The following is a 72,089-nucleotide window of genomic DNA, read 5'->3' as shown; positions in this document are numbered from 1 at the left end:
CCTGCCTCTGTGTCCACTGGCCTCACGCCGCCCCCGCCCCCTCTGCCGTCCGGACGTGGCCTCGGCTGCAGGAGGCAGCGCCACCTCCCGGGCCTGTGCCCGGCACCCTCCCTCTGCGGTCTCACCTGGGCTAAGGGTGACCTGACGGCCAACACCATGTTTCCCAGGTCTCCTTGCCTCCATGCCATCTTTGTCGTCACAAAAGCCACAGTATTCTGGGCACAGAAAGGGCACAGGGTGTGCAGGGGTGACGTCACTGTTCTGAGAGCTCTGGACACAACCACAGCCTTCACCACGGCCTCACACCAGAGGGGTGGGCAATGCCAGGCCTGCCGTGCCCGGCCCGGGAAAACGGGCCCACCGTCCAGGTCAGGCGGCCTCCAGCCAGGAAAGGGGTGGTCCCCCATCTTCTCGAATCCCCTCCAACGTCCGGTGGACAGAGGCCTCTCCCATCATGCTCCACGCCGCTGCACAGAGCAGAGTGCCGGCCAGTCCTGGGCGGCGCTGACGGGAAGACAACTTTGCAGAAATGCGCACAGACAAGGTCCTGCTTTGCTCCCCGCTGAGGGTGTGGCAGCTGTTCGCACGCTGCCGCATTTCAGAGTGACATCTTACTCTCCTGTCAGGACATGCCCTGCCCAGGAGACATTCTAAAAGGCCACGAGGGCCGGCGAGGCCGGAGAGGTATGGAGGGTCAAGACGCTCCGTGAGGCCACTGTCCACACCCCAGGCACCCTGCAGCCCTGCCCGGGCGGTGAGCATTTCCTCGCACGGCGCGGTGCCGGGCGCGGTTCCTGGGTCTTCGGCACATTGCCTGCCTGCCTGCTGGGCCCCTCCACCGGGCCTGTATTAGGATGGAGAAATCTAGCCCACAGTTTGGGCTCAGACTACTTTCTCCCAGGCTGTATGTTTGCCCAAGTGAATAGCCGTGAATAAAGAAACCATCAGGCCCGGCTGGTGTGGCTCAGTGGTTGAGCATCGACCTCTGAACCGGGAGGTCACGGTTGGATTCCCTGTCAGGGCACGTGCCCGGGTTTCAGGCTCAATTCCCAGGCGGGGGCATGCAGGACGCAGCAGATCAATGATTCTCTTTCATCATTGATCAATGATTCTCTCCATCATTGATGTTTCTCTCCCTCCTTCTCCCTTCCTCTCTGAAATCAATAAAAATATATTAAAAAAAAAAAAAAAAAGAAAGTGTCGGACCCCGTGGTTTGCACACTGAACACTGCAGAGCTCCGGAGGGGAGGGGAGGGGAGGGAAGGGGAGGGAGCAGAGGGGAGGGGAGGGGAGGGAACAGAGCCCTGTAGGACCCGCTCTTTGCTGTGTCGCCTGCGCCCCACCCGGCCCTGCAGCCGCCATGCCAGGAAGGCTGGCTTAGGATGAGGTACAAGGAACCACAGGAGCCGGCTGACGATGCTCCTGGGCCACGGGCCCACTCCGGGGAAGCACAGCACTGGGCCTGGAGCTTCCGTTGCCATGGCACCCACGGCCCAGGGGGGCTGGCTTGCCTGGCGTTTGTCTTCTCTCATATGAAAGCATTCAGAGGACCATCGCTGCCGAGGGTGACAGCCAGCACGGGAACATGTAGGGGAGCCAGAGAGAGCCACCTGAGAGCCCATGGAAACTGAGCTTCCCATACCTCCTTCTAGAATGTTCTCTGCAGCCTCATCCCTCCCCTGCAAGCCAGGTCTTCATGCAGCTGCCTCCGGACAAGCGGATGGGTAAAGCCAAGTTGATGAAACAGATGGCGACAGGAAGTCCAGAAAAGGGGGGGGGGGGACCTGAACGTTTCTCCTGAAGTCGCTGTTGAGTTATTGCGGGGTGCACATGGGGGTGCTGCGGGAAGGCATGGGGGGGACAGGGAGGCGCTGCGGGAAGGCTGGGGTGGACGCGGAGGCGCTGCGGGAAGGCGCGGGTTGGACCAAAAAGAGGCCCCAGTTCAGAGGAGAAACAGGCCCAGACAGCACCCTCTTGCCCCTCGGCGCCCCACCCATGCACCCTGTCACCTTAAACACAGGTGCCTGCAGACACCCCTGAGGCTGCTACACCAGCTGCCTCCACCGAGGTCCTTCAAAAAGACGTCCCCGAACCTGTGAATGTCGGGGTGACTTTCTCCTGGACTCAGGCTCCTGGGCCCTTGAAATGTCTCCTCCCAACCCCAACTCCACCCCTCCGGCCTCTCCAGCAGCCGCCTCGCTCTCGGGAAGTCTCCGCAGCCACCGCCAGGCCCGGTTCACCAGGACCCACTCCTGTTGGCGTGCGTCCCGGGTGTGGTCACGTGAGGGGCAGAGCCTGGCATTTCCCACCCTCAGTAGGCCAGTTGGGGGACCCAGAGCCGCCCTCCCCGGCTTGCCGCCTCTTGGCCTGTCTCCTGCTCTCCAACCTGCTCTCAGGCCTTCGGTTTCATCTGGGGTCCCTTTGGCCTGAGTTCAAGGTCACTGGGCCAAGACGAGGTCGAGTTTTCCATCGAGGTGCTGACTCAGAGGAAGACCTCGCTGGCCACCCTCCCCTCTGCAAAGCCACGCTGACCCATCCCCTCAGCCCGGCGCTCTGGACCCATCACTCCCTCCCACCCGAGTTTGCACACCCGCGTGCCCAAGTGGAGAGCAAGTCCTGGGGAGATGCTGGGAGAACAGGGAGCCACAGGAGCCTCTTCCCTGCAGCAACTCCTCACACCCTGTGGGCAGGTCCTCAGGGCCCGCTGGCTTCCTGCCCTGGCGCCCGGGGCCAGTGTGGACAGAGGGGCTGGCAGCCAGCGGCCTCCATCACCCACGCTGCCTCTTCCCCGCTCTCTCCTGACGCGGCCGCTGTCCACGCCCCACCTCCCGGGCCAAGTTCAGGCGGAGCGCATGGCACCTCCTCCAGCACCAGGGGCCTCCCGGCCACCGCAGGGCAGCGGGCAGCGGGCAGTGGGCCCGGGGACGAGTGCCCGTTCATCTGGGCTCCCGTTAGTCAGGGGAAAGTGCCTAGCAGGTCGGTTCACATGGTGGCTCTGAGGCTTTGTCCCCCAGCCCACGGTCCCCACTGTGCCCCCTGCCCAAAGTCTTCCCAAGAGCCCTCAGGGCCTGCTCCACGGAGGCCCAGGCTCAGTCATCTTCCTGTTGGCCAGGGACCCTCTGCCCGTGGCTCAGTGTCACAGGCCAGGGCCCACGTATGCTGTTTTCAACTGTCCCGCTCGTGGGCTCCTGAGCCCAGATTGGAACTGTCTCGGAGGTGCCCACCTCTGGACTCCGCCTCGAGGATTTGTGACCTGGCCCCGCCCTCCGCGTGGTGAACATGGCTGTGCACTTCAGACGGGAAAGTCACACAGGTGAAAGCGCCCTCCTCCCTCAGAGCCCAACCCTCTCCCAGAACAAGGCCCTCCGACCTCGGGCAGCGTCCATTTGTCGGGTCCACTGTCTGAAATCCAACCTCACCGTGGCTGGGGTAGGTCAGGTGGTTGAGCATCGTCCTGTGCCCTGAGGGGTTGCTGGTTCGATTTCCAGTCAGAGCATATGCCTGGGTTTCGGGTTTGATCCCCAGTCAGGGGACGTACAGAAGGCAGCCAATGTTTCTCTCTCACATCGATGTTTGTCTCTCTCCCCCTTCCTCTCTCAAAGAGTGTCCTTGGGTGAGGCTTACAAATAATCCTATATAATAAAACACTAATATGCAAATTGTCCGATTGGGGGCAGGGCCAGCCGGCTAACCTCCAGAGGCCCCTTCCCCCCCGCCTACCCCCAGGCTGGCCCAGATCCGGGCGGGCTGGTCAGACCCCACCCATGCACGAATTCATGCACCAGGCCTCTAGTAATAATAATAAATAACATTCAACCCTCACCAACCTTATTAGTTATTGCTTAGCATCTTATTCCATTTTAAGGGCATGGGAAATGATTATTTTAGTAGTGATTTCATTTCAGGGTAATTTTTTAAAAAATTCAAAATTATAGAACTATTATCATTTTTTTTTTTTTTTGGAGAAACTCATCCTTTTTTTTTTTTTTTTTTACTTAGGTGGGTCCAGGATAATTAACATTTACAGCACACAGAAAGGTTATGCAAGGAACCAGGTAACATAAGAATGTTGTCTCATATGCTGGTCCCAGAGTCTGTGCCTTCAAATCATCTTGCCAAAAAAAGAACACAAGTACTCTGATGTGTCAAAGGTATGTTATCCCAGATGCATAAGAACAGGGAAAGGGCTCCATTAACGTAAAGTCTGACCTTTGCTAACGAAGCTGTAGGCCTGGGACATGATGTCCTGCCATCACTTTTTTATTTCTTCCAAATTCCTGCCCAGTTAGGAATTTGTGATCATACCACACTGTGCGTCACTGAGCTTGTCAGGCCTGCCATGTGACCCACTGGGCTTGTCAGGCTTATTTTTCAGCCCCCCTTTTTATTCAGGCCCTAGAAGTGGCAGGTGGGATGGAGCAGGCACGAGGGTGGGGTCCAAAAGGGCCTGTGGGAGCAAGGGATGGAAATCAGGCTCCTTCTCCACCTCTTTAGGCAAAGCCAGGTTCATGTGTGAATTCCCTGTGTTGTCTGTGGTCTAAATGTCACCACTGGAGAGCTGGAGGTGACCTGAAGCCAATGTCAGGTGCTGCACCAGGGATGCTGACCAGAGGGTAGGAGATGACCCTGATACCTGGGCAGAGGTGGGCTCTGGCCTTCAAGCTGAAAGGCCAGTCACTCGGGACCCAATCACTGTGGATTTCATGCCTCCTGACTCCATCCCAGAGCAGGGTGAGCCCAGCAAGAGGACAGGATCTGGGGTTGCTTCCATCTCAGAGGGGCCAAGGGTCCAGAGTATTATGAGTCCAGTGTCATAAGAACTGTCCCCTCTGGTGGATGTGCTGTTTCAGGAGGAGCTCTCTGTCCCAAAGGTTTCAAGAACAGGGTCTGGTGACGTCTCTTCTGAGGCTTTGAGTAGAGTGTGCCCAACTGGAGGGCTGATCCCCCCAATGCGCTGTGTGTCTCCATCATAGCATTGGGATGTTGCATCCAGTCCCCTGTGTCCCTCTCTGTCATCTGCTCTAGGCCTCCCCACAGGGCCCAGGATCTGGAGCAGCTCCACATGGAGTGTCAACCACGGGACTCTGTGGGCTCTTCTGTTAGGGGAGGGAAGGCCCCCATGGGACCCTCAGCACCTCTGAGATGGAAGCAACCCCAGATCCTGGATTCTCCTCTCCCATCCTGCTGAGAACGTTCCCCTTGCTCCCCAGGACATCATGGGCGGGTGAGATGTTTAGGGACTACAGGCAGGTGTCCCACAGACCAGGGACTCTGGGTTTGGGAGTCATCCCCTGAATCCTTTGAGGTCAGTGTGAGCTCTCTTTTCCCTTGGCAGTACCTCTACCTGAGGTGGAAGATCCAGAGTGTCTTCCAGGTCAGGGCTCTGTGAGAAGACAAAGAACACAGGCTGCTGTCCAGGCCCCAGAAATGTGAAACATCACTCACAAGGTGGAAATGGGGAGGGCTGTGATTTTCTGGGAATGAAGGAAGGTGTGACTCTTCACCGTTAGTTGGTTCTGTCTCCCGCCCCCCTGATTGTATGAGGGGGAAAAACCCATCCCTGGGTCATCCTTGGACACTTGTGGCCTCCCCCCATGCTGACACCAATGCCTTCGTGCTTATAAGGAACATAGTTTGACCACTAGTGTCACACACGTGACAGACTTCCATTGTGTGGTTTCCCTCATCCATTTAATGAGTCTTTACCGAGAATCTGTGATGTGTCAGGCCTGGGTTGGGCCCTGGGAATTCAGAGAACAGGACATAGGTGGGACCTGTGCTCATGGAGTTTACCTTGTAACAAAGACAGGCTCTCAGAGAAATCACAGCACTAAGGAGTTAGTTATAATCCAGAGAAGGACCATGAAGAAAGAGTTGTATGTACTTGAGTCTAAGTTTGTCTGGGGTTCCCAGAGAGCACTTCTGAGAAAGTGATCTCTTGGCCATTCACCCTTTGGGCAGAGGGTGGTGGGGAAGAGCTGCCTACAGAGGACTGGAATTTGGTGGGCAGATGCCTGGCTGTATGGAGGAGCTTTCAATGTCCAGTGTGGGCAGTGTGAAGAGTGAGAAGGAATGTGGACTGAGTAATGCTGGTGAGGTTGGACCCTGCTGGGCTGTGGGTGCTGCTGAGGTGGGGTTGGCAGATACCTGATGAGGCTGCAAGCTGTGGAATACCTCACCTCCCTTTAATGGACAAGCTGAAAAAATAACTCACCTCCCTTTAATGGACAAGCTGCAAGAAAAACTGTCATGTTACAGTTTTGAATTTTCCATTCAACTTATACTTTAAGTCATATTTCATATGTGTGTATTTAAAGTTTAACATCTTTATTGAGTTTTAGTTGACATGTAATAAAACTTAACATTATTGAAAGTATACAATTTATTAAGTTTTGCCAGATGCATGCACCACAGAAGTTGTTACAATGAAGAAAATGAACATGTTCTTCACTCTTTTTTTTTTTTATTTATAAATTATATTTTTTATTTATTTTTCAATTTTTTTATTAAGGTATTATATGTGTACATATCTTACCATTGCCACCCCCCACCCCACTCCCATATATGCCCTCACCCCCCAGAGTTTTGCATCCGTTGGTTATGTTTATATGCATGCATACAAGTCCTTTGATTGATCTCTTATCTCCCCCACCTCTCCCTAACTTTCCCCCTGTAATTTGACAGTCTGTTTGATGCTTTACTGTCTCTGTATCTATCTTTTTGTTCAAGTTTATAATGTTCTTTATTACCCATAAATGAGTGAGATCATGTGGTATTTTTCTTTCATTGACTGGCTTATTTCACTTAACATAATGTTCTCCAATTCCATCCAGGTTGCTGCAAAAGATGAGAATTCCTTCTTTTTTATGGCAGCATAGTATTCCATTGTGTAGATGTACCACAGTTTTCTGATCCAGTCATCTGCTGACGGGCACCTAGGCTGTTTCCAAATCTTAGCTATGGTGAATTGTGCTGCTATGAACATAGTGGTGCATATATCCTTTCTGATTGGTGTTTCTAGTTTCTTCGATATATTCCCAGGAGTGGGATTACTGGGTCAAATGGGAGTTCCATTTTCAGTTTTTTGAGGAAACTCCATACTGTTCTCCACAGTGGCTGCACCAGTCTGCATTCCCACCAGCAGTGCACGAGGGTTCCTTTTTCTCCGCATCCTCGCCAACACTTGTCGTTTGTTGATTTGTTGATGATAGCCATTCTGACAGGTGTGAGATGGTACCACATTGTTGTTTTGATTTGCATCTCTCGGATAATTAGTAACGTTGAGCATGTTTTCATGTGTCTCTTGGCCTTCCTTCTGTCTTCTTTTGAAAAGATTCTATTTAGGTCTGTTGCCCATTTTTTTATTGGATCATTTATCTTCCTTTTATTAAGTTGTATAAGCTGCCTGTAGATGTTGGAGATCAAACCTTTATCAGTGATGCCATTTGCAAATATGTTCTCCCATTCAGTAGGCCTTCTTGTTGTTTTGTTGATGGTTTCTTTTGCTGTGAAAAAGCTTTTTATTTTGATGTAGTCCCATTTGTTAATTTTCTCTTTAGCTTCCATTGCCCTAGGGGCAGTGTCAGTGAAGAATTTCTTTTGGCATATGTCTGAGATTTTGCTGCCTGTGGATTGCTCTAGTATTTTTATGGTTTCCCGTCTTATGTTTAAGTCCTGTATCCATTTTGAGTTTATTTTTGTGTATGGCGTAAGTTGGTGATCAAGCTTCATTTTTTTGCATGTATCTGTCCAATTTTCCCAACACCATTTATTGAAGAGACTGTCTTGACTCCATTGTATGTTCATGCCTCCTTTGTCAAATATTAATTGAGCATAGTGGTTTGGGTCAATATCTGGATTCTCTATTCTGTTCCACTGATCTATATGTCTGTTCTTGTGCCAGTACCAGGCTGTTTTGAGAATAGTGGCTTTGTAATACAGCTTGAAATCTGGTATTGAGATCCCTCCTACTTTATTCTTCTTTCTCAGGATTGCTGTGGCTATTCGGGGTCTTTTTTTATTCCAGATGAACTTTTGGAGAGTTCTTTCAAGGTCTGTGAAATATGCCATTGGTATTTTAATGGGGAGTGCATTGAATCTATAGATTGCTTTGGGTAGTATGGACATTTTAATGATGTTGATTCTACCAATCCATGAACATGGTATGTTCTTCCATCTGTTTACGTCTTCCTCTATCTCTTTTTTCAGTGTCCTGTAGTTTTCCGTGTATAGGTCTTTTACCTCCTTAGTTAAGTTTATTCCTAGGTATCTTAATTTTTTTGGTGCGATGGTAAATGGGATTGCCTTTTTAGACTCTCTGTCTGTAACTTCACTATTGGTGTATAGAAAGGCCATAGATTTCTTGGCGTTAATTTTGTATCCTGCTACATTGCCAAATTCATTTATTAAGTCTATTAGTTTTTTGACGGAGTCTTTCGGATTTTTTATGTACAATATCATGTCGCCTGCAAATAAAGACAGCTTTACTTGTTCTTTTCCAATTTGGATGCCTTTTATTTCTTCTTCTTGTCTAATTGCAATGGCTAATACTTCCAGTACTATGTCAAACAGGAGTGGTGAGAGTGGGCATCCCTGTCTTGTTCCTGTTCTTAGGGGAAATGTTTTTAGTTTTTGTCCATTGGGTATGATGTTTGCTGTGGGTTTATCATATATAGCTTTTATTATGTTGAGGTATGAGCCTTCTATTCCCACCTTGCTAAGAGTTTTTATCAAGAAAGGGTGTTGGATTTTGTCAAATGCTTTTTCTGCATCAATTGATATGACTATGTGATTTTTATCTCTCAATTTGTTTGTGATGTATCACATTTATTGATTTGCGGATATTGTACCATCCTTGCATTCCTGGGATAAATCCTACTTGGGCATGGTGTATGATCTTTCTGATGTACTGCTGGAGCCGATTTGCTAGAATTTTGTTGAGGATTTTGGCATCTATGTTCATGAGGGATATTGGTCTGTAATTCTCTTTCATTGTATTGTCTTTATCTGGTTTTGGTATTAGGGTGATGCTGGCTTCATAGAAGGAGCTTGGAAGTGTTCCTTCTTCTTGAATTTTTTGGAATAGTCTGAGGAGGATAGGTTTTAGTTCTTCCTTGAATGTTTGGTAAAACTCTCCTGTGAAGCCATCAGGCCCCGGGCTTTTGTTTGCTGGAAGCTTTTTGATGACTGCTTCAATTTCGTCCATAGTTATTGGCCTATTGAGCTCTTTAGATTCTTCTTGATTGATTTTTGGAAGGTTATATTTTTCTAGGAATATGTCCATTTCCTCCAGATTGTCCAGTTTGTTGGAATAGAGTTGTTCGTAGTATTTTGTAACAATCCTTTGTATCTCAGCGGGGTCTGTTGTTATTTCACCTCTTTCATTTCTGATTTTGTTTATTTGGGTCCTCTCTCTTTGCTTCTTGGTGAGCCTGGCTAGAGGTCCATCAATCTTGTTTATCCTTTCAAAGAACCAGCTCTTGGTTTTGTTGATCTTTTGTATTGTTTCTTTGGTCTCTATGTCATTTATCTCCGCTCTGATCTTTGTTATTTCCTTCCTTCTGGTTACACTGGGCTTTTCTTGCTGCTCTTTTTCTAGCTCTTTGAGTTGTAGGGTTAAGTAATTTATTACCATTGTTTCTTGTTTTTTGCAATAGGCTTGTAGAGCTATGAACTTCCCTCTCAAGACTGCTTTCGCTGGTCCCATAGATTTTGGATTGTTGTGTTTTCATTGTCATTTGTTGCCATGATGTTTTTTATTTCTTCCTTGATCTCTCTGGTGACCCAGTCATGGTCTAATAGCATGCTGTTTAGTCTCCATGTGTTTGATTTCTTTGGATTGTATTTATTGTAGTTGATTTCTAGTTTTATGCCACTGTGATCTGAGAAGACGCTTGATATAATTTCTATCTTCTTGAATTTGAAGAGACTTTGCCTGTGACCCAGCATATGGTCTATCTTTGAAAATGACCCATGTGCACTTGAGAAGAATGTATATTCTGTGGCTTTGGGGTGAAATGTTCTAAAGATGTCAATTAATTCCATCTGGTCTAGTGATTCATTTAGGATTGCTGTTTCTTTGCTGATTTTTTGTTTAGAGGATTTGTCCAGTGGTGATAGTGGGGTATTAAAGTCTCCTACTATGATTGTATTGCTATTAATCTCTCCCTTGAAATCTTCCAGGAGTTTTTTTATGTATTTGGGTGCTCCTATATTAGGAGCGTATATGTTTACCAGAATTATTTCTTCTTGTTGGATTTCTCCCTTTAGTATTATGAAGTGGCCTTCTTTATCTCTTGTTATGGCATTTACTTTGAGGTCTATTTTGTCAGATATAAGTATTGCTACCCCAGCTTTTTTTTCATTTCCATTTGCCTGAAAGATATTTTTCCATCCCTTCACTTTCAATCTGTGTGAGTCTCTTGTTCTGAGGTGGGTCTCTTGTAGACAGCATATATATGGGTCGTGTTTTTTTATCCATTCAGCTACTCGATATCTTTTGATTGGAGCACTTAGTCCATTTACATTTAAAGATATTACTGAAAGGTATTTGTTTGTAGTCATATCTATTTTTGTGTCTATATTCCTTCTTACCTGTTTATTTCTTCTTTTTACAGTATTCCCTTTAGCAATTCTTGCATTGCTGGTTTGGTGGTGATAAACTCCTTGAGCCTTTTTTTATCTGCAAAGCTCCTGATTTCCCCTTCAATTTTGATTGATAGTCTTGCTGGATATAGTATTCTTGGATTCAGTCCTTTGCTTTGCAACACTTTGTATACCTCCTTCCATTCACTTCTAGCTTGTTGTGTTTCTGTTGAGTAATCATTTGACAATCTGATGGGTGTTCCTTTGTAGGTAACTCTCTGTCTCTCTCTTGCTGCCTTTAAGATTCTCTCTTTATCATTTATATTTGCCATTGAAATTATGACATGTCTTGGTGTAGGTCTTTTGGGGTTGATCCTGCTTGGGACTCTCTGTACTTGCGTAACTTTTATCTTTCCCATATCCGGGAAGTTTTCTGTCATTATTTCTTCAAATAAATTTTCTAATCCCTGCTGCTCTTCTTGTCCTTCTGGCAGCCCTATTATACGCATGTTACTTCGTTTCATGTTGTCCCGAAGCTCCCTTAGGCTTTCCTCTTGCTTTTTAATTTTTTTCTCCAATTGCTGTTCAGATTGAGCTTGTTTCTGTACCTGATCTTCTAACTCACTAATTCGGTCCTCTGCTTCTTGTAGTCTACTGTTGAAACTTTCCATGGTGTTTTTGATTGTAGCTATATCACTTTTCATTTCTTCCTGATTCTTGCATAAGTTGTTTATTTTCTCATCTATCCGATGTATAAATTCCACGACCATTACTCTAAACTCCTTTTCGGTCATGTTGCAAGCTTCAGTTTCACTGATTTCCTTTCTTGGCGACTCCACATTTTCTTTCCTCTGTGAGTTATTTCGTTTCCCCATTCTGGCTATCACCAGAAAGCTCAAGCTTCCGTTTGCGTGGACGTTTGCCGTGTGCTGTGGGGACTTCGCTCCACCCGAGTTTCACTGAAGTGCTGTGACACTAGGACGTGTGGCTGCCTTTGGTTGGTGGGAACCAGACTTGCCCAGGGTCAGTGTCCCCAGTGTTCCGTGTGGTCTCGTGTGCACACTTAGAATCAGGGGCCCTGTCTGCACCACACTGTTGGTATGTGCCGAAAATGAGATCCTTAGCATGTGCCAGGAGTCAGAGTTTCCCTGTGTCTGCACCAAGACTAGAGTGTCAGAGTCTCTGTTGCCTTGTGCGGTTTCTCATTGAGAATCAGGGTCCCTGTGTGTGCATGCACCAACAATTGGGGTCGCTGGCTCTTAGTGTGAATGCGCTGTGAGTCAGGGATCCCAGGCAGCTGTGTCCGGCGTGCCAAATTCCCTGAAGTGGAGCTGTGACCTGTGTGTGCTCTCTCTACTGAGCCAAACCGGCTAGGGCGCACACTCTTAATTTCCTGAAGGTGAGCTGGCTCCGTGCACTCTCCCAGAGTCCCGGAAGGGGGGTGGAGTCTGTCCTGTGCGCCAAATTCCCCAAAGGGAAAGCCCCTCTGTGCGTGCTCTAAGATTCCCCGAAGGGGGAGCTGTGACCCGTAAGCCAAATTCCCCCAAATTCTCCGAAGGGGAGCCCTCTGTGCACACTGACAGATTTCCCCAACAGGGAGCTGCTTCTGTCCCACGCGCGCCAAATTCCCTGAGGGGGAGCGAGTCCCTGCGCAAAGCTCTGCGGCTTGGGCGAGAGGAGGATCTATCAGTTAAAATGGCGCTATCTGCGCGCCTGCGGGGAGGGGGATAGGCTCTTTGACTCACAGAAATCTGCCGGGAAGTCTGGATTCTTGTTGTTTGTTGGTCTGAAGCTGTGGTAGCAGTTCTCTGTCCCCAGTGGCTGCAGGGTCCTGGTTTGTGTCAGAAGCCAGGATCCGAGTCTCAGGCAGCTCTGTTTCTCAAGATGGCGTGGTCTCCGTGTCCGCACCAGCCGCGGAGATGTGTCTGCTTTGTGCGCGGGGCTCCGCCGTCTAGGACTGCCCGGTTAGGCAGCCCCTTGGAAGACGTGCAGAATCTAACTGACCCTAGCTCATACACACACACACACACACACACACACACACACACACCACACACGTCTACACTCTCCTCTATGGGTTCCTCACTCACACTCTCTCTCTCCCTACCTTCCTGCCGGTCGCCATCTTTTTTTCTCTCAGAACTATTATCATTTTTTATTTTCATTTCCTTCTATTTTTTTCAATGCCACATCCAAATCCCCTTGACATCTCAAAAACAATAGGCCTAATGGCTTTCCGAAGCAAGGGTCATTGGGTGATAGTTTCCTAATATGATCTGCCTGTGATGGAACCGCACGTGGAGCGTCAAGCACACTGAGTTCGCTTTAGAATTCAAATGTATTTTGAGCTCATGACTGGGGTTTTTGCCACGAGGAATTTGAGAAAAAAGGGTTTGTGATGGAAGCCTGGTTGAATGTTTTCTAAAATGCTCACATCCCAGCCCCTTGGTAAAGACCCTGGTGACAAGACCTAAAATGTTAAGAACATAAATTTATGTCCTGTCCCACTTGGTGACCAGGACGCTAACTGTCTCGGACTAGAGGTTGGAGAAAAAGATTCAGGCATTAGAGGTCTCGGATACGGAGCCGTCGGTTTGCTTGTCTTTCAGTATTTGATATCCGTCGCTTATTTAGAGCTGGGTACAAGAAAATGGAAAACCTTGGCTGATCCGTTGCTTGAGTGTTTGGGTTTTCCATTCATGGAAATTCTATTCTACACACAGGACATTGTGCTTTATTTTAAAGGATAAAGATAGGCTGGCCTGGAGGCTAAGTGCTTAGAGCATCGGCCTGTGCACCAACGAGTTGTGGGTTCAATTCCGGTCAAAGGCATGGACCTGGGTTGCAGGTTCGATCCCTGGTGCCCCTGTCAGGGCACCTGTGGAGGCAACCAATCAATGTGTCTCTCTCATATCGATGTTTCTTCTTCTCTCTCTCCCCTCCCTCCCTTCCACTCTCTCTAAAAATCAATGGGGAAAAAATAAAAACATAAAATATAAAGATAGATGTCGTAATCTGTGTGTGTTGAAGGAGGCGGACGGACAGTGATGGCCACTCCTGATCCGCACTCACACACATGTCAGGTAGTTCTGTGATCCTGGCTACCTCTGTCCAGCATGAGCCACAGATACTGGTCTAATTTTCCTGTTTTGTCTGGCCTCTCTTTGGCCCTTTCTTCCTGCAGTAATGACTTCCACCCTGTGCCCTCCAGTCTAGAAAAGACCTGTGCTCTGAGTAGAAAATCATGATGTCCCCATTTTGGAGAATTCGTAGAGTAGGCTGTTATTTGTTTCGAGGAAAAGAAGGCTCCGTTGGCAGAATCAGGCATCAGAGAGAGAAAGGAAGAAGACTCTGGTTCAGGAAGCCACGTGAGCCGGATGTCCCCATCCTCATGCTCTCCTTTGACAAATCTGTTTCAACGACTCCCTAGGAAGGCCTCCCCGGCGTCCCAATAATATCCTCTGTTCCTGCTGGCCAGCGTCCAGCCGCCAAGGCCAGGTCACTGGTTTGAAGTTGAGTCTCGTCTCTGCTCTGATGAGTGGACGTAGCTGAGTGAGCAGGACGCTCCGTCCGGAACTGAAGGTAATGTCTGTGGATGGCACTTGGAAAGGTTGGCGCAAGCCCACCCACACGGCATGGCGTTCCTGGGACTGTGGCTGGTTTGGTGCACGTTGGCAGTTCCGATCTGCAAAGGCTTCATGAGATAATGCAATTGTGCTAAAAAAAAAATCCCAGCTTTATAAATCGGAGAAATTAATCAAGTTAAAATCCTCTTGGGAAAGCTCAGTGGGACTCCATCCAAACGGGGCTGCCTCAGTGGCTTGCTGAGAAACAACTGGTCATTGCAACAACATTAACAATCCTTATATGAGTAAGTCCAAGATGAAAGGGCAACTGTGTGGACATTAAATCATCTCTTGATAATAGATTTGACCTTTAGAAACAGCCAGGAGTTGTAAGCCAATGAACATAAAATATTTGTGTCTTACCAACATGCTAGAAGAAAAGAGAAAGACACTTTCCTGCACTTCCTTGCTTGCTCGTGAGGTTTGGGATGTTTTGGCTTTTACTGACGGTGCGTGTTTTGCGTGTGTGAATTGTCTTTTCATGTCTTTTGACTCTTATTGATCATATGCTTTTCATGGGGGCAGGCTCTTAGCCTTTTGTAGCGTTCGTTTCATTCACTTCGTCAGAGTTGTTTGTTGTGTGTTTTGTTACATGAACTTTTATTCACTGAAGTTTATATCACGATTGTTGTCAGTACCAATAAACATGGGCATCATTTTGGGCTGCTTCCTCTATTCCAGTCTAAATAATGAGGCTCTAAGTTGCTTGCAGTTTTTGACTGGGTCACAAACACTAACTGGCCAACACTGAAGCCCATTTAGACAAACCCTTGTCTGGTCCTCACTCTCCTGTAGACAGATTCTGACGCACCGACCAGGCATCTTCTCAGCAGAGTCTCCTGAACAACAGTTTGCCCATTTTTCTTCAGCCCCGAATACTCTCAATATTTTGGTTCTCTTCCAAAGCGAGGAAGCCAACACACTGCACTGTCTGATTGTCTGGGGGTCAGAAGTCCTAGCATTGAGGCGCTGGCAGGGCCCTGGTCCCTCCGGGGGCTCCGGGCACTCTCCAGAGGGGCGTCTGCGCTCCATTCCTTATCACATCTTCCTCCATCATCAACAAAACAGCCAGACGTTCTCTCTCTCCCATCTCTGCTTCCGCTGTTACATCTCTTTTCCCCGCCCTGACACTCTTGCCTCCCACTTACAAAGAACCTTGTGACTACACTGGACTCGCCCAGCTGATCCAGAATAATCCCCATCTCAAAATCCTCCACAGCGACTCTGCCATGGAAGGCAACACAGCACAGGTGTCGGGACTGGGGCGTCTCATTATTCTGCCTCCCACGCTGGGCAAGGCCCCCAACATGACCCCTCGGTCTTTGAGCTGCCTTGTCTATTTTCATAAACTGGTTGTTCTAGATGAAACATTTTTAAGGGTTTAAAAGCAACATCAAAAATGTTTATAGGGTTAGAGTTTGACTGGACTATATACATGTGTTGTTAATCCTCACCCGAGGATACTTTTTCCATTGATTTTTAGAGAGAGTGAAAGCGAGGGGTGGGGAGAGAGAAACATCGATGTGAGAGAGACACACATCAATTGGTTGCTTTCCACACTCTCCCGGACCAGGACCAGGGGTTGAACCTGCAACTCAGGTACATGCCGTTGACCAGGAATCAAATCCGCAACTCTTTGGTGAATGGGCCAATGCTCTAACCACTGAGCATTGCAAGCAGGGCTGGACTGCACACATTTAAAACGAAATGTGTTATTGTTTCTACCTCAGTCACATCCTTCACCTGGTCTCTTGCTTTATTTATTCAGGTAGCTATTCCTTTTTGCCCCATTTCCCGTTCTCTGGAAGAGATGAGCACTGCCAGGTGTACCTTTTGCCTCCACGAGTTCCTAAAAGGGCACTGTTTCTGTGTGTGTGTTGTAAATGTGTCAAATGTTGCCATAGATCTCAGTCCTTATTCTTTTCACACACAGTATATTTTATTTTATTGATTTGAGAGAGGGAAATGTTGATTCGATGTTTCACTTATTGATGCATTCATTGGTTGATTCTTGTATGTGCCCTGACCAGGAATCAAACCTGAAACCTGGGAGTATTGGGACGACCCTTCAGCTGAGCTACCTGGCCAGAGCTCACAGAGAATATATTTTAAGATCTATTTTTGTTGCTGTCTACACATGCAATATTCTAACTACGAAGTATTTCATGTCATGCACCCATCACACAACCCAGTGAAGGACAACCAGGCATTTTGTTTATATTTTTACTACTGAAAATTGGATCTTTTTCCTATTACATTTCAAATTTGTTCTTTGTATCTATACGTAAGACCTCGTATTTGTATGTTTATTTTATATCTAACAATCTCGCTTACTTCATTCATTAGTTCTAGTACATTGTTTTTACCTGATTAATTAAGTTTATAGAAAATATTTGGTTCATTTATAAGTGATTGAGTTTCTTTCATTGTGTGCTCGTTTGCTGGGGCTGCCATAACAACGCACCACGAGCTGGGGCTTCCATAACAACGCACCACGAGCTGGGGCTGCCATGACAACGCACCACGAGCTGGGGCTGCCATGACAACGCACCACGATCTGGGGCTGCCATGACAACGCACCACGATCTGGGGCTTCCATGACAACGCACCACGATCTGGGGCTTCCATAACAACCCACCACGATCTGGGGCTGCCATGACAACACACCACGATCTGGGCTTCCATAACAACCCACCACGATCTGGGGCTGCCATGACAATGCACCACGATCTGGGGCTGCCATGACAATGCACCACGATCTGGGGCTGCCATGACAACGCACCACGAGCTGGGGCTGCCATGACAACGCACCACGATCTGGGGCTGCCATGACAATGCACCACGATCTGGGGCTGCCATGACAATGCACCACGATCTGGGGCTGCCATAGCAAAGCACCACAAGCTGGGGCTGAGGCAGGGGCCCATCGCCTCAGGTCTGGGAGCTCAAAGTCCAAGGGTAAGATGTCAGCAGAGCTGCCTCCTTCCCCAGGGATAGAGGAGTCTGGTCCTGGCTCCTTCTGGCTCTGGCTGTCTCTGGTCATGGGGACGCACCTTGCCTCACAGCCACGTCACCCCTCTCCGCCATCATTCTCATGGCATTTCCCTCGCGCATGTCTGCTCTGTACCCAAATTTACCTTGTTGTAAAGGACATCTGTCATATTGAATTAGGGCACACCCTAATGGCCTATATGAACTTGATCATCTGTAAAGACCCCATTTTCAAATAAGGTCACGTTCTGGGTATAGAAGTTAGGATATGAATTTTGGGGTGACACAGTTAAACCCATAATGCTTTGCAATATTTATAACTACAATTCATTTTCTTATTTTATTGCTTTGTTTTGGACTTTAAGAGTAATGTGGGTAACAGTTATTACAACAGCCGTCTTTGTGTTGTATTCTGAAGATGTATGGGCCACTCCGCCATAACGCACATGCTGGCTGCAGCTTTCGGCGAGATCTATCCTGATGTCAGAGATATATTCCTAGTTTACTAAGAGGGCTCTCCTTTTATTTTAATCAGGAATGGGTGTTTTTCATCAGTGCATTTAAAACATCAGCTGAGTTTATGATTCATATTTTTAACGTATCTGCATGTTGAATTATATTCACATTTAACCTAAAATAGAACCAATCTTGCATAAAAAGCATGAAGTGCAATTTGTTCTTAATGTGCTATTCTCCCAATATCATCCCAAGTTCATCTTTATAATATTTTACTTAAGATGTTTGCATCTGCATTGATTAAAAAATTGGTTTGTAGGATTTAGCATGTGTTCTTTCTTGAAGTTAATTTTTGAGCATTTACAATATACCAAGAAATAGGCTAAGTGATATTGCATGTGTCATATTACTCAACTCTCATGTTTTCTCTCATTTTATAGATTCAAGAAAAGGTTAAATTTCTTGCTTAAGAATATAGCTAAGTTAACGCAACTTTTTTTCTTATTTTGATTTACCATGTCTTTTTTCTTTCTTTCCTTCCTTTATTCCTATCTCCTTCTCTTTCTTTTTCCTTTTGTCCTTTCCTCTTCCTCTTCTCCTTCCTCCTCTTACTATCCTATTATGTCTTAATCCCTCCTCCCTCCCCTTCCTTCCTTTCCTTTTTATGTGTATGTTTGGTCCTACAATACAACCTGAATACATTCTGATTTTGCCAAATTAGAGATTTTATTTATGGCATAATATTTTATGCATTTTAGCAAATTTTCCATGGATGTTGAGAAAAATATATTTCCTGTAGGATATTAATTTCTATATTAAATTATTAAACCATTCTTAATTTCTTTATTCATCCTATTTTTTTCTTCAAAATTTGCTTCATCTGCCCTGGCCAGTGTTCTCAGTGGTTAGAGCATCATCCTGCACACTGAAGGATTTTGGCTTTGATTCCCAGTCAAGGGCACATACCTGGGTTACAGGTTCGATCCCCGGCCCCAGTCAGGGTGAATGTGGGAAGCAACCAAATGATGAGTCTCTCTCTCGATATTTCTCTCTCTCTCCCTCCCCTTCCACTCTCTAAAAATCAATGGAAAAAATATCCTCAGGTGAGGATTAACAAAAACAACAAAAAATTTGCTTCATCTGTTGAAGGTGGGCAGAAATACTGATATATGGGGTCTTCTATTACATTTTGTTCCTGTCCTGTCTCTTGAGTTGACAGCATTAATGTATCCACCTGCAGACAATGTAATGCTTAAAAATTCATACCAATGTGTATCTTTCTTCTGATGATATCTTAATGTAAAATATCATCTTTGACCCTTTGGTGCTTTTACTTTACGGTCTACAGCCAGCGCGTGAATTCCACGGCCTCTCTTTCCTATGCGCGCGTCCCTTTATTCACCTGCTTCCAATAGCACGCGTTTGGGCCTGGGCTCCGGGGCTGCCGAGGGCTGGGAGAGGCGGGCGCCCTCACTGGCCCGGCCCCGCCTGGCCTCCGGGCTGCAGCTCCGGGAGGCAGCCTGTCAGGCCCGCGCCTCCCAGGAACTGGTTGTTGTGTGAATTGTCACTTTAAGAGAATCAGTGGAAGTTTTAAAATGGCAGGAATTCCCTTCAATAAACTTCCTACATTTCAGAAGATAAACTGCAAAATAAACCTCCTACCTGGTTATTTCCTGTCACTCACGCCCTGCAACCTCCCTCTGCAGGCGTCTGCCCCTGCTCGGTGCCAGCCCCGTATATGGTGATGTGGGCAACCCCCCCCCCCCCCCGCCAGGGCTCTGCTGGAGCCTGACCCCCTCATCTGTCTCAGATGAAAAACCCTTTAGACTGCGGCTTCACGATGCTTCTCTCTTCAGCTGGAACTGCAGGCCATTTGCGAGCACGACCGCAAGACCCACCACCCAGCACCCACCCCAAATGTCACATCGAGAAGGGATGGCGAAGGTGACTTGTAAGGAAATTCATTCTCCATGTCACCCCAACTCCGGGCAGGGTCGGAACAACAGGCCCTTGGACAAGAATAGGTGATTCGTAAGCACCTGCTGGGTCCACGTGGCCGGGACAGAGCCTCAGGGAGCAGAATTTGTTTTTCTTCTCTTTTAGGAGTGTGGCCAGTTTCAAATGAAAGGTTCCTGCATTTCGGGGACCCACCAGATATCCCCAGGCAGAGGGCCCTCTATGCGGGGGTGAGGGGGGTGTCTGTGAGCACTGCCTAAGGTGAGACGTGTTGAGAGCACCCACTTCTTGCCGGGGGCACTCCTGACCCATAGCCTGGAGACGCCAGAGCCGCAGGGATTAGAGACAGGCCGCTCTCTGAGGGCGTTTGCACAAAGCAGCAGCGATTGCAAAGGCCTGCGGGGCGGACTGCTTCCAGGGCGGCGCTCACCCATGGCAGGGCCAGCTGTACGGGAGAGCGGTGTGCAGCGGGGCCTCACTAAGCAGTGACTGTCACTGGGAGGGCCCTGCTGCAGCCCCACCCTGGGGTCCCATCTTCAGCTAATGTCACTGTTGGCTCATCACTTCCTGTCAGTTCATCCTCTGCTGTCCCTCCTTCCCTCTGTCCTGCGTGGACCTTGGTGCAGTTGGTGTTGATGGGGGCACCAGGAGTGCGAGGTGATCAGGAGAAAACAGACCTGTCGTGGTGGCTGGGGCACTGTCTCTGGAACCTTGCTGCACTACGCCACCGCCCAGTGTCGGCCTCCTGCCTGGTCCTGATTGCAGAAAGCCCAGAGCAGGTGGCCATCACAATGGCAGTCACCAGGACAGTCACTATGGCAGTCACCATGACAGTCACCAGGACAGTCACCATGGCAGTCACCAGGACAGTCACCAGGACAGTCACCATGGCAGTCACCAGGACAGTCACCAGGACAGTCACCATGGCAGTCACCATGGCAGTCACCAGGACAGTCACCAGGACAGTCACCAGGACAGTCACCATGGCAGTCACCAGGACAGTCACCAGGACAGTCACCAGGACAGTCACTATGGCAGTCACCATGGCAGTCACCATGGCAGTCACCAGGACAGTCACCATGGCAGTCTCCATGGCAGTCACCAGGACAGTCACTATGGCAGTCACCATGGCAGTCACCAGGACAGTCACAAGACAGTCACCAGGACAGTCACCATGGCAGTCACCATGGCAGTCACCAGGACAGTCTCCATGGCAGTCACCATGGCAGTCTCCATGGCAGTCACCATAGCAGTCACCATGGCAGTCACCAGGACAGTCACCATGGCAGTCACCAGGACAGTCACCATGGCAGTCACCATGGCAGTCACCAGGACAGTCACCATGGCAGTCACCAGGACAGTCACCATAGCAGTCTCCATGGCAGTCACCATGGCAGTCACCAGGACAGTCTCCATGGCAGTCTCCATGGCAGTCACCAGGACAGTCACCAGGACAGTCTCCATGGCAGTCACCATGGCAGTCTCCATGGCAGTCACCAGGACAGTCACCAGGACAGTCACCATGGCAGTCACCAGGACAGTCACCATGGCAGTCACCAGGACAGTCACCAGGACAGTCTCCATGGCAGTCTCCATGGCAGTCACCAGGACAGTCACCATAGCAGTCTCCATGGCAGTCACCAGGACAGTCACCATAGCAGTCTCCATGGCAGTCACCAGGACAGTCACCATGGCAGTCACCAGGACAGTCACCAGGACAGTCACCATGGCAGTCACCAGGACAGTCACCATGGCAGTCACCAGGACAGTCACCAGGACAGTCACCATGACAATAGTGACAACGGGGACCAACCTGGCCTGCTGCCCTCTTCCTGGCTGTGCGCCCCCTCCTGGTTCTTGGGACACCTTCCCCGAGGATGTCCTTCAGCCCAAAGACGTAGGACACGTGGGAGGTTGAGGGGACCAGCTGGGCTGAGAGCAGTCCGGGTGCAGAGACGGGAAAGCCACTGTATGTGTGGAGCAGCCAGTGCTGAGACCCAGGTGCCTCAGAGGGGCTGGGATGGACGGGAACCCCACCCTCCCGCCTGCACCTCTTGTCCTGCCACACCCGGCTGGGCACCAAGAGGGCTGCTGGTGACTCGGGTCCCCGTGGCTGGCCCTGGGGACCCAGCAGTCGATGGCCGGAGCCTGTGCGTGTCCCCTGGTCCATCGTTCTGAGTTCTGGGGGCTGTCTACCTCCCGCCACTTGCTGGCTCCTGGCCAGCTCTGTGTGCCCTGCGGTGCCTGATGGCCACACACAACCACTGCCCACAGGCCCTGGCCCTCGGCTGGCTCCACGTGGACTCCACACTCCATACCTGCTGCCACCGCACCTGGCACTTCACCGCTCGTCTCCCTGCTGAGTGGCATCTGTGACACTCAGGAAACAAGGTGGCCTGAGGCATGCTCACCGAGCTGCCACTTAGCAGCCACCAAGCACAGCCGAGTGAACGGCCAGTCGTTTGGTGAATGGAGCTGTGGGGCAGGTGAGAACCGCAGACGGAGGTCTGGGTTGCTCTCCATCAGGAGAGGAGAAAGGCTGCTCACAGGTCGCAGTCCAGAGAACCTCAGTGTCGCTGTGTCCTGGTCAGTGTGACAAGAGCACAGGCCACCCAAGGGGCCAGGGTCCCCCACAGCATCCAGACCACCCATGAGGGTTACTCATTGGGGATGTGGGAAATTACTTCTAAAAATAACACAAACTCTAAATGCAAAATTAGCTATGAAAGTGAATCTTCATTTAGAATGGGAAAAGACTCAACGGATTCCACATTTTTAGATGTTAGCAGACACCACAAAATGGGAGAGCAACGTATTTTGTTATTGTTGTTAATCCTCACCCAAGGGTATTTTTTCCATTGACTTTAGAGAGAGTGGAAAGGAGAGAGAAAGGGAGAGAGAGAGAAACATCAAGGTCAGAGAGAGACATCAATTGGTTACCTCCCACACATGCCCTGATGCGGGCCAGGAATCGAACCTGCAACCCAGGTGCATGCCCTTGACCAGGATTGAACCCGAGACACTTCAGTGCGAGAGCTGACTGGCACTCTAACCACTGAGCAAATGGCTGGGGCAGAAAGCAACATAAATTTTTATGAACTCAACACCCACCTTCATTGCACTTTTTTCTACAAAGTGCCAGCCTCTGTCTCTCCGAGTACCTCCCCTGGGAGCCTCGCTTCCTATTACATCTTCATTTTATCATAGTCCATGCAAAAAAATACAAAATTTACAGAAATGTCAGGCATACACAGGAGGGGTTAAAATGCATTTTAGAATCGCTGCTGTGCCCGGCCAGCATGGCTCAGTGGTTGGGCGTTGACTTATGAACCAGGAGGTCAGGGTTCAATTCCTAGTCAGGGCACATGCCTGGGTTTCGGGCTCAATCCCCAGCAGATTAATGATTCTCTCTCATCATTGATGTTTCTATCTTTTTCTCCCTCTCCCTTCCTCTCTAAAATCAATTAAAAAATATTTAAAATTTTTTTAAAAAGAGAACATCTGCCGTGTTCTGTGGGGCTATTTAATGAGTGATTAAACTTCTTATTGACTTATTTATAAGGTCTCCAGACCCGTATTTCTGTAAGCTGTCGCACTGTGACAGGGGCAGTTTTGCGTGCCACTTTATGGAAATCAGAACCATCGGGGTGGGACACGCCAGTTGCACAGGATATGCTACGATACGCTGCAATGCCAAAAGTGTGCAGCACCACGTGGCTGCCCCAGTTTATTCTGTTTCACACAGTTTGCAGCCAAGTAGTCAAAAGAATGTAAACTCGTTTAAGTTTGTGTGCGCCATGATGGAAAGTATCTACACTAATAAAAGCCTAGGTGGCCATCACGCCCTTGTGCCCTCACACCCTTGCATGATGCCTTCACATCATCACAAGATGGCCGCCCACATGTCTTCACAAGATGGCCGCCACAAGATGGCCACCACAAGAAGGCTGGCAGGGGAGGGCAGTTGTGGGCAACCAGGCCAGCAGGGGAGGGCAGTTGGGGGCAATCAGGCCAGCAGGGGAACAGCTAGGGGTGATCAGGCTGGCAGGCAGAAGCGGTTAGGGGTAATCAGGCAGGCAGGCAGGCAGAGTGGTTAGGAGCCAGCAGTCCCAGATTGTGAGAGCAATGTCTGACTGCCGGTTTAGGCCCGATCCCGAGGGGTCCCAGATTGGAGAGGGTGCAGGCTGGGCTGAGGGACACCCCCCACCATGCACGAATTTTGTGCACCGGGCCTCTAGTATATATAAAAGCCTAAGTGACTGTTACAACCGAATGACCAGAATGACCAGTCGACCAGTCACTATGATGCACACTGACCACCAGAGGGCAGACGCTCAACGCAGGGGCTGCTTCCTAGTGGTCAGTGTGCTCCCACAGCTAACCTCCCGCAGCCGGCCAACCTCCTGCGGTCCCTCCCCCACTTAATCCCCTCACCCACAGCAGCCGGCCCCAATAGCCGGCCAGGCTGAGGGACCCCACCCGTGCACAAATTCATGCACCAGGCCTCTAGTATTCTTATCAAGAGAATTCCCATCCTGACCAGCCTCACTGATCGCCACGCTGTGAAGCCACAGGTCTGGTGTCGGAGACTCTCATGGACAGGCCTGGCTCCATGTGTTCTGAGTCTTGTTCCTCCTCCAGTTCCTCCGGCACAGACATCAGGGACCCTGGTGGAACTGGGGACTTATTTTCATAATAAATATTTAAGCTCCATTGTGTATTTTGTACTGAAAGCACATCTCCATCAGACAGACCACAGCACAAGTGCGCTCAGTGACCTCCTGGCCGGCAGCTGCAGAAATGGACGGAGCAGCTGGGACCCTTCTCTGGACACACACATGATGTGCTGCCTTGGGGGTCGATGCCTGGTACCCCAGGATACCAACTCACATGGTTTGTAGAACACCGAGGGCAGCCACCGACAGATGTCACCACAGCTCAAGCATCCGAAGTCAGTGGGGGCAGGGACCCTCACGTCCTCTTCTACCTGCTCTTGACTTTCAGTTACTGACAGTTAAGAGTGAAAGCTCGACGTGGTCTGGAATGTCTGCATCAGGTATAAAAACAAGGGTTGGCCGGGGTGTCTTAGGCATTCAGCCATCTTTTGGGCCCCTGAAGTGTCAACCCGAGTGATACTTTAGCGACACTGAGTGACTGCCGTCTCAGTTTTAGTTTCGAGAGATATTCACAAGCTAGCAAGCCCCTGCATTCTGTGATTATGAAAGCCCTGGGTAAGTTAAAATTCAATGTAATTTATCTTGTAATTAGGCTCACGGAAGCTCTTCTTTTCTTAATTTAGCACAGATTAATTTCCATACTCTGCTGGAGACCTTTGACATAAGGCCTCTGATGTTAGCGATTAACTTAATGTTGACCTGGGTCCTAACGCCGCAGCACGCCTCCCTCCGTATGGGCCGCATCCTCCTTGCTTTGTGGCAAAAACAATGGTCCCTGATTTTCTGACTCGCCTTGACAGCCATGCACAACGTCTGGGGACATTTGGCGTATTAATTTCACCGCCGACGTCCTCTGAGCTTTCTCTCGCGTTCATCTTCATCTTTTTACTGATTTCACATTATGTCCATGTCACGCAGCGGCCTCGCAGCCTCTCCGGAATGAGTCGGTATTTTAATTAATTGATTCCATTTTGGTATCATCCAAAAAGTGAAGCTGAGTGCTTATTAAGCATGCCAAATTATAATGCAGTTCATAAATTTATTTCTGAGAAGTGGCAAAGTTACCCATTAGCCCTGAGGACTTACTAAGTGACTCACTAGTAAGGGATAGGCGAAGGATTCTCCGTGTCGCCCGGCAGGGTGAGGGCGGCCAGCGGATGACACACACGCATTTGCTGTCGCCGGGGTCGTCTCCATTCTTGCTAGACATCCCACGGCTAAAGGCAGTTGTGTGTTTTCCACGTTGTGACTGCTCTGCCTTGCCTTACTTGTGCGACTCCGCAGCACATGTGCTGGTGCCGCCTGCTGGGCAACGCCCCGCCCACCACCAGGAGACCGCACGATGTGGATGGAAATGTTTTCTTTTCCCCAAACAAGTGCAGGCGCACACACAGAGCGCACACAGGCGCACACTAACCAGGCTTCAAACGCAGGAGGTCCTCTAATACACGTACCGGCCCCTCTTTCCTTCCTCTGCCCCGACCGCCCAGGCTGCGTACAGATGACCTCCGGTGACCTGCCGGCTGCCGGGGCCTCAGGCATCAGCTGTTCAACACCCAGGACCTCCCTCTGCTCCTGTGGACACGAGGCTCAGTGTCCTTCAGCCTTCACGGTCACTCAGTATTTTCATCTCCTTCTATGCCACCTCACAACAAACAAACACGCGAGTATAAGAGTTTTAAGGAGCCCCGGCCGGTGTTGCTCAGTTTACAGTGTGGGCCCTCACGCCAAAGGGTGGAAGGTTCTATTCCCAGTCAAGGCCACATACCTGGGTTCGATCCCCTGGCCCCAGTCGGGGTGTGTGCAGGAGGCAACCATGTTTCTCTCTCACATCAATGTTTCTCTCCCCACCCCCACCTCCCCGCCCCGCTTCCTCCCACCCTCCAGCTCTCTCTAAAAATCAATGGAAAAAAGATCCTCCAGTGAGGATTAACAATAACAAAAAAAAGTTTTAAGGAGCCTAATAATGATGAAATTTGGGTTAAAACACCATGGCACACCTGTTCTGAGGGCAGCTGAGGTCACTCCAGGGCCCTCAGTGTACAAGGGGAATATATCCCTGCCATTGAGACTCCTGGCATCCTGGTTCAGTGGGACAGACAGACAGCACAGGGGTGCCAGGAGGGACAGACAGACAGCATAGGGCGCCAGGAGGGACAGACAGCACAGGGCCCCAGGAGGGACAGACAGACAGCATAGGAAGCCAGGAGGGACAGACAGACAGCACAGGGCACCAGGAGGGACAGACAGACAGCACAGGGGCGCCAGGAGGGACAGACAGACAGCACAGGGGCGCCAGGAGGGACAGACAGACAGCACAGGGGTGCCAGGAGGGACAGACAGACAGCATAGGGCGCCAGGAGGGAGAGACAGCACAGGGCACCAGGAGGGACAGACAGACATCATAGGGCGCCAGGAAGGACAGACAGACAGCACAGGGCGCCAGGAGGGACAGACAGACAGCACAGGGCGCCAGGAGGGACAGACAGACAGCACAGGGCGCCAGGAGGGACAGACAGACAGCACAGGGCACCAGGAGGGACAGACAGACAGCACAGGGGCGCCAGGAGGGACAGACAGACAGCACAGGGGCGCCAGGAGGGACAGACAGACATCATAGGGCGCCAGGAAGGACAGACAGACAGCACAGGGCGCCAGGAGGGACAGACAGACAGCACAGGGCACCAGTAGGCTGGGTCTTCATCCAGGTGTCGGCACCACATGGTTGGGGTAATGGGTGCTGCTCCCAGCTCACCTGCCTCTGAGGTGTCCGCCGGGCAGCGGTGAGGAAGCCACAGGCGGGGGCGGGGCCGCTGTGCGGAGCAAAGGCACCCTCCCTGCTGTCCCTGGGAGCTTCCTGTTGGTCCTTTCCAAACCCCTCAAGGTCCCCACAGACACGGCCCCCTGGCCTCTCAGAGCCACCCCGTTTCCAGCAGCGAAGTCGGATCACGCCGGGCGGGGTCCACTTTCCACAAGAGCCACCGGGGCGGGGCCTGCGCTGGTTGTCGCCACCGCACGGCCGGAGGGACGTGATTCCAGCTGCCATCACACTCCACGCAAATGAGACCAGGACACCAAGGAACTCGGACCCAGGGACAGGAAGTCAGAACGTCGGCACCCAGGTCAGAACGGGCTCCTGCGAGTGCTGGGGGAATGGGGCGGCCGGGCCTGGAAAAGGCTGAGGGCGTGTCCTCTTCTACTAGGGACTTACCCGCACCGTCCCCTGCAGTGCGAGTTTTATCACACCCCCTCCCCGCGCTGTGACAGAGCAAGGCACACAGCTGCCCTGGAGCAGCGCCACGCCCGCGTCCCGCCCCCAGGCTGACTGCACACATACATACATACACATACACACATACACATACACACACACACACACACACACACACACACACACACACACACACGGTCGTCTCTGGCCCAGGCGCAGCTCTCTCTGGACCTCACCATCAGAGGATCTCTGGCAGGAAGGAAGAGGTTATTTTTTAAGAAACAAATATTATTTTCTTATCCAGTTTCTCTATTATAAAGATAAACTGCTTGGTTTTTCAGCAGGAAAATCGCCTTGAAATATACCGTGGGCACGACACTGTTCAGGGAGCACGTGAGCACGTGGCAGCAATCAGTCACAGGATGGCCCAGACGGAGCGCCTGCCTCGCCGCGTCGCCTAAGGCTGAGAGAGGACTAGTGAGGACTGAACACCAAGTGAACAGCGCGTGGCGAGCGCCGGATGCACTCGTAACAACTCAGAGGCGGAACTTCAGAGTGAAGATGCACTTTCCTCTCACCTGTCTCCAAACGATGGCTTGCGTTGGCATGGCAACGGGGCAGGAGTGGCCCCTTGGGGCCTCCCTGAGCTGGCAGCAGGGCCCCCGGATGCACCCGCCCACTTCCCGACCCCCGCCGTCCTCGGCATCCAGCTCCTTTCCCAGGGGCGCCAACTGCGAGGGCCTCGCCGCCTCTCTGCCCACGTCGGGGCTGCTCTCCCTGCGCGAGCAGTGAGCTCTGAGCTCGGCGGCCTTCCCGCAGGAACGCGGCTGCTTCCCCCTCTGACTCTCTTGTCCTTGTTATTGTTAATCCTCACCCGAGGCTATTTCCTCTATTGATTTTCTAGAGACAGTAGAAGGGAAGGAAGGGGGAGAAAGAGAGCGAGAGAGAATCAAACCTGCAACCCAGGGAGGTGGCGTTGACTGGGAATCGAACCCGAGACCCTTGGGTGTGCAGGCGGATGCTCTGACCACTGAGCCACACAGGCCAGGGCTCTCGTCCGTCCTGGGAGCTGCCTTAGAGAAAATGCATCTGACGTGTGAGTCCCACCAAAATGTTCATCAGCGACATGTCCTCCTGGACTGCCCTCCCGTGTGAGCAAGGTCGAGCACGGCCATACCGAGCCGGGACGGGTCAGCGCAGAGCTGGCCTAAACAGGCAGCTCCCGGGCCCCCGGGCCCGCAGCCTCCCAGGCCTGCCTGCCCTGCCCAGCACGGAGCTGCCCCGCACGGTGCCGACTGAATCTCCCCGGGAACTCCTTCCAGTTGAGGAAAACCTGACAGCGGCGAGGCGCACAAGCACACTTCAATGGTTAGCGGTTGTGTGGCCGTGGCGGCCGTGGCGGACAAACATCGACCGTCTCATCATGGCGGAGATTCTGTCGATGGAGAGGGAGTTCTGACTCTAGAAACCGATGAATGGGAGGCTATCTCTCTTTTAAAAAACATTTAAAAACATTTTTTTTATTGATTTCAGAGAGGAAGGGAGAGGGAGAGAGATAGTAACATCAATGATGAGAATCACTGGTAGGCTGACTCCTGCACGCCCCCTACTGGAGATTGAGCCTGCAACCCAGGCATGTGCCCTTGACCAGGAATCGAACCCGAGACCCTTCAGTCCGCAGGCCAACACTCCATCCACTGAGCCACACCAGCGGGGCTAGGAGGCTGTTCCTCGTGTAGCTGTAACAAGATGGCCAGCACTCGTCTACCAGGGCCCCGGGGTCCGGCACGTGGGTCCCGCCCTCCTTGCCACGACGCCATCACCTCCAGGCCCCACAAAGTCCGAGAGCACACCTAGGCCTGGGCCTTTGTTGATACCTCAGCCCAAGGCCTCGCGCTGGACGAGACCTGCGGGAGGGAGCCGACCTCCGAGGCCGGCCTGCCAGGGGGGGTTTGGTCTCGGCGGGTGTGGGCAGGGCGTCGGGCCTGAAAGGCCTGCAGAGAAGGCCGGGCTCCACCGATCTGCCCGACAGGATCCGGTGCATCAGCCGTGAAGGGCTCCGGGCAGAGAGCGGCAAACAAGCCGGAGGGCTCCTGCCGGCCGGGAGGCAGCTCAGGGCTGGAGCCTGCGCTGAGGCTTCGGAGAGGGAGTGACGAAGTCAGGGTGGCCCCATTTTTGTGACCTGGGACCAGGAAGACCAGACTCTTGTGACGGACGGCCCACCTGACACACCCGGCCGGCGCCCCTGCCCAGCTCACGGTGAAAGTAGCTGAAAATGAAACACAGAGGAAATGACACCACAGGCTCCACTGTGACCAGAACTTGCTGATCGCCCCGGGCACCGGACGCGGCACCAGCCGCGAGAGCCCGGCGGTGCCCGTGAGGTGAGGCGCCCGAGATGACGCGTGCCGCCGCCGGAGCCGCCGGAGCTGCCCGCAGAGCCGGCAGCTTTACTAATTATTCCATGCGGCTGTTAACCGGCTTCTGTGACTCTGTTACAGTCCGAACAGAACTCCCCGTCTCTGCCCGACGCCCTGGCCTCAGCCGTCTCGCCGGCCTTGGTGACCCACAGCCCTCCCGTCTCTCCTTCTTGTTGCCTGAGGTCTGTTCCCAGACGTCGCTGGGTCCTTAGAGCCGGGCGCACCGAGGACCCTGCCCAGCGCCTCTTCCCAGTTCACTCTGGAAAAGCCACGGCTCCCAGGCCCACGTGGCCCGCACCCCTCACCCTTCCCCTCTGTCCTCACCGCCACAGCCTGCCGCAGGCCTCTCCAGGCTCTGCCGTTCTCTGCCCGGGACACTCCTTGCCCAGGTACCGACTCGGCGAACACCCTCACTTCCTGCCGCCCTGGGCTCCATGCCCCTTCTTGGCAAGACCTCACGCCCGCGGCTTTAAGCTGCAACCACCCCTCCCCCGTCTCCTTCTTTCTGCACCACCACCGCCTGCCCACAGGCCGAACCACGAGTTCCTTTCTCGGGGGCCTGTCCCCTCCCCCACAGACCGCAGCTCCTGGAAAGCTGGACCTTGCCCAGTGGACCCTGAGTTCCTGGACGCTGACTGGCACACAGTAGCACCCACAGAGAACTTTTGGCGACTGAATGAGCTCTCACCGGCGTCCATGGGCCCATCCGTGTGGCCTGTGGGTCGGGGCCTCTGCCCCACTGCGGGCGCCGGGAAGCAGACCCGCTGAGACAGGACACTCAACAAGAACAAGTGCGTGTCTGCAGCGTGGCGCCGGCCGCTCCTGCACGGGGGCGTTTGCGTGTCTGTGCTTTCACACCCAGGTGCCCGTCTGGACGAATCCATCGGAGCTGCCCACGAAGCCCCTCTGGGCACGGGATCAGGAAAAACCAAGTTGCAAGCCTCTCGACTCTGGTGGTTTGTGCGGTGATCAGGAATTACACCTAAAATAATTTGTTTTTAAAGTATGTTCTGTGCGGGAGGGCTGAAGGCCGCGGATCCCAGCCGAATCTGCCCGTTTCCTCCTTCAGAGGTGGCGGCCCGTCTGCCAGGTGGGCGCAGGCACTGGCCCGCCCCGCCCAGGGTAAGTTAAGACAAGAACTGAAGCACCGACAGAGGTATTTCCCGCCCAACCAGACGGATGCGCCCAGGCCTCGTGAGGGGACTGTTCTTTCCAGGGGGGACACGAGCGGAGTGGGGGCTCCGGGCCCAGAGTAGCTGGCGAAAGCTGGACGGAGGCCGCGCTCTGGGCGGCGTTGCTGCAGCTGAGTCCCCTCCGCCCCCAGCTCCCCGGCGTTCATCCCGCTGGTTCCAGGCCGTCTCTCCCAGGCCCTGCCAATCTCTGCATTCCGACTTCAGGCCTTCCGTTCAGAAAGCAGCCGGGTTTGCTAATCTTCTCCGTAAACATGTATTACAGTCTTGGGATTTTATCAAACCGTGTCCACAGAGTAATTACAGAAAGAATAGTGCATTATTTGCATATCTCGTATGTAAAGGGTTACTTATGTAATTATCGAATGTAACTCAGAATAAGCTGTTTGGCTCCCTTTCATCGTGAGCCAAACACCGGCTTTGAAAGGAATGCCTTTAAACTCAATAATATAAAGGCACATGTAATGTTGAGTACAACTCCAGCTTAAGTGAGTCAGACATGAAAGTATTTAGGACTGGGATTCTAGCGCAGGTTAACTTTAGACCCTTTTTAAAAAGAAGGCAGGTATCTGTGGCCCCGGTAGACAGGGATATTATCTCCTTCAGGAATTCTTGCGCGCCGGCTTTTAGGCAGCGTCCAGTCCACCGCACTTTTGTTGTTTTAAGCTCCCGGCATAACAAACCTCAGCGCCTGCCGTCGGCACCTGGAACAGGTAAAAGCGAGGCCTTGATCATCGCCCCTCCAGACATTTGCTTTCCGAAGCTTCATACAGAGAGGGGCGGGAGAAGGAGAGAAAAACGAGGAGGCGTGAAAGCCCCACAAGAAAGAGAGCAAAGCATTGAATGTTGTTTATCCTGATGGAAGAGCAGATTGGGGCTCAGCCTTTCCCAGACCAGACCAGGTGAGCATTTTCCAGGACGACGCAGCTGTGCTGCGGGGCTGCCCCGCCCGCAGGCACCTGGGACGTCCCTCAAAGGACGTGGGGGGGAGCCAGGTGAGTCCAGAGACCACTTCCACTGTCCGTTCCAAGTAGAGCTGGGGCTTGGGCCACAGCTGAAATTCACACACGTGTGTGCACATGTGCACACAGGCACTCATGCACATGCACACCCACACGGACACATGCACACAGAGATGCACATGTGGTCAGAAAATTCACATGTGCGTGCATACACATACATGCATACACATGAACTCATAAGCATTTGTGTCTATAAGCACGTGAACATATATGTGCGCACAGAGACATGTGTGCATGCAGAGATATACACACATGCACACACATACACACATGCGCGCGCACACACACACTGCCCTATTTAAGTTTTCAACAAGAACTTAAATCTAAGCACCAAAGAGAGGAGCAAGGTTGAAAGGGACTGAACCTCAACTTTGATGTCAACACCCTGCTTTTTGGAGAGCAGCCATATCTTTGATCCTACACACACTGTTAAGAGTCAAGTGTCTTGAATCCTGATCAGTTGGAGTATAACAAATTGTGCAGTTATTTCCAGTTTAAGGTAGCTTGCAGGTGACTCCCCGTGGGATAGAATGACAAGCAGCACCGTCTCCAGAATTCCTCCAGCGAACAGAGACAGTTAAATAAATTACATTAGTCCCAGAGTGTTGAAAACTGGAGCGATTTCCATGACATTCATTTGACATCTGGTACTAGCCTTTCATATGTTCAAAGCATCTTCTCTTCCTTCCCAGGTTTGCCAGGGAGCATCCCTGCCCAGGGCTGTGCTGCTGCACGCGTGCGCTTCCCCTTGACGAGGGCGAAGTCAGGTGTTAGGACAGAACACGGAGCAGACGAGGGCTGTGCTCTAGGCTCCCGCTCCGCCGGCTCTGGGCAGGCTGCTCTGCCCAATAAGCGGAAGGGTGATGCTGGGCGGGTTCTGTGACTCCTCGTAGCCGGGAATGTTTCATTCCTTCTTGCCCAGCTGCCTGCCTGTCCCGCTGTGGATTCTAGTCGGACCGCCCTCCCCACGGTGGCGACCTTGAAAAAGAACCCCTCTGGCTCCTCGCAGACACTCATTGAAAGCTACTCAGGAGATCCCCTACTGAGAACTGTGGTCTAGAAGGCAGTGAGATTTTGTTATTATTACAGTTATGGTGTCAAGAAACTGATCAAGTCAGGATGTCGTCGCTGGGGAGCCAGCAAGGGCTGTCGGGGAGATGCAGTGGGTGAGTTAGGGAGCTGGGTCCAGGTGGACACCTGCTGCCTCGGCCTCTCCTCAACTTTCCACCGTGTGGTCAGGCCGAGGGGCGAGCGCGTGACCCGGGACAGCCTGTCTGGTCCCTCACGCCCCTGGACACAGGGATGGACTGGCTGAGAGGGCCCAGGGATTAAAGCGTATGGCTGGCCCTGGCCGGCGGCTCAGTTGGTTGAGTGTCATCCTGTGCACCAAAAGGCTGCGGGTTCAATTCCCCGTCAGGGCGCACACCTACGTGGCAGCTTCAATTCCTGGTTGGGGTGCATATGAGAGGCAACCGATCAATGTTTCTCGCTCACATTGATGTTTCTTTCTCTCCCCCTTCTTCTCTCTAAAATCAATAAACATGCCCTTGGGGGAGGGTATTTTTAAAGCTACGTCTTCGGTGAGAGGTGCTCTCTCCCCCTCAGCGTCTCTCAGTGAGGACTGGCTGAACTTGGCAAGGTTTCCCACCAGAAGGAGAATGCCAGCTGCCGGGCAGAGCTCACGAGGATCTGTGAACCCCTGGCCCTGACTGCGGCAGCCCCGTGCCAGGGATCCTCAATGCCACGCTGAACCCTTCCCTGTTCAGCTGCGTGAGGCCTCACCCGGAAGCCGGGGAAGCTCCGTGGCTCGGTCCAGGGATGACAGGGAATATGGTGAGACCCACCCCGGAGGCGGCACAGCCTGTGGGTGCCATGGGAGGTTGGAGAGAAGGGAGGTGTCCTGGGGAGAGGGCTCAGAAGCCCTGGTGGGGAGGACACGCTTCTCCCGCGGGCTCTGTGCTCAGGGCCTCGGGACACCACGCCCCCCGCCCCGGTCTGTCAGCTTCCCTGTTCCCGGCCTGAGCACCCCAGCGCTCCGGCGCCCGGTGCAGAGTGGGCATGCTAGTGCTGGCCAGGCTGAGGAAGGAGTGAGGCGACTGAATGAGAGAGGCCACGAGGGACAAAAGGGCCTGGGATGCGCCGTGGGCTGTGCAGACACTCGCTTTGTCATGTTGGAGAGAGGGAGCTTGCTAGGCAATGAGGAGAAAGTCACCCACAGCTTAGCATGACAGACCCTGGGCTGGGTGTCCTGCTGCGCCCACTGCGGTCCCAGCGCCGCGGGGCTGGGCAGTGACGCGGACTCAGTTCCCCGGAATTCCCAGCAGCTTGCCCAGAGAACCAGGAACGCCTACAGCAAAACTCTATGACCGTCAACTCCAAGGGGAAAGGAAGGCGCTGTCCAGGGGGGGAAGCAGCCCAGACGGCCGCCTGAAACGGGGCCGCCTTTGAGGGGACCTGGAGACTTGGATCCGCGAGGAGGGGTGGGAAGTGGGGTGGCACCTGCGCTGGGCCCCTGCGCGTGATGGCAGCTCTGTCGGCGTGAGAACCAGCTGCCTCCTGCCAGGACGGAGAGTGTGGAGCGAGCCAGGCCGCACGTCCATGCAGCCGCTCCAGACAGTGTACGTGGGCTGAGGTCACCGCTCAGCCAAGGCAGACGCTGTGCGCCTCGTGTTGGAGGCGGCGGTTCTGCGCTGCTGTGCCTTTTCCCACTCGACCCGAGTTAACAAGCGTTCTGGCCCACGAGCAGCCCCGCACACGAGCAGGACACTGTCACGTGGGGAGAGGAGGCAGGGTGCGAGGATCCGGGATGGGACCGTGGGGCTGGGGCTGGGGCTGGGGCCGGGATGGCAGGGAGGCGGCCTAAGCCTGGGAAGTCACGTGTCTAGGGTCCTAGGTGCCCTGACCAGCCAGAGCATGCGACTCGGCTGCCACGGAGCAGGGGGAGGGAGGTGCGGGTGACCTGGGCTGGGCGGCACCAGATGAGGAGCCTGTGTGGGTGCAGGAGGGAGTGTGGGCCTGGCCGATGAGACGGGATGGCAACATCTCAGCACCGGGACAGGTGCTGGGAGCCGAGCATCCGTCAGCCCCATGCCCACGGAGAGCTGGGAGGGGCTCTGGGGTCTGGCCCAGGAGACCAGCCTGTACTGGCCATGCTGTTTCTGTATGCACAGAGACACAGAGAAACATGTACATGTACATGTGTGCACATATGTGCATACACGTGCACATGCATACACACTCATATGCATGTACACGCACTTTCACGTGCACATGCATGAACTCGCACATGCATACACTGTCACATGCCCGCACATGCACCGACATATGCATACATACTCACACACACACATGCGCACACACAGGCACATGTGTGCACAACCCCCAGGCAGCAGAGGACGTGGCCCACACGTGTGAGGAAGAGGCAGCAGCCAGCCAGCCTCTGGGAGCACCACTGAGCGTGCAGGACCCAGCGCCCTGGGCAGGTGAGGCCTCCCCAAGGCAACGCGGTCCAATCAGCCACGGCGGGAGCCACAGTCATGGGCTCGACGGGGACCTGTGGGCCAGTGCGATTTCACGTGTTTACAGAGAGAAGACCGTGTCCGTGGACGGAGGGAGGTCCCCGGCGTTGGACGTGCTGGACTAAGACGCCGGGAGACACTCTTCCCCACGGGAAGTGCCCGGCACCTTCCTCGTTTCGTCTGAGGAGCCCCATCCAGGTGCCGGCCTGCACAGAGCAGAGGTAAGGGTCCCCGGTAGGACAGAGGGAAGATGCCAAGAACCAGATGCTGAAACTGCACAGAACAAATCTGGTTTGTGACCACCTGGGGGGCTCGTTGACATGTCCATTTCCCAGTGGACGTGGGGGACAGTCATCTCACGGGAGGGGGCAGCATGGCTCGGCGGTCCGGCTCCTTTTTGTCCGCCCGGGGCTGCCAGACCCCGCGTCAGCGTGGCCAGAAGCAAAGCTCCAGTCCCCGTGTTTGGACGACATGTCTGTGGAGAACAGGGGTCAGGTCACAAGGACGTTCACGGGCCACACCCCTGAACTTGCAGAGCTGGCACATGAGCAATTTCTGAGTCTGGTTCGACCTCGAACCCGGGCACCTGCTGCCGCTCCTGAGGCTGTCGGTGACCGACGCCTGGCGCGAGGCAGTTACCACCGTGCATGATGGGAAAGGGCACACCGTCTGTCTGGCTTCAGGCCCAGCTGGATCTGGTTGCTCAAATTCTGGTGAGGTCTCCAGTGTCTGGGGGCCACGAGCGCCCACCCACCCTCCTGGCTCTGGGCGCCCCGCCCAGCGGCCGATGACATTGCCGCCCTGCCTCCCCACCCTGTCCTCAGTGCTCCTCTGGGACAGGCAGTAGGGGCCTCTCCGCAGGTCTCTCAGGCAGAAACGGGGTTTCCTCCAGGAAGCCCCGCAGCGGCAGCTCTCAGGGCGGCTTCGGGTGAGCGCTGAGGGCCACCTGCGTGGTCCATGCTGGTTTGGTGAGAACCTCAGGTGGAGGCAGCTGGTGCTGACCGGACGCAGGCCCCGCGCGTCTCATAAGGCGCTCTATATGGCAGCGAGGCCAGCAGCGCATCCGCTCCTTGTAACACAGGCCTGACGGAGGAACCTCAGAGCCCGCAGTGCGTCCCACAAGGGGGCGAGGGGGGCAGGGGAGCAAGGGCGCTGCGTTCCCGGGAGGGGGCCGTGTTCCCGGGAGGGGCCATGTTCCCGGGAGGGGGCCGTGTTCCCGGGAGGGGGCCGTGTTCCCGGGAGGGGGCCGTATTCCCGGGAGGGGGCCGTGTTCCCGGGAGGGGGCTGTATTCCCGGGAGGGGGCCGTGTTCCCGGGAGGGGGCCGTGTTCCCGGGAGGGGGCCATGTTCCTGGGAGGGGGCCGTGTTCCCGGGAGGGGGCTGTGTTCCCGGGAGGGGGCCGTGTTCCCGGGAGGGGGCCGTGTTCCCAGGAGGGGGCCCTTGTTCCCGGGAGGGGGGCTGTATTCCCGAGAGGGGGCCGTGTTCCCGGGAGGGGGCTGTGTTCCTGGGAGGGGGGCCTTGTTCCCGGGAGGGGGCTGTGTTCCCGGGAGGGGGCTGTATTCCCGGGAGGGGGCTGTATTCCCGGGAGGGGGCTGTATTCCCGGGAGGGGGCCGTGTTCCCGGGAGGGGGCCGTGTTCCCGGGAGGGGGCCGTGTTCCCGGGAGGGGGCCGTGTTCCCGGGAGGGGGCCGTGTTCCCGGGAGGGGGCCTTGTTCCCGGGAGGGGGCCATGTTCCCGGGAGGGGGCCGTGTTCCCGGGAGGGGGCCGTGTTCCCGGGAGGGGGCTGTGTTCCCGGGAGGGGGCCGTGTTCCCGGGAGGGGGGCCGTGTTCCTGGGAGTGGGCTGTGTACCCGGGAGGGGGGCCTTGTTCCCGGGAGGGGGCTGTGTTCCCGGGAGGGGGCCGTGTTCCCGGGAGGGGGCCGTGTTCCCGGGAGGGGGGCCGTGTTCCCGGGAGGGGGCCGTGTTCCCGGGAGGGGGCCGTGTTCCCGGGAGGGGGCCGTGTTCCCGGGAGGGGGCTGTATTCCCGGGAATGGGCCTTGTTCCCGGGAGGGGGGCCGTGTTCCTGGGAGTGGGCTGTGTACCCGGGAGGGGGGCTGTGTTCCCGGGAGGGGGCCGTGTTCCCGGGAGGGGGCTGCACGGGAGGAGGCGACGCGGCGGCGACTGGGAAGGGAAGTGGGAAGTGCCTGTGGTTCCAGAAGCAGCACCTTTAGAACAGGCAGAGGCTCTGAGCGGCGGCTCCTCCCTGGGCCTGTGGCCTGGGGGTCGGCCTCCTTTCTGTCAAGGACACAGCCGGCCTCTCTCCCTACTGCGCCTGGGGTGTGGGGGGGGGGGTGACCGAGGCTGCCAATCCTTTCACAGGCAAGTCAGGGCAGCGGGGTAGCACGAAGGCCATCTCTGGTCCTCCTGCCACCACTGCCCCGCAGACTACCCACCGGGCCAGCAGCCACTGGGTCGAGCCGGTGTGCGCTCAGGGCTGCTCCGGCTGCAGGGCCCCTGGGGCCTCACCTGGCCCTGCGATGGCTGAGCTCATGGCCTGGAGGGAGGAGTGAGACGCCAGCCCCGGAGGCGGCGCTGGGTGTGACCACTGGGATCGTCGCAGGTCACAGGTGTCCTCCATCTGCAGGTGTGTCCTCCAGCTCTGTCCGCCAGGACAACACGGAGCTGTCTTTCTGGGTAGAGCCAAGTGCACGGGGTCATGTGCTCAGGGCGATCTTAAATGAATTCCCTCCGTCATTCCTGTGTGTGATGCCACCTTAGCCCAGCAAGTAGGCAGCTGGCTTTACCCCGTGAACCTTAGGATTCATGGAGGCAGGATGGATCCTAAGACACTCACGTAAAAGGCCTGGTGCCGGCAGACATACCACTTACTGGCTCTGGAATCAGAGCATCAAGAAATAACAATTATCCTGAGACTTCACCAGCTGAACTAGGAGGTATTTGCAGAGTCGCTGCTGTCCCGTTTGAAGGTTTAAAGGAGAGAGCAACATGGCTTCGTGACGTGAGCTGAGTAAGGCAGAGAGTCCTTAGAGCTGGGAAAGCTGAAGCCCGGTCTTCAGAGAAGATCTGGGGTGGGATGCCAGGACATCTAGGGTTTATTCCTAGGAAATAAGAATATTTTTAACACTCGTACACGCATGGGGATGAGATCTCTGGAGGGGCTAGAGGTTTTGCAAGAAAGAAAAGCAAACCCTCCTTTGTTTGCCTCTGAAACAGGGATGATAAACTCACTGTTGCTCCCAACCAGCATCAGACAGAGTGTGCCAAACGGACGGAAGGAAGAAGGGAGGAAGGAAGGGAGGAAGGAAGGAAGGAAGGAAGGAAGGAAGGAAGGAAGGGAGGAAGGAAGAGGGAGGGAGGGAGGAAGGAAGAAGGAAGGAAGGGAGGAAGGAAGGAAGGAAAGAAGGGAGGGAAGGGAGGAGGAAAGGGAGGGAGGAAGGAAGAAAAGAAGGAAGGGGAGGAAGGAAGAAGAAAGGGAGGAAGGAGAGAAGGAAAGAGGGAAGGAAGGAGAGAGAAGGAAGGAAGGAGGGAAGGTTGGAGGGAAGGAGGGAGGATGGATGGAAGGAGGGATGGAAGGTTGGAGGGAAGGTTGGATGGAAGGTTGGAGGGAAGGTTGGAGGGAAGGTTGGAGGGAAGGTAGGATGGAGGGAAGGAGGGATGGAAGGTTGGATGGACGGTTGGATGGAAGGTTGGACGGAAGGTTGGAGGGAAGGTTGGATGGAGGGAAGGAGGGATGGAAGGTTGGACGGAAGGTTGGACGGAAGGTTGGAGGGAAGGAGGGATGGAAGGTTGGATGGACAGTTGGATGAAGGTTGGACAGAAGGTTGGAGGGAAGGTTGGATGGACGGTTGGACGGAAGGTTGGAGGGAAGGTTGGATGGAGGGAAGGAGGGATGGAAGGTTGGACAGAAGGTTGGACGGAAGGTTGGAGGGAAGGAGGGATGGAAGGTTGGATGGACGGTTGGACGGAAGGTTGGAGGGAAGGTTGGATGGAAGGTTGGAGGGATGGAAGGTTGGATGGAAGGTTGGATGGACGGTTGGATGGAAGGTTGGAGGGAAGGTTGGATGGAGGGAAGGAGGGATGGAAGGTTGGACGGACGGTCGGATGGAAGGTTGGAGGGAAGGTTGGATGGAAGGTTGGAGGGATGGAAGGTTGGAGGGACGGTCGGATGGAAGGTTGGACAGAAGGTTGCATGGAGGGAAGGAGGGATGGAAGGAAATAATCCCACCATCCCTGCAGAAGCCAGCCTCCAAATCCAACACGACACCCAGTTCGATCTGCACATGCTGAGGACGGCTCTCCGTGTGACATCGTCTAAAAGCCAGAGCTCCGGCCTTCGCTGGCCCTCTGAGCACAGCGGCCATGCTGAGGGCCGAGGGGGCTGTCCGCTGGGCACCAGTGCCTACACGAAAGGAAGGTTCCCCCTCGGTGGGTGTTTGCTGTTTCCTCTCTATTTCACTCTCCGTAGCCCCTCAGGTCACGACCTGCCCGGTGGGTTCCCACACCCACTGCTGGCTCACAGCCCTCGGTTTAAAAGCAATGCTCAGAGGAGGGGCACGAGGCAGCCGCTCCTCGGGGACAGCGGGGTGGCCAGATACACCCCAGCCGTGCCCTCTGCTCATGTCCATCTCACCTCTGACTTGAGCAGCCATTCCTGAAGCTCAGGGACAGGAAGGGACGTGGGGACAGCCTGCTGCCCCCGGGGCGGCCGTGACCCTGCACATGCGCAGGACGGACGTGGTACCTCCTGAGTGGTCATTAACGGCACGCCCTCCCCTCACTCCGCGTCGGGGTCCGGAAGACCAGACGGGAGCTGATGCTGCGCACCCGGGCTGCAGGGTCCCGTTGCCCAGAGGACAGGTGTCGTTCACACGTGACAGGAGGGAAAGCTGAGGCTCAGGTGAGCCCTAACTCCCTGGAGGGGCCCACCGTGTGGCCATTCGGCCCCAGCCCCGCAGGCCCAGGAAGCAGGAGAGGGAGATGGTCCAGGAGGCGGGGAGAAGGATGTGCCAGACCGGACAAGCCTAAGCGAGCCAGGTGCCTGTGGACAGTGAGAGGTCATGTGGCTCCTGGCGCACAGCAGGTGCTCACCGACACCTCTGAACAGCAGGGTCTCTAGTTCAGGGAGGAAGAGCTGGCTCTCCCCACGCCGCACCAGGCTGGAGGTGCCTGGGGAGCTGGGTCCCTCACCCTGTCCGCCACACCCCCTCCCCGGGCTGCCTCTCAGGCCTTTGAAGCTGAGGCTGGGAAGCCCTTCAGGGCCGGGGCTCCGCCTTCAAAGGCCAGGCACCGGGATTTCCCAGGACGGAGAGGCCTAGAGGCAGGGGGTGCGGCTGGGGAACTCCAGGGGAGCCCAAGCGCCCTGAGAGCTGGGGGTTCCCCCAGCACCAGGCTTCCACACCAGGGCCAGACCGACCCAAAGATGCCCCGGAGATGCCATCCAGGAGGCGAGGCTGGAGGTGGGGAAGGCCCACTGTCCTCACCTCCAGCATCCGGTCACTTGCTCACGGCTGCGCCGAGCTGACTGACAGCTTCCTCCCGAGACATGAGCTCCAGCCCTCACTTCCTGTGACCATGGCACCTCCAGGAACAGTTTTGGGGTCACAGTCCCTGTCCAGTGCCACCGGGCGCCAGGCATTGTGCTGTCACAGGGACACCCCAGCGTGGGACTGCTTCTCTCAGAAGAAAAGCATTTGAAAACCTGCAGGGGGTGGCTCCACAGCTGAGGGCAGGGTCTGTGCCACCTCCTGCCCAGCCCCCGGCCCAGCCTGTCTCCGCCTGCACAGCCTCCACACTCCTCGCTCCTGGGACTTAGCGTCTGTCTGTCCGGCTGTCCTAATAACCTCTGTCCAAAGCCCGGCACTCCCAGCCACTGCCCCTCCTTTCTGCCGCCACGTTGTGGAGGGGCCACCACAGTCCATGTGATAACCTGCCACCGCGGCGCTCACGGCAGCTCGGGCGCAGAGCGTGGAGGTGGCGCGGGCGCTGTCAGTCACCGCGGGTCCTGGGGCCTCGCTCGCTCAGGGCGTCTCGTCACGGCGGTGCTGTCCCCACATTACAGTGAGGAGATGGGCAGGCCACCTCGGCCCCGGCTCCTGCAGCCAAGTGAAGGCCCGGAGCCTGGAGCCAGTGACCAGCAGCCCCAGCTGCCATTGAGCTCTCAGATGAGGAGGGAGGCAGCATTTCGGTACAGGTTGTTCCAAACGTTCAAGGGCGTAAGAAGAGAAAAGCAACCTCAGTTCCCCTTCTATATCATGAAATAGGACGCGGCCACAGTATCATTTCAAAAATAAAAACCCGCCCAGCCGGCGTGGCTCCATGGTTGAGCGTCGAACTATGAACCAGGAGGTCACAGTTCGATTCCTGGTCAGGGCACATGCCTGTTTTGCGGGCTCAATCCCCAGTGGGGGGCATGCAGGAGGCAGCGGATCAATGATTCTCTCTCATTGATGTTTCTGTCTTTCTCTCCCTCTCCCTTCCTCTCTGAAATCAATAAAAATATATTTTTTAAATTAAAAAATATTTTTTAACCCAATGTTGGGAAGGATGGGGAGATGGAGGAACCCTCACCCACGGCCAGAAGTAAACTACCTTCCACAGTCTGGAAGCCAACTGACAATGTGCTCAAAATACTCAAAATATTCATGGACAGCGGCTTCCCAACCCCCCCTCCAGGAACTTACCCAGCGACCTGAAGAATGGTCCGTTACCATGACAACGGCACTCACGGGGCATTGCTGGTAACAATGGACTCTGGAGCACCTTGAAAAATCTATAGTACAAAGCCAGACAGGCAAGTCACCAGCCATGTGGGCAACACACACTAGAAAGATGTTAAATGACCTAGAACACTGGATCATGTGAAAAATGCACGTCATAAGATGAAACTCGAAAACAACATCACACTAGGATCTCATTTGCAAATAAAAATCCTATAGTGCATATAAGCCAAAGGAAAGATGGAAACACGTTAAAGGTATTGTTCCTTAGTCATGGATTACACGCTGAATTTATGGTTTTCTTATTTGATTGCTGTAATTTACATTTAATTTTAACTTTCTAACTTTTCTACAGTGAAACTGTTTTGCTTTTATCCATCCATCTACTCACTCATTTATCCATCCCCCCATCCACCCATCCATCATCCATCCATCCATCCTCCATTTTTTCATCCATTTTTCATCCATCCTTCATCCATCCATCTATTCATCCATTCATCTATCCATCTATCCATCATCCATCCACCCATCCATTCATTATCCATCTATCCATCCATCTATCTATTCATCTATGATCCTCCATCCATCTATCCATCCACCCATCATCTGTCTATTTATCATTCATTCATCATCCATCCATCCATCCATCCATGCTAGTGATTTTCAACTCTTTTCACCTCAAGGCACACATAAACTAATTAATAAACCTCTGTGGTATACCAAGAATATAATATTTTTGCCAGCATGACAAAAAATAGGTATAATTTGAATTCATTCACACCAGACGGCTATTGTGATGTTGGCTGTTGTCATTTTTTTATTTGACATCTAAGGGAAGAGAGGTCGGTGCCCCTGACGAAATAGTCAGTATTGTGTCTTTTAAAACGTCTTGTGGTGCAAAATCACTGCTCTGTGCCAGACATTTCACGGTGGGAGACGGTCGTCAAGGGGCACAGAGTTTCAGGTCTGAAGGTGATGCTTTCGGGGTGCAGTGTGGCGGTGTGGGTATGGTCAGAGTGAGGATGTCGGATGTGTACTTGAAATCTACTCAGAGAGCAGAGCCTCCCTGTCCTCACCCAGAAACAACGGTAACCAAACGAGGGGTCGGATGTGCTGATTAGCTTGATGTGGGAGCATCTCACAATGTATCTGTCTGTAAGCCGTCACGGCGTGCACCTGAATATATACACTTCACTTGTCAATCAGGCCTCAATGAGGCTGGATCGTCATTAGTTCCCCTTGTGCCTAGCCCTGGGAGTCCGCTCGCTGGCTGCTGGTGTCTAACCAGGGGCACAGGCAGCAGCCCCCACGGTGAGGGCCGGGCATGCCCCGCGTGGCCCTCTAACCCTTGTCCAGACAGAGGTAAGACCCCAACTTCAGGCGTCACCATGAACACAAGGGCAGAATGACACACCCAGCCCAGCCACTAACAGCCCGTTAACCTTTAGTCTGGGAGTGAGACCGGACCACGTAAAGCAGGTGCTAGTCACAGGCTGTGCCGAGAGCAGAGGGGCACTTCCCGGGAAGCCGGCCGCGCATACCTTCTTGGGGACGTGTCAATCACGCCTGCTGGCCCTCCGCTCGCTCAAGAGGCTTCCTCTTAATTGTGGAGAGCGGGCTGGCATTCCCTTGAGAAATGTATGAACCTGTCCCACCTTGTTATTAAATGCAAGTGCAGTCCAACCGTTTTCTCAAAACTGTTAACCATCTGAGGGGGGCACTGCCCTCCTGAGTAATTCTGACTCACGGGGCAGCCAGTGCCTGGCAGGGACGCGAGGACGTTAATCCCAGCGTGTCTGAAGTCACTGAGACCACGGCGACGTCAGAAGAGGTCACGTGGGGACAAACCGACCCTCGCTTCTAGCCAGACTTCAGCTTTAATATCCCTGCTGCTAATGAAAGGAACAGAGTGCGATAGAATAAGAGAAGCCTCTGCTTAGGTACTGACTGTGGCGGTGGGCACGACGCACTTCCTGTGTGCCATCTTCCTTAACCCGGCGACACTACGAGCGGGAGTTTACCATTCGCATTTCTTGGGTGCAATCCTAACCGTGGGGGCTGAAGAAGTCGCCCACACTGCACTAGGGAGCAAGGTGCAGACGAGGCCAGGCCTCTCGACCGTGAACCTAGCAGGAACTCCTTGAAACACAGGGCAATGCTGTAGGACACACAGGGGAATGCTGTAGGACACACAGGGGAATGCTGTAGGACACACAGGGGAATGCTGTAGGACACACAGGGGAATGCTGTAGGACACACAGGGGAATGCTGTAGGACACACAGGGGAATGCTGTAGGGCACACAGGGGAATGTGTGGGACACACAGGGGAATGCTGTAGGACACACAGGGGAATGCTGTAGGACACACAGGGGAATGCTGTAGGACACACAGGGGAATGCTGTAGGACACACAGGGGAATGCTGTAGGACACACAGGGGAATGCTATAGGACACACAGGGGAATGCTGTAGGACACACAGGGCAATGCTGTAGGACACACAGGGGAATGCTGTAGGACACACAGGGGAATGCTGTAAAACACACAGGGGAATGCTGTAGGGCACACAGGGGAATGCTGTAGGAACACAGGGGAATGCTGTAGGACACACAGGGGAATGCTGTGGGACACACAGGGGAATGCTATGGGACACACAGGGGAATGCTGTAGGACACACAGGGGAATGCTACAGGACACACAGGGGAATGCTACAGGACACACAGGGGAATGCTGTAGGACACACAGGGGAATGCTGTAGGACACACAGGGGAATGCTGTAGGACACACAGGGGAATGCTGTAGGACACACAGGGGAATGCTGTAGGACACACAGGGGAATGCTGTAGGACACACAGGGGAATGCTGTGGGACACACAGGGGAATGTGTGGGACACACAGGGGAATGCTGTAGGACACACAGGGGAATGCTGTGGGACACACAGGGGAATGCTGTAGGACACACAGGGGAATGCTGTAGGACACACAGGGGAATGCTGTAGGACACACAGGGGAATGCTGTGGGACACACAGGGGAATGCTGTAGGACACACAGGGGAATGCTGTAGGACACACAGGGGAATGTGTGGGACACACAGGGGAATGCTATAGGACACACAGGGGAATGCTGTAGGACACACAGGGGAATGCTGTAGGGCACACAGGGGAATGCTGTAGGGCACACAGGGGAATGCTGTAGGACACACAGGGGAATGCTGTAGGGCACACAGGGGAATGCTGTAGGACACACAGGGGAATGCTGTAGGACACACAGGGGAATGCTGTAGAACACACAGGGGAATGCTGTAGGACACACAGGGGAATGCTGTAGGACACACAGGGGAATGCTGTAGGGCACACAGGGGAATGCTGTAGGGCACACAGGGGAATGCTGTGGGACACACAGGGGAATGCTGTAGGACACAGGGGAATGCTGTGGGGCACACAGGGGAATGCTGTAGGGCACACAGGGGAATGCTGTAGGGCACACAGGGGAATGCTGTAGGACACACAGGGGAATGCTGTAGGACACACAGGGGAATGCTGTAGGACACACAGGGGAATGCTGTGGGACACACAGGGGAATGCTGTAGGGCACACAGGGGAATGCTGTAGGACACACAGGGGAATGCTGTAGGGCACACAGGGGAATGCTGTAGGACACACAGGGGAATGTGTGGGGCACACAGGGGAATGCTGTAGGGCACACAGGGGAATGCTGTAGGACACACAGGGGAATGTGTGGGACACACAGGGGAATGCTGTAGGACACACAGGGGAATGCTGTAGGACACACAGGGGAATGCTGTAGGACACACAGGGGAATGTGTGGGACACACAGGGGAATGCTGTAGGACACACAGGGGAATGCTGTAGGACACACAGGGGAATGCTGTAGGACACACAGGGGAATGTGTGGGGCACACAGGGGAATGCTGTAGGGCACACAGGGGAATCCTGTAGGACACACAGGGGAATGTGTGGGACACACAGGGGAATGCTGTAGGGCACACAGGGGAATGCTGTAGGGCACACAGGGGAATGCTGTAGGACACACAGGGGAATGTGTGGGACACACAGGGGAATGCTGTAGGACACACAGGGGAATGTGTGGGACACACAGGGGAATGCTGTAGGACACACAGGGGAATGCTGTAGGACACACAGGGGAATGCTGTAGGACACACAGGGGAATGTGTGGGGCACACAGGGGAATGCTGTAGGGCACACAGGGGAATCCTGTAGGACACACAGGGGAATGTGTGGGACACACAGGGGAATGCTGTAGGGCACACAGGGGAATGCTGTAGGACACACAGGGGAATGCTGTAGGACACACAGGGGAATGTGTGGGACACACAGGGGAATGCTGTAGGACACACAGGGGAATGTGTGGGACACACAGGGGAATGCTGTAGGGCACACAGGGGAATGTGTGGGACACACAGGGGAATGCTGTAGGACACACAGGGGAATGTGTGGGACACACAGGGGAATGCTGTAGGACACACAGGGGAATGTGTGGGACACACAGGGGAATGCTGTAGGACACACAGGGGAATGTGTGGGACACACAGGGGAATGCTGTAGGACACACAGGGGAATGCTGTGGGACACACAGGGGAATGCTATAGGACACACAGGGGAATGCTGTGGGACACACAGGGGAATGCTATAGGGCACACAGGGGAATGCTGTAGGACACACAGGGGAATGCTGTAGGACACACAGGGGAATGCTGTAGGGCACACAGGGGAATGCTGTAGGACACACAGGGGAATGTGTGGGGCACACAGGGGAATGCTGTAGGGCACACAGGGGAATCCTGTAGGACACACAGGGGAATGTGTGGGACACACAGGGGAATGCTGTAGGACACACAGGGGAATGCTGTAGGACACACAGGGGAATGTGTGGGACACACAGGGGAATGCTGTAGGACACACAGGGGAATGCTGTAGGACACACAGGGGAATGCTGTAGGACACACAGGGGAATGTGTGGGGCACACAGGGGAATGCTGTAGGGCACACAGGGGAATCCTGTAGGACACACAGGGGAATGTGTGGGACACACAGGGGAATGCTGTAGGACACACAGGGGAATGCTGTAGGACACACAGGGGAATGCTGTAGGACACACAGGGGAATGTGTGGGACACACAGGGGAATGCTGTGGGACACACAGGGGAATGTGTGGGACACACAGGGGAATGCTATAGGACACACAGGGGAATGCTGTAGGACACACAGGGGAATGCTGTAGGACACACAGGGGAATGTGTGGGGCACACAGGGGAATGCTGTAGGGCACACAGGGGAATCCTGTAGGACACACAGGGGAATGTGTGGGACACACAGGGGAATGCTGTAGGACACACAGGGAATGCTGTAGGACACACAGGGGAATGCTGTAGGACACACAGGGGAATGTGTGGGACACACAGGGGAATGCTGTAGGACACACAGGGGAATGTGTGGGACACACAGGGGAATGCTGTAGGGCACACAGGGGAATGTGTGGGACACACAGGGGAATGCTGTAGGACACACAGGGGAATGTGTGGGACACACAGGGGAATGCTGTAGGACACACAGGGGAATGCTGTAGGACACACAGGGGAATGCTGTAGGACACACAGGGGAATGTGTGGGACACACAGGGGAATGCTGTAGGGCACACAGGGGAATGCTGTAGGACACACAGGGGAATGCTGTAGGGCACACAGGGGAATGCTGTAGGACACACAGGGGAATGCTGCAGAAAACAGTTTAAACAGGGTCTCAATGCAGAACTTTTCAGAGCTTTTACTCTGCAAAAGCACATTTTGAATCTACGGCGAGGAGAGGCAGGCCAGTCCTCGTGCAGGCCTGCCCCTGACGGACTCGGGTCCTGAAACGCAGGATGGGCTGAGGGCAGTGTGCGTCCCCTCCTGGGGCACAGAGGGACCCACACTCCACCTTCGAGGAGGGAGAGTGAAATAACCGTCCATGAAGGTGCAATTCGCAGAAACACACGCTTTGGGCAGACGGCTTTGTTCCAGAGAGACGCACGGGGAGCCGCCGGGAGGCCGGGCTCCACACAGGGACGTTTCCCCGGAACCCAGGGAGCCACTGCAGCCGGCTCCGCATTCAGAGTCAGCCACTTCGGGCGGGCGACAACTTCTTCCAACCACTTAGACACAGGCTTCGTCTGAGGGTCAGTGTCCCCTCATTTCAACCCCGAGGCCGGCACCCGGAGCCTACACCCAACCCAGTGGCTGCCGCTGGAGGAGAAGAAAATGCTGGCGACCCAGACGCTAATTTCCAAAAATGAAAGGAATGAACTGAAAGTAGAGTAGGAAAACTTTTACCCTCCTCCTCCTCCTCCTCCTCCACTTTTCCAGTGAGGAGTGTGGTTCATTCATGGAATTAAAAGAAAGAGCAACGCTGCCCAGAACAAGCAAACAAACACGCACCCCTATGGCAGCGTCTCCCGTGGGAGGGCCGCAGCCAGGGCTCAGCGGCAGCCCGGTGCCGGGGCTGCGGGCTCATCTCTGCACGCGCCCTGCCTTCACTGAGCGTGTCCTGCAAGCAAAGTCCCCGGCACGGAGCCCTCGGTGCCGTCCAGAGCCCAGTTAATACAGGAGGCGTGAGCGCTCTGGGTTAGGCTCCCTCCCCCAGGTGGTTCTGGGGACACCGGTCCCCGTGGAGGGAGCGGGACTCAGTCACTGAGGCCTGGAGGGCAGGACCAGGCGCTGGCATGAGGCATGGAGGGTCTCTGGAGGTCGGCCAGTGCCGTGAGCAGGTCCAACCTCCAGCCCGCAGAGGAGCTGAGCCAGCTGAGCAGGAAACATCGAGTCTTTGACCGGAGGGAGCTGCCGTGGGGGTGGCTGGGCCCCGCTGACAACGCCCTCTGATGTGCAGTCAGAACAAGTGACCACTCAGTGAACCGGCGCAAACTGCGCCACGTCCACCCGACGGCAATTCCAGGGTAACAAAGGCCGAGTGGCCACACCGAGCAAGGGCCGTGCGCGAAGGAACCACGCGTCCACGGGGGCAGCTGCGCCTTCCGTGGCGAGGGCGGCCGGGAGGAAACACCTGAATTCCAAGGGCTGTGGTCAGAGAGGGTGACCTTTCCCTGTGTCTCTCTCCTTCCGCGTGGATGTGCGTGCGGATCACGTTATAGGGCAGGCTTTGTTTTCAAATCCTCAGAAAGTGTTCGAGAAGGAAATCCCTCGATGAACAGAGGTCCTTGTTGTTCTGCATCGTCCGTCTGTCTAGGCAGGGAGTGAATTTTCCCGAAGAAGGAACCAAAGGCAGCACCTCCTCATCCTGACACCCCTCGTGACGGGACAGCAGGCTGACCCTAGGGCCCTAGAGCGTGTAGGTGACAAGGCCCCAGGGGCCTGGTCCCAGGAACCCCCGGGAGATTTAGGATGTCACGTTCCAGAGAGCCCTCATGATGCCTGTCCAAGGGGTTGGTGTCCCCATCACTGCTGCTCCTCGGAGCCGAGCGCCTTCTGCTGGGGAGACCCCGGTGAGTCGATCACCTCCCTCCTCTCGCAGACCCGATGGGCCGGCTGGCGAGACCAAGGCCGGCACACTTTTCTGGGTTTGTTTTCCTGGTTTTTAAAGTCTACCAACACCCACTCATTAGTCACTCATGCCAATGAATTGCAATCTTAAGAAACTATTTAATTTCACTATGAATTTGTTCCAAGAAATGTCACCTCCCCGCAGACAAATGTTCCCCCCCGGGTGGGGGCAGGGGGACCTGCGGGGCCCAGCCTGGCTCCCTCGAGCAGAGGGCTCTTCTCCGGTCGCTGAGTCCAGGGTGCTTTTGCTAAGGGTGTAAATGGATTGTGTTTCCAAGCATTTACTGCATTCATTGCTCACACGTTGTCAGAAGAAAGCCATTTTCTATAAAGCTGAGACAAATGTCTAACTAGCATCTGCATAATAGAAAACCTGCTTTCCTGGAGTTTGCTCCTCAAGGTGACACTTGAACGTCTCAAAGTCTGGGCTTCGATAAAGTCGCCCTTCGCCGCCAGGAGGTGACGACGGTGACGGTGAGATGCAGCCAACACCTGGCATTTGACAGACACCGGGCGGCACCCGTGGGGCCCCAGGTGACCTCAGACCTTGAGAAGTTGGAGAAAGCGCCGAAGGCCCCCTGCGGGCAGACCCTGCCCTGACGCCGCCCTCTGTCCCCAGAGCTGGAAGGAAGGGCCCCTGGCCGGCGGGCTGGGCGCTGGTGCCGACCGGAGCCTGTGCCCACGGTGGGGCAGCTCGTCCCAGCGAACAAGCAGCTGACACATTTGGAAGCAGTTTCATCCTGGATTGAGAAATTCCGTTTTCTCCCGAGCCACAGTGTGGGGTGAGTAGGGAGATAAAAAATTAAAAGTGGTAAGAATCTGCTTCCACCGGCTATGAAGGGATTTAGTAAAAGGTGGGGTGCCCTCGGCCAGGTGAACATGGCAGACGGCCCGAGGGAAGAGGGCCTCACCTTCCCTCCTGGCGGCAGGAGAGGCTGGGAGGGCCAGCGACTGCCCGGAAGTCCCACGTGTGACTGTGTGACTTGAAGTGTTATTTCCTTGCGGTTTTCTCTAGAAGGTGGATTTATGGATTTTCGTCCATCTGCATTTTTCTCTGTGTTCTCACAATTATTACTGAGCTTGCATTAGGTGTTTAATTTTAAAAATTTACCTTAAAATCATGTCATTCATCCAGGGAGTCGGGTTGGAAGCTGGGGATAAAAATGCCCTGGGGAAATCACACCCTGCGCGGACAGACAGGTCACAGTAGCTCTGTTCACAGTGCCCTAAGCAGTCAGTGTCCCGGGCGACGGGACCGGCGCTCCCGGCACACAGGCCACCACGCCTCCCCAGCTCCAGGTCACCTGCTGCTCCAGGTGGGGCGCCGCTTCGAAATGAGCCACCCCGGGACCCAGCGTGCTGTGCGCTGAGGGGTGAGAGCCCCTCCTGACCCATCTACGCTGACGCGGGGAAGGGTGGCCGCGAGCCAGGCCCGAGACCAGGAGCTCTCTGCCCACCGAGACGTGTCCGGCAAGCACCCGCCCCCCCGACCACCCGGGGCCTCGGGGAGAGCGGCAGCTCCCCTCCCAGCTCCGTCTGCCCCACCACCTGCCACTCGGCAGACGCCCCAGAGGTCACCAACTCGCCTCTCACAGGCATGGGTCAGCCCCCCAGTGAGACGGTGAGCAAACCCACAGCTCACCTTCCAGGGGGACGCCCAGAGCCCTAACGGCAACGTGTCCAGCTGGGCCTGCGGGGCTCCTGCGCCACTGCGCTCGCTCGCGGGCGGGCGGCTAAGGAGACCGTGAGGAACAGAGAACCTGCTTCCCAAGGGCGCTGTGCTCACGTGCCGGGGCCGCCACAGGGGGAGCAAGTGGGGAGCAACCAGCAGGGGCCATTAGCTAACCTTCCGTAACAGTGGCCCTCAGCCTGCAAACACGCTGCTATGGCCATGTAAATACAGGTGTACACGCATACAGAACATGCACGTGTACAAACATGTATGCACACATAAGCATGCACACATATAGACACATATGTACATACGTAAACATGCATTCATATACACAGGCATCCATAAACATATGCACATATTGACACATGCACACATAAACATATATTAATATGCACATGTATAAACATGCATACACATATATACATATACATATACACAAATATGCGTGTGTATGCATATGTGGGTTCAGAAGAACCCACACGTGTGTAGGCCCACACACCTGGACACACACCAGCTCTGCCCCAGCCTTTGCCTGAGTGTTAAGAATCTGACCCTACACATGGACACTGGCCGTTTCCCTAAAGGCTTCCGTGCAAACGAACACGTTAGCCTCGGACACGACACACCAAGGCCCCGAGCAGAAACCCGGAATCCTCGCTGGTGAGTTCCCTTGGACGCGGAGGGAAGCAGGAGGGCAGAGTCCACATTGCCGCTCACAGGCGGAGGGGAAGCACTGCCCGGGCACCTGAGCGCGACCCCCGTGGACGTCGCCGGGTACTTGGTGTCCTGTTGTCAGTGCGGGGGTGCCGCGGGGAGCTAACTGTGCTTTAGCCTGAGGCTGCTCAGGACCCAAACACTTGGGGAGTGAGAACCACCCTGTGAACAGGCGACTCGGAGCCGATTAAATGAGCAATGAGATAAACGCCCCAAAGCCGGAGGAGTGACAAGAAGCCACTGTCCACTCGCCGGCTCCCTCGTACTGCCAGCCAGGACCTCCGAGCCCTGCCAGTCCGAGCCCTGCCAGGAGGCCCCAGACCTGGGATCGGGTGGCCATCTGGGGGGCGTCTCACATTCCAGTCACCCCCTCACTCCCTGTTGCACAGCCCCCAGTTACCAGTCAACAAACAAATGCTGTGCCGAGAAGGCGTTAGCTCGCTAGTGAGCCGGCCAGTCTTTGCAGACACCACGGTGGTCTGTCACTTTGTGGTTAGTCTCCGGGCCAAATAGAAGTTCCCAAAAGACCACCAGGCACCTGTGACTTATGACTGGAACCAGGTGTGACACTCCGGCACGGCTGGGGTCACTCCCCGCCCCTGGGAGCACACAGCGGCCCTCGCTGCTGAAGGACGGATCTCTGATTCCGAGAACCCTGGTGGGCAGGGGAGACATGAGGAGGCAAGCTCCTCCCGACCACGAAGGCAGTTGGCAGGTCTGACTCACAAACTACACCCGATCGTCGCTACCAGGGAAGAGCTGTTCACGTGGCCTTCATGCGCCAACGAGTGTCCGGGAGAGAGCGGGCCGGGCCGGAGGGCACCCAGCAAGGAGGCCCGCGCAGTCTGCATCCGGGCGGCCATCGCCCAGGGGCAAAGCCTGGAAACTGTGGACAATGACAGAAAAAGCACCGCCGCCGCCGGGACCCGAAAGTGCCCACGGCCCTCGGTTCCCCCAATGTGGGAAACGCCTCCCAGACGCCCACTGCGCGCAGCTGGATGACTTAACCGGAAACCCAGGCTTGTTCTCAATATTTAAGAGAAAAGAGAAGATTGAGGCGTAGTTCTAAAAGCATTAGCTGTCCACGGTTTTGCCCTAATTATTTCCTTTTCTGAGCACGTTCCCTACACCAGGAAGTAAGGGGACGAGCCAGGCTGCCTCCGAGGAAGCAGCCCGCACAGCGACAGCCACAGGGGACGTGCGGCCGCCCGCTTCTTCCTCTGCCCGCAGTCAGCGTCTGCGCCCCAGTGACATCCGGCCGTGGGGTCACCCGAGGGCCTGCTGTGGCCTCACCTGGACACAGGAGCCTCCCCTCCGCCAGGAAGTTCAGCTGCTCAGCACCGCCGGCCGCACCGGGGAAGAGGGAGGAGACGATGGATTAGACGCCACGGCCAGTGTGTGTGTGAGAGCCGTCTCCATGTTATTTGTGACGAACATGTCATTCGTCCAGTTTGATAGAATATGAAGTGGGACGTCTAAGAGAATCGAGCGCCAGCAGGTGCTGGAGCTGCCTTAGAACCCAGGGCTCCACACGTGTCCTGCCCCCCCCCCCCCCCCCCACCCGCCGGGCCCTGGTCCTGGGTCACCTGTCCGTTCAGTGTCAAGCAAGAAGGCTGCTCCCTGAGCTGAGGCCAGGTCCACCCCAGAGAGGTTTAAGTCAGACCTGTGTCTGGCCTGTGTGCATGCCTATGGTGTCTAAGTGTAAGGGTTTAAATGGAGACACTCAAGGTCAGTGGCGCGGGGCCTGTTCCCGGTGTCTGTGCTTCTCGGGAACCGCGCCACCAGATGACAGAACCAGGAGCCTCTGGCCCGGCGCCAGGCAACAGCTCCGTCTTCTCCTTGAGACTCTCGGGGACACACGCGCTGACTCACAGCGTTGCCCGGAAGACCGCTCTCGAAGGTCGTCTTTGTGCGGTGGCCAGGACACGGGGACGCCCCCCCTCTGACGGACGGGTGTGACCTCAGCTCCTCCTCCAGGCAGGAGGGGGATGGCCCAGGCCGACTGTCGGAGCAGCCGGGGACCTTGGGCAAATCTCTTCTCCTCTCTAGGATCCGGTTTCCCCGTCTGAGGAATCTTTTCATCTTCCCCAAGTTCGAAACCCTACCATTGAAATGCAAAAGCTCTAATGAGCTCAGTCAAGTCCTCGGCTTCAGTCGGTGGCTTCATCACACGAGGTTGCCGATGAGATAAAGGGCGTGCAGCTGGGCTCGACACAATGTTCCGGGAGGCTGTTTACCTCAAGTTCCAACCTGGGTGCCCTGAGGCTCACTTCCTAAACCCCGCCCCTGGGACCAAGTCCAACCTGCGGCCTGCTTTATAAATAAAGCTTTACTGGCACACGGTGCAGGCTTTCCGTCGCATACCTGCTGCGCTGGCTTTCACACGAGGACAGCGGAGCGGAGCGGTTTCAATGGAGACCAGCGGTCTCACCCCAGAGCACGAAATATTTACCGCTGGCTCTGCACAAACACGGGCTTCTGACCCTGATTCGGGGCGGTGTGTCGTGTCCTAACTGGCCCAGATGTTGGCTTTGTGTCCAGAACCCACAGCGGACTTGGAGCAGGTGCTCTGGGTCCCGACCAGTTATTTAACGTGCCCCCTCAGGAAAAGCAGAAGACAAACTGCTGACTCCAGCGTCTCGGATGCCAGCACGCTGAGTCCCAGTCCCCATGGGTCTGGGTGACCCACACACAGTTATAATTCACTTGTGGACAGCGACCCCATGCCCAGAGGCCCAGCCCGTTCAGGGGGGCCAGCGACTCGGGCTGCGCGGGCATCTCTGAGTGGTCAATGGGGTCGATGCTACCGGTCACCGAAGGGACTTCGTCCCCCATCAGCCTGTCCTGAGGAAGCCCAGACGCACCTGCTCGGGGCAGGACCCGCATCCAGACTATGCTCTCCTTAAAACAAACCTCCTCCGAGGACATGTGTGTATTGGTTTTAGAGGGAGAGAGAGAGGGAGGAAGGGAGGGAGGGAGGGAGGGAAACATCGACCAGTTGCCTCCCATACAGGCTCTGAGCTGGGATCGAACCCGCATCCGTTTGGGGTATGGATAACGTTCCAGCCAACTGAGCACCCGGCCAGGGCTCGACGTTCGTTCTTGTTAGCGTTAAGTCCTCGGGAAAGACTTAGCACACCAGCTCCCAGCAAGGACCTCCCAGTGGGTAATTTGGTTCCATTAAGTGAGTGTTTTTTTTAGGCCGGGGGTCTAGTGCAGAAGACAGACCCTCAGGCTCCGTCAGGCCCCTCAAGGCGCCTGTCCACTCCCCTGTGCACGCACGGGTCTCGTTAAAATGCGAAGTCCCTCAGGTCCGCGGGCGGAGGGTCTGCTTGATGACCAGCTCTCAGCCAGGCGGCTGCTGTCCACGGACCGCGTGTGCACAGCCAGGAAATGAGCCTCAAGGAGCATGAAACGGTGCAGCTACATGGGAGTTGGGTCTTGGTCATGGTCAGCCACTCGGCACTTTCACAAGCAGTTTGCTCATTAGTTAGAGAAATGAGCCAAGGCCATGTGTCCAAACATCCCTGATCCACTCTGCCACAAGGCTTCTCCACCCGCCACCCCCAGGGGGCTGCTACCACGGGGAGGCGGCCAGGACCAGCCACCCCCAGGAGGTTGACCGGCCCAGGCTCACAACTGCCAAAGCCCCCCCATGTGCACATCAGGTTAGGGCCTCATTTCAGGGCCTGGGACAGTTAAAGTCACCGCCAGGACACTGTGGGGAAGCATGGGACTTGGTTGGAAGGTCTGTAAGGAGGATTCTCTGAAAGGTCGGAGGCCTCTGGGGGACCTTGCCAAGGCAGAAGCCCCTGCCTTGACTTTTCCAAGCAAGTCTGCCCCCTGCCCCCCCCCGGGTGTTTTACTAGAATCTTTATGCTTAGACTTCAAATAGTCCTTGTTTGAAAGACATTACAGATGCAGGTGTTTTCTCAAGGATGCTTACCCTGCTGATTGTATCTAGAGGTTAATTTTAGTTCAAGCTGTTGTGACAATAAAAGCCTAAGAAGGCAGGCAAACAGGGCCGTTTGCTCCTAAACCAAGCAGCCCCTTAGCCTCTCTTTCACGCAAACATGTGTCAGAGGAATCATTCATCCGTCGCTCAGGGGCTGCTGGTCAGCCCCAGCAAAGCGGTGCCCCATGTGAGGACCGAGGAACACAAGGAAACGCGATGGAACCCTGGAAAACTGAGAGTAAGAAAATGGAAGTGACTGCGCAGGAAGTCATTGGAGCCGCCTGGGATTTCCAAGTTTGAGGGAATTGTTTCTCAGCGTAGGAATTCACCGTCTCTGCTATGCTGCTTAAGAATGTGAGTATGTTTTCCATTAGAAAAATAAGCCTGTTTCTAAAAGTAAGGAAAAAAAAGGGTTTTTCCTGTATTTGCCTAGGAAGCAAAGGTTTTATATCTGTTATCAAAATAATTATGTTATATTAATCAGAAAGTTGATTACTTTAAATGAATAGATTACTTAATACTGTTTAATAATAATAATAACAATCCTATATAATAAAAGGGTAATATGCAAATTGACCCTAACGGCAGAATGACCTTCACTGTGATGCGCACTGACACCAGGGGCAGATGCTCAACACAGAAGCTTCCCCCTGGTGGTCAGTGCGCTCCCACAGGGGGAGATCCATTCAGCCACAAACCAGGCTGATGGCTGCGAGCTCAGCGGCAGTGGCAGGAGGAGTTGGACATCCCCAGGGGTTCTTGGGATGCCAGAGGGATGTCTGACTGCCAGCTTAGGCCCAATCCCCTGGACTGTGAGAGGGTGCGGGCCAGGCTGAGGGACCCCCCGCCCCAAGTGCATGAATTTTTGTGCACCAGGCCTCTAGCAATATATAATAATATAATGTATTTGACTACCTTCCCAAGGTTTAAATTTTAAGATTCGTTTTCTCTCCTTATAAGGAAAATTTTATACTTAAGATCAGTGGTCGGCAAACTGCGGCTCACGAGCTACATGCAGCTCTTTGGCCCCTTGAGTGTTCTAACGCCACTTCTTCAAAATAGACTCTCCCAGGCCAAAAACAGACTTCTGCGCATGGGCCACGAAGTTTCAATTGCACTGTACGCGTGTGCCTGCACATGGTATTTTGTGGAAGAGCCACACTCAAGGGGCCAAAGAGCCGCATGTGGCTCACAAGCCCCGGTTTGCCGACCACTGCTTAAGATATATGGGAAGCTCTGTCAAATAAGGAAATAATAATTATATTCTATTTATATATGCATATTAAATAGATTCTAATATTATAACTAATATAACTTTGCAGAAAGGACAAGATTCCATGTCATTTGCATTATAATCAAATCAATAACCATGTCATTTTAAATTTCTTGTCATTTGGAGACAATATAAAAATTATTAGAGCTCTGTAGAGTATCTGGATTTATAGAAATACTGGCAAGAAAAATCAGGAGAAAAAGAATTTGATTATAGGACTAATGAACTAAAAATAATTATAGTTTTAGTAATTATCATTCTCGTGGCAATGTGTTTGTTTGCATGAATCCAATAAAAATCTGATTTCTTCATAACAGGACATAAGTCAGTTTCCAATTGTGGTTTTATTAACCAAAACTTGGCTGGAATGTCATGTCTGAGAGAGACATGCCCGGACTCTGGATGTCACCGGAAAGCTCTAAGGAATGAAGAGTGACTTTGAAGCCGATAAGCCCCTTAGATAAACAGCCTGGTCCCTGGCTTGGTCACGTGGTTAATGGTGGTCTTTCCAGGTGAGGAACGAAGGTTGCTTTCCTGGGAGATGGCATGAAAGAAACCTCAAGACACCTGTAGGGACCTCAACTTGAGGAATGCACCTCAATTCTATAGATATTGCAGGCGAAGCCGGATGGCAACTGTGTAGCTTGGCTTCTTGGCCTTGGGAGTAAACTTTCTCATGAAATTCCAGCAAAGCACATTTTTCAAAAATAGCCCATGTAATCAACTGTTATTCTTGTTGTGTTCACACAAACAATCAGGCCAAATTATAACTAGACTTAATCCAGAAAGTAAATCGGTCTTTAATAAAAATGAGGGTATTTTAGGGAGAAAATTTGTTTCAACAGGAAATTATTAGAAACTGTTCTAACTTTTGCCCAATAATACTAAATTTTATAACACAGTTTGTCTCCACCAGACTACAAGCCCTACTTGCACCTAGGGAATACCACCTCCTTCTGTGCCCAGGCGTCATTGTCCCTCTGACAGAGAATAAGGATCTCTTGGCTCTGAGAGAAACCTCCAACCCTCATCAGCATGAAGCAGCTACAGAAGAAACCCGGCATCCCCTTTCTCTGAAAGAATTCAGAGCCAAGATCCTTTAGGGGGGTGTGGTAGGCAGTTAGACAGACATGAGCAGAGCAAGGACAATAGGCCAACTAAGGAGAGATAGGCTCTGAGACATACTTCTCACCACTCCAACTGCTCTGCAGCTAGGCATAGAGGAACCTGTGTAGAACTAACCTTTAATCATAACTAATTAGAAGGAATTTATGATTTTCATGTAATAGAAGGTATAGAGGTACAGGAAAAAGGAAGTGAAGTAGACAAACTGAAAGGGTATGTGTAAGTTACAGAAGGTATGTGTAAGTTACAGAAGGTATATGTAAATTGCAAAAGGCATGTGTAAGCTGTAAAAGGTATACATAAGTTACAGAGGTTCTGTACAAATCAAGAAAAACTAGAGTTGAGGAAGTAAAAATTGTGAGAAGGGATATAAAGAAAGGAATATCACAGGAAGAAAGGAAATTAGAGTAGGAATACTTAAGAATAATTGCGAAAGTTATAAGAATGTTTATGAAGATCATAGAAGGTTTATAAAGAAAAATCTTGAAAGGAATTATAAGTATACTGAATAATAAATCTAATAGATACAACACCTGAATTAATCTGAAAAGTAATCATATTATTTTAAATCTTAGAACACATATACTTATATGTAAATAGGGGGTTACGTTTTTCTTAAAGTTTTCTTTTCAAGGCCTGTGCGAAGTAATTAGGGAGGTGACTCAGCTGTGACTCCAGCAAGCAGAACCGATAAGCATGGTCAGACCGACCCACCAAGAGTCAACATCATCTCATCAACATCATCTCATCGCCTGACAACAGCTGATGTCTACAGACCCCCGGCCTGTGCGTAGCTACATTCCTCACCCTAGCCCCTTCCTCTTTATAATCCTGTCCCCTACACCTTGCTAGAAGGCAAGATTTGATGCTTGTAAGCACCTGTCTTCTTAATTGGACTAACCATTGCTGTCATTGTGATTCTCTTTGTTTTCTTATAGTCTACAAAATCAGAACTCGAGCAGTGAATGTGCTTCATAGACCCCAACCTTCCAAAGCAGAAAGTTCACCGCCTCCCTCTGTCTCCTGCAGCCAGCAAAACAAAAAAGGGGGAGATGTGGAGAGGCATGGAACTTGGTTGGAAGGTCTGTAAGGAGCAATCTCTGAACAGTCAGGGGCCTCTGGGGAACCTTGCCAAGGCGGCAGCCCCTGCCTTGACTTTTCCAAGCAAGTCAGACCGCCCTCCCCGCCCCCCGGGTGTTTTACTAGAATCTTTATGCTTAGACTTCAAAATGTCCTTGTTTGAAAGACACTACAGACGTAGGTACTTTCTCAAGGATACTTACCCTGCTGATTGTATCTAGAGGTTAATTTTAGTTCAAGCTGTTGTGACAATAAAAGCCTAAGGAGGCAGGCGAACAGGGCCGTTTGCTCCTAAACCAAGCAGCCCCTTAGCCTCTCTTTCACAGAAACATGTGTCAGAGGAATCATTCATCCGTCGCTCAGGGTCTGCCAGTCAGCACCGGCAGGGCACCAGCGACTCCGGCATCCACCGAACCTCAGGGTCACTTCAGAAACCCAGGGCTCTGTGTGTCTTTGTGTCCTCACCTCCTTGGGGACATTTGAGCCCAAATTAGAAGTCCTGGGTTGTCACTTAAGTATTCCCCCCGAGACCTCCGGCCCCACTGTGGTGGCGCTGGCCAGCCCGGCCTGAGAGTTCAGGGACCTACGGGCACAGAACAAGTCTACCTATTTGTCCAGGCTTGTGCCCGAGGGAGGGGCCCTGGCACAGGAGGATGTCAGTAAGTTTGCTTTGTTGGTTGTAGCCGTTAAAGGTGTGATTGGGTTTGGGTAACAAGCAGCTGACCTGTCCTGAAAATAGGACATTATTCTCTCAAAGTTCCAATGGCTATTCCAGAACCTGCTATGTGTCCAGCACTACACGGGCCACCATTTCCACCACTGCAGAAGGTCCTGGGTGAGCCTTTGTTACAAGAAATGTCCAGAAGTCATTGAAATAAATGTCTCGTGCCCAAGATTGTTGGATACAATACAGGGCAGCCACTTATCTTTGAATTTCAGGTTAAGAAGAGGTATGTCTTTAATCCTTCCCAAATATTGCATGGGGTTGCTTATACAAAAAACAGTATTCGTTATGCCTCAAAAATTCAAATTTAACTGGTAGCACATATTTTTTATTTTCAAAATTACATGATTACATGCCCCGGCCACTCCCACTCCTGAGGCAACTTCCCTTCCAACTCTGCCCGAGGTCCCGGCATGCTCCTGTGTTTGTGGTGACATGAGAAGGCGAAACCACAGTGAGTCTGCAATGGGAGCGCTAGAGCAGCGAGAAGGTTTGATTCGGAACGGCTGCTTGGAGTTTGCACATATGTCTGTTTGGAAGTACTGAGAAAACCTTAAAGTGTAAACATCTTTATTTAAACCACTCATTTCTCAGACATTGGAGAAAAACAGTGATCTAAAAATAGACACAAGTTGCTCTTATGGAAATTGAAAATACTATTCACTTTGCAGACAAGAGCGTAGACGTGGATTTTAAGCCACACTTAAAGACGTGGATTTTAAGCCTGCGTGCCTGCTGATCCGTCCAGGCCCCCGAGCCTGAGCCCTGGGTGTAATCAGGACTCTGCCTGCCCACTCAGCCCACGGTCAGGAATCCTGTTCTCTTACATCTCCCAGGTTCACCAAGTCTACCCCCTCCGCACGCCCTGCCATTGCCACTGCGCAGGGTTAAGCCTCAGCAAGGCTGGGCTGGATTCTGGCTCCAACCCATCAATTTCCCTTCCGTCTCTCTTTCCTCCACGCTTCACCTGTGATTTCCAAGTGACCTTCCCCAAATACAAACCTGGTCTTATCCCTACCCAGCTCCATCTTTCCTTGACGTGACCAAAGTTGGCCTTCCCCATGACTTTGCCTGCTGTCCCCACATGTGCCTCCTGGCTTGCTCACAGCACACGCCTGCAGCTCCCTGCACACACCATGCTCTCAGAGACTGTGCGCCTCGTGCCCCAACCACTCCTGAGGCACCTTCCCTTTCAACTCTGCCCAAGTAATTCATGTCAGTCCCCCAGGTCTTAGTGAGCCCCCACATCACCCTAGCTGTGTCTCCTCCAGGTCCCTGTGCATACCCAGCCACGGCCCCTTAACACGTGATGCTGGCTCCTCTCTTGTCCTCCTAGACACTGAGCTCCTGAGGATGGATCTAGGACTTATCCACGGCCCTATCCCTGGTACCACACTGAGTACATTGGAAGCTAAATAAATGTGTTAAATTTGTATATAAAGAGAGAGCGAGAGCCTGCATCCTCCACATGGCCTGATCCACACCTCTAGGAACTGGTGCTGGTGGAGTCTCCTCCCCTTTGAATCAGAACTGGCCCTGCCTGATCAGTAGAAGTGGTTCAGGTGATAGACAGACCATCAAAGCTGGGTCATAAAAGCACTGCTGCTCCTCCCCACGCAGGGGCAGGGGCAGCCACATGCAGTGAGGACACTCAGCCAGCCTCAGGAGGAGGCAGTGCAGAGAGGACCTGAGCCACCACACGCAACGGCTTCCCCACCATGTGACTGAGCTGCCTTGGAAGCGGGTCCTCCAGCCCCAGTCTAGTCTTCAGATGAGACTGCAGCCCCAGCCAACATCTACCTGCAAGCTCATGAGGGATTTCAAGTGAGAACTGCCCAGCCAGACCAATAGATAAAAAATGACAATTCTTTTAAGCCATCAAGCCTTTGTGACCTTTGCAGCATTAGATAGCAAGAATAAACACACACATACAGACATACACAGACACATATACACACATGGACATAGAGACACACATGCACAGACAGACACATACTAGTAAACACACAGAGATAAACACATGTGTACACACTGAGACACACATGACACCCACATGCACACATAGACACACACGCACGTACACACACAGAGACACACAGAGACACACACAATAGACACACAGAGACACATACACACACAGACCAACACACTGCTATAAAATATACTGATTTTGTATAATGTTTCCCTGGTCACTTATTCATTCATTATTGAGAAATCTTTCTTGAACTTGAGTCCAGCACTGTGTCCCTGGAGGGTTAGTAAGACCCCTGTCCCTAAGTACGAGGAATCACATACAAATTCAGGTTTAGATGGTCTGTGAGGCCCAGGACTTAGCCGTATAGTCAGCCACGTGTGACTGAATCTTTTCCTTTAAGAAATAATATATGAAGCACATTGGAAAATCTAGTTAATTACTTGAGAGGTGTTTAATTTTTATTGTTTGTTTATAGATTAAAAAATAGCATTATCTAGCTTAATTATTAATCTTTTCATAAGAGTTGGCTCCAAATTACACAGCCATTTCCAAAATCCAAGCACACCTTCAAACGATGTCGGTCAGCCGGTCTTGAGGCAGGTCCACTGCGCCGCCGCTGGCTCCCGGGCTGTCCCGCCCTCCCGCTGGCTGCAGGGGGCTGAGCACGTGGCTGACCCGGGAGCTTCCGGTCAAAGACGGCATCCCTGAGGGGTGATTTCTGTGTCTTGGTAAATCAGCACCCAGACATCACTTACCACCTCTGGAATATTCTAGAAGTGCACGGCGCCATCTGACTCATTGAGCATTCATCCCATTCTACTCAACACACCTCACTAAGCATCTTGTCTCCTACGTGCCGAGAGCTAGCACTGGGGTCTCAAAAGCCAGCGGGGGAGGCTGCGTACCCCAGGCCCGTGCACCTCCTCAGAGGACTGAGGCACGCACATGGAAACAACTTAGGACCAAAACAAGGCAGGACCTACAGAGACGGCGGGGCTGGGAGATGCCACTTGGAGGCTCGGTGTTTGAGGTGACAAGAGACACATGAGGACCAAACGCTCCGGACAGAGTGACCAGCTGGCCAGGCCATGATCCCCAGGTCCCCGGCTCCGCAAGGCTGACTGCCAGGACACCTCCCCGGCGCTCCCTGGACTGTGATGGGACACCGATATGGCTTCACTGGTTCCAGAAACCACGTGGTGTGTGGAGGCGGGCACTGGGTCTCCGGAGCCGAGTTCTGCCCATTTGCTGCCAACGTTGGGCAGGTTGCTGGAAGGCTATGGACGTCCAGCAAGATAAAAGATGGGAAACGCTGTCAAGTTTAACATGTCCCAAGTTCATCCTAGGAGGGACCGCCCTAAGCACAGTATCCCAAAGGAACCCACAAGCAGGTGAGGAGGCCGGTTCGGAAGGACTGAGACAGGCAGCTGGGAGGCGGGGGAGGCGGCTCAGAGGGCTTCGGTCAGGCTCTGCACGTCCAGAGGCGGCTGGAGGCCCAGGACTCTGGGGGAAGGTGAAGGAGCGAGACGGGCGGGTTTGAGGGCCCCCGGGGGCTGGAGAGAGTCCCTGACTACGCTCCCCAGCAGCAGGTTCCGCCCGGCCATTCTGGACCACTCTGTGTCCCTCTAGCTGGCCAGGACCCAGAAGAACGGGGTTCTAGACTCAACGCTGTCATGAAGATCCCAGACTACGTCAGTAGGAGATCTTAGTAAAGCACCTGCCCCTGATCCTGACCTCCCACCTTCGATCGCTGGGAACGCCAGGTGCCTCAGGGGCCACCGTCATCCGGACCCTTTGTCCTCACATGTAATGTCCTCACCAACCACCTGGCTCGGGTGAGGCGGGTGAGGCAGGGGCACAGTGATGTGCCGTGCGGCCCCCGAACTGTGAGATCCACCGCCAGCCCGCCGCCAGCCGCCCCCAGGGCACCCTCCTCTCGGAGGCAGGTCCTTCCTCAGTCCGGATGCCGTGCCGGTAAAGCCAGAGCGCCACTGGCAGAAGCAGGCACCGCCCCTCCCTGGTCCCTGAGAGGCTACACTAGTAAGAAGGGTTTCCCAAGAGGAAGAGGGAGGCCTGAGGCACCGAGCTCTGCAGCTCTTCCTCAGGAGACCGGCTTTCCTTGGAACAGAGCATGAGGGAGCTGAGGGTGCTATCGAACACAATGGCGATTTTTGTGGTAAAAAAAAAAAAAAAAATTAAGAGGAGGCTGGTAGCTCCATGAATACAACAAGCTGACCTGGAGACCAGCTGGTAGTTTCCCAGAGAGAACAGTGCAAAGACAGCTAAGAACCTCCTGAGGTTGGGTAGGGCTCAAAGTCAGGCCCCACATGCAAAGGGGCATGTATTTAATTGGATCTGACCATGGAGCGATCTATACCCGGGGCATTGTCAAAAACAATAGGGCAATGAGCCAGCATTAGTGGAGGCTAAAGCTGAGTGTGATACCAACAGAAGACGACAATGTAACAGAGATCAGGGAAAGAGACAGCCAGCAAGAGTCCTGCAAAACTACCGTCCTCTCAGGGTGACTAGCACACGCTCAAGGCTGTGCCCTTGGGGAGTGACATCAGAGGCTCACACTGCAGAGGGACAGCCCAACTACCGAAGGAGCAGACCACAGCAAGCCCTGCCGATGGAGCCCAGCGCGCAGACCTGCTGCAGTTTATTTCTAGAATGTCCAGTTTTTGACAAAAGAAAGAAACAGGAGAGTATGGCCCATATACAAGGGAAAAATCAAACAACAGAAACTGCTTTTGAAAGGGCTCAGATGTCAGACTTAACAAAGACTTCAAAGCAACTACAATATGTATATTCAAAGAACTAAAAGAAACCATGTTGAAATAAAGGAAGGTATAATTAAAATATCTTACTGAATAGAGAATATCAATAAAGAAATAATTATTTTAAAAATCAAATGGAAAATCTGGAATGGAAAACTACAATGGATAAAATAAAATAAAATAAAATAAAGCACTAAATCTGATCTGACAGAGGAAAGAATTTGAAGGTAGATTGATAGATATTTATGTACTCTAAAGAGAAAGGAGCAAAGAAAATGAATGACACCTGAGAAATGTAGGACACATGCAGTCTACCAACATATGCATAATGGGAGTACAAGAAGGAGAAGAGTGAGAGAAAGGAACAGAAAATGATTTTTTAAATGGCTGCGAACTTCCCAAAGTCAACAGAAAAAATTAACCTACACATATAAGAACTCTGCAATCTCAATGATCTCCAAGTAAATTACACGCAAAAAGATTCACAAACAGACACATCATAGTAAAAATATTGGAAGACAGAAAATCTAGAAATCATCAAGAGAAAAAACGTTTATCACATACAAGGACACTCCAATAAGATTAACAGCTAATTTCTCATTAGAAACAAGGGAGGCCAAAAAGGCAGTGGGTGATATATTCAGTCTTATAAGAAAATACCTCCCAATGAGACACTTATATCTAGTAAAATTATCTATGAAATAAAGGTGAAATAGACATTTCCAGAAAAACAAAAACAGGAATTTGTTGCCAATAGACCCATCTTACAAGAAATGCTAAAGGAAGTTCTTCAGACTGGAAGCAAGTGACACCAGATGGTAATTCAAAGTCACTTTTTTTTTTTTTAAAGAGTGTTTGTAGAGGTAATTATCTAAGCACTTATAAAAAACAGTATAATTATATTTTTTTTCTCCTTTCTTCTCTGATGCAATTTAAAAAGCAATTATATAAATAATGTGTACATAATTGCAATGTTGGGCCTATAACAAATAGATATGTAATATACTTGATAATAATAGCATAGAAAAGGTGAATGGTAGTGAATCTACATTGGAGTAAGAAAATAATACCATATATTACCTTGAATCTGCAGGAATAAATTAAGAGAATGAGAAATGGTAAATAAGATTAATGTAATTAACATCAAAACTACATGCTTGTCTTCTTTTTCAATCAATTTCTTTAAAAGATATGCAATTATATAAAGTAATAATTATAACAATGTATTGTTGGGTTTGTAACATACATAGATAAATGTGTATAATAACAATAACAGCACAAAAAGGGGAGCGACATCTCGCTAAACGTTAGGTATAACTCTGAAGTAGATTCTAAATTAACATGTATATTGTAAGCCCTAGAGCATCCACTAAGATAATAGTCTAGAAATATATGATGAAAAAAATCATTACAAAAAAGTACAATGTTATACTAGAAAACATCTGCTTAATGCAAAAGAAAGCATTAAAGGGGGAACAGAGGAACTAAAAGGACATAGGCATATGGGGGAAAAAATAAAAATCTAACCATATCAATCCTAAGACTAAATGTGAATGGATTAACTATCTAATCAAAAGGCAGAGACTGTCAAACTGAATTTTTTAAAAAATCTAACTATCCTGTCTATAGTATATACATTTTATATTCCAAGATATAAATAGGCTAAAAGTAAGAATGAAAAAATATATACCATGCAAATAACAATCATTTACTAACATCAGATCAAATTAACTAAAACAAGAACTGTTACTAGACACACAGCAAGACATTTTATAATGATGAAAGCATCAGTCCATCAGGATATATGAGGATTATCAACTTTTATGCCCCTAACAACAAAGCCCAAAAATACATGAAACAAACACTGACAGAATTGAAGCGAGAAATAGACAATTCCACAATAACAGTTGGAGACTTTAATACTCCACTTTCAATAATGGATAGAACTGGGCAGATCAACAGGTAAATAACCACATGGACCTAACAGACATCAATAAACATTCCACTCAACAACACCAGAATACACATTCTTTTTAGGCACACTTGGAATATTCTCCTAAATAGATGATCTATAAGACCATAAAGCAAATCCAAATAAGTGTTAAAGAATGTAAGTCATACGAAGCATGTTCTCCAATAGCAATGGAATAAAATTAGATATCAATAACAAAGAAATTTGGTAAATTTTTAAATATGTGGATATTAAACAACATAATCCTGAATAACAAGTGAGTAAAAGAAATTCCAAGGGAAATTAGAAAATACCGTATTTTCCGGCGTATAAGACGACTTTTTAACCCAGGAAAATCTTCTCAAAAGTCAGGGGTTGTCTTATACGCCGGGTATATACCCGTCTTATAGGGCGGGTATATCCCAAACTCTATATTTTAACTGGAAAAGTTGGGGGTCATCTTATATGCCCAGTCGTCTTATACACCGGAAAATACGGTACTTTGAGTTTAATGAAAGTAACAAACAACAGACCAAAAATTTTTGGATGCAGCTAAAGCAGTACTTAGAGGGAAATTTATAGTTGTAACCACTATGTTAATAAAGAGGAAAGATCTTAAATTGATAACCTATTTTTTCAATGTAAAACACTAGGAAAAAAAAGAAAAAACTAAACCTAAAGAAAACATTAGGAAGGAAATAATAAGATTAGATCAGAAGTAAATTAAATGAAGAATAAAAAAATAGATAAAATTAATTCCTTGTAATGATCAACAAAATTTGCAAACTGTTAGCTATGAGATTCAAAGTACTAAAATCAGGAATGAAATAAGGACAAACCTTACAAAAATTAAAAGTATTATAAGAGAGTATCGTGAGCCCAGCCAGCATGGCTCAGTGGTTAAGCATCGACCTATGAATCAGGAGGTCATGGTTCAATTCCCAATTGGGGCATAGGCTTGATCCCCAGTGTGGGACATGCAGGAGGCAGGTGATTGATAATTCTCTTTCATCATTTTTCCTCTCTCTCTCTCTACCTCCCTTCCTCTCTGAAATCAATAAGAATATTTTTAAAAAGAGAGAGTATAATGAATAACTGTATGCCAACAAATTAGATAACTTAGATGAAATAGCCAAATTTCTAGAGTGACACAAACTGTCTCAAGAGGAAATAAAAAATCTGAATAGACCTATAACAAGTAAAAATATTTGGTCAGTAATTTTAAAACTTTTAGCAAAGAAAAGGCCCAGAGAGCTTCCCTAGTGAATTCTATAAATATTTTTAAAGAGTTAATCTCAATTATTGACAAACTATTTCAAAAATATTCTTTTAACATTTATTTCAAACACATATTCTGTGTGGCAAGTATCACTCCGATACCAAAACTAGAAAAAGAACTTACAAGAAGAAAACTATTGACGGATATATCTTATGAATTTTGATTTAAAAATTTCTCAACCAAATACTAGCAAACAGAATCCAACAACTTAGAAAAAATACTTGTATTCCATGACCCAGTGGGACTTATCCCAGGAATTAAAGTTGGTTCAACATATGAAAACCAATCAACGTTATACACCTGTTGATAGAAAAACGAACCACGTGATTATCTCACTAGACCCAGAGGGAGCATATGACAAAATCCAGCACCCTTTCATGATAGTATGTTCAACAAAGAAGAAAACATAGTCACTTCTTCAACCTAATATTATGGAACACTTCTGACATCACACTCAGTGCTGAAAGACGGAAAGCCTTTCCTATCGGGAACAAGAAAGGAGGCCCACTCTCACACCCCGTCCACCATGTGCTGGAGGTTCCAGCCAGAGCAATTTGGCAAAAACAATTTGTTAAAGGAATCCTGATCCAACAGAAAGTAAAGTGATCTAGTTTTCACAGATGACATGATCCTGCATATAGAAAATCTTACTGGATCCAAAAAAAGTACTAGAACTATAAGCAAGTTCAGCCAAGCTGCAGAATACAAAATCAACACCCAAAAGCTATTGCATTTCTATACACTACCCATGAACAGTCTGAAAATGAAATTTCAAAAGAAATTCCATTTATTCTTTTTAGCATTAAAGAATAAAGTACTTAGGAATAAATTTAACAAAATAAGCACAAAATTTGTAGCCCCAAAACTACAAAACACTGTTTAAAAAAATGCAAGACCTAAATTAACGGAGCGTCCTCATGGCCATGGGTCGGAAGGTTTAGGTTGTTAAGATGGCAACACTCTCCAAATTAATCCACAGGTTGAACACAATTCCTGAAAATACCCTGGCTGCCTTTTATTTACTTTTTTTTTTTTTTTGGAAATTGACATGCCACTTCTAAAATTCATATGAAAATGAAAGGGACCTATAATAGTCTAAATAATTTTGAAAAAGAATAAAGATGGAAAACTCACACTTCCTGACTTAAAACCTACTTCAGAGCTACCATAACTAAGAGAGTGTGGGACTGGCATAAGAACAGACTACCAATCAATGAAATTGAGTTGAGAGTCCAGAAATAAACTTTCACATCTATGATCAATTGATTTTTGACAGGGATCCCAAGACAATTCAATGGGGGAAGAATAGCCTTTTCAACAAAATGGGGCAACTGAATATCCACATGCAAAAGAATGAACATGGGCCCTGGCCATTTTGCTCAGTGGTTAGAACATTAGCCTGTGCACTGAAGGGTCGTGGGTTCCATTTCTGGTCAAGGGTACACACTGGGTTGCAGGTTCCCCAGCCCCAGTAGGGTCGCATGAAGGAGGCAACCAATCCATGTGTTTCACACCGATGTTTCTCTCTCTCCCACTCCTCCCTCCCTTTCATCTCGCTCTTCTCCCTCCCTTCCACTCTCTCTAGAAATCAATGGAAAAAACATCCTCAGGTGAGGGTTAAAAACAGAAAAGAAGAATGAACTTGGTCCCTGACCTCACACCATGGACAGAAATGAACTCAGAATGGATCAGAAACCTAATCGTAAAAGCTAAAATTATGAAACTCTTAGAGGAAAACACATCAATAAATCTTCGTGACCTAAATAAAACTAGGAAATGTGTTCTTACATGTGACACCAAACACACAAACAAGAAAAGAAAAAATAGATTTGGATTATATCAAAATGGAATACTTTTGTGTGTCCAAGGACACAGTCAAGAAAGTGAAAACGACAACCCACGAATGAGAGAAAATATTAGCAAGTTACACACCTGGTGAGAGGCTGGTATTCACAACCTCAATCTTATTGTTAAAAGTGAGTAAAGAATCTGAGTAGACATTTCTCCACAGAAGATGTACGAGTAGCTTGTAAGCCTGTGTGAAGGTGCTCACCACGCGAGCAGTCATCGGGAAAGGCAAACCACACCTGCAGGGAGGTGTGACTCCACGCCCAGCAGGACGGCCGGGATCGCCAGGGCAGATGGCGACAGTGTCGGCTTGTGGACAAGGACGCGGAGAACTTCTAACCCTCCTACACAGCTGGGGGCCCTTAGCAGCTGTCACCATGTCCAGCAGAGTTACATATGGCCCAGCACCCCTCCTGGTGCACACATACCCAAGAGGAGCGAAAGCATACGGCCACGCACACTGGTGCAGGTTTGGTGAGGACACCAACACTCAGAACAGCCACCTGAGCAAAAGCCCTGATGTCCATCATGTGGTATATCCATAAGTGAAATATTATCGGCAAGAAAACAACAAAAATGCCCGGCCGGCGTGGCTCCGTGGTTGAGCATCGACCTATGAACCGGGAGGTCATGGTTCCATTCCAGTAAAGGGCACATGCCCGGATTGCAGGCTTGATCCCCCATGTGGGGCGTGCAGGAGGCAGCCGATCAGTGATTCTCTCTCATCATTGATGCTTTTATCTCTCTCTCCCTCTCCCTTCCTCTCTGAAATCAATAAAAAAATATATATATATTTTAAAAAGAATGCAGTGACATGGTGAACCTGGAAAACGTGATGTCAAGCGACAGAAGTCAGCCACAAAACTAGGATATCTGGGGAGACAGCAAGTATGTTGGTGGCTGCCTCTGGCTGGGTGAGGGGGAATGGGGAGTGACGCTAATGGGTGTGGAGTTTCTTTGGGGGAATATGAAAACGTTCTAACATTGGCTGTGGGGATGGTTACAAACTCTGAATACACTAAAAATCATGGAATTGTTCCATTTAAATTGGTACGCTGTTTGGCATGTGAATAATACTCAAACAGCTTATTTCTTGTTCAAAAAAGAAAATGATGACATATAGAAACCACTGTGAGATGCCAGGGATAGTTTAAGCCAGACACCAACCAACTGAAATAAATCAACCCCCTCTCGTTAACGCCTGCTGTTTGGGAGAGTATCACTGTTTCTATTAACAATGTGTTCTTGGTGTGACGGATTTCTTATTGTTATTTTTAAATGAATTTGTAAATATTTTTATTTTTTATTTTTCATTTCCAATATCTAAACAAAGCTTTTGGGGCGCCCTGGCTTTCGGAGTGGAAGGGACCCTGTTGGAGACTATGGGAGGGAGGGGCCCCTGCGCGGCCAGAGGGCGAGGCAGGAGGGGGCTCACCTGAGGACAGAGCCTCGACAGGGGGTCCGGGGACTGTGCCCAGGGCTCTGGGGGGACAGCAGACAGATGGCACTCAAATGATGAGGCCCGCCCTCCGTCCTGCGGAGGCCAGGAGGCCGGAGGGAGGCAAGGGCACCAGCTGGGAGGGGGCACGGAGGGGGCTGAGCTCTCTCTGTCTCCGGACTGTGAGAGGTGGAGGTGGGGAGAGGAGAAGACCTGACCAAGGGGGAGGTGACCAGAGAAACCCATCGGGTTCGCAGGGTAGTTCCCAGGGCCCTGGGACCAAAGGCAATTCTCACTGACCCGGCCTCCTCTGCAGGGTGTTGTCTTCCAGCTGCTGG

At 52.0% G+C, this 72,089-nt stretch overlaps 1 long non-coding RNA gene across 1 annotated transcript; it reads right to left on the bottom strand.

The window, feature by feature from the left end:
* Window positions 1–36,106: 36,106 nt before the first annotated feature.
* Window positions 36,107–41,215, bottom strand: LOC114228033 (uncharacterized). Its single transcript, XR_003614117.2, has 3 exons — window positions 41,128–41,215; window positions 38,481–38,745; window positions 36,107–36,125 (listed from the first exon to the last, which is right to left on the bottom strand). It is a non-coding gene; the product is annotated as an uncharacterized LOC114228033 (long non-coding RNA).
* Between the last annotated feature and the right edge of the window lie 30,874 nt (window positions 41,216–72,089).

The sequence above is a fragment of the Eptesicus fuscus genome, chromosome 14 (assembly GCF_027574615.1).
Source record: "Eptesicus fuscus isolate TK198812 chromosome 14, DD_ASM_mEF_20220401, whole genome shotgun sequence".
NCBI lineage: Eukaryota > Metazoa > Chordata > Mammalia > Chiroptera > Vespertilionidae > Eptesicus > Eptesicus fuscus.
The sequence above is the reverse complement of the archived record's forward strand: the minus strand, read 5'-3'. Positions and strand labels throughout refer to the sequence as shown.